General features: G+C 42.5%; 2 protein-coding genes across 3 annotated transcripts in view; both read right to left on the bottom strand.

Annotated features, from left to right (window-relative positions):
• Positions 1–22,336, bottom strand: part of cert1a (ceramide transporter 1a) — a 61,159-nt gene extending 38,823 nt beyond the window's left edge. Inside the window, exons 1-3 of one of the 2 annotated variants that reach the window (XM_060906959.1) lie at positions 21,728–22,336; positions 15,046–15,180; positions 6,720–6,836 (exon numbers count right to left, since the gene is read on the bottom strand). In XM_060906959.1, coding sequence (XP_060762942.1) covers positions 6,720–6,836; positions 15,046–15,180; positions 21,728–21,805 — 330 coding nt within the window. In that variant the 5' untranslated portion in view covers positions 21,806–22,336. The remainder of the gene's footprint in view (positions 1–6,719; positions 6,837–15,045; positions 15,181–21,727) is intronic. The other variant, XM_060906958.1, reaches the window with a different exon arrangement.
• A 15,326-nt stretch (positions 22,337–37,662) lies between these two features.
• arsk (arylsulfatase family, member K) lies at positions 37,663–62,943 on the bottom strand. The gene is made up of 8 exons (XM_060906957.1): positions 62,645–62,943; positions 49,160–49,289; positions 48,826–48,985; positions 47,663–47,945; positions 45,332–45,503; positions 45,002–45,226; positions 39,371–39,586; positions 37,663–39,113 (listed from the first exon to the last, which is right to left on the bottom strand). Exons 1-8 carry the CDS (start codon positions 62,804–62,806, stop codon positions 38,842–38,844), a joined length of 1,620 nt encoding a protein of 539 aa, XP_060762940.1. The 5' UTR covers positions 62,807–62,943; the 3' UTR covers positions 37,663–38,841.
• Positions 62,944–72,089: the final 9,146 nt, after the last annotated feature.

Raw genomic sequence — 72,089 nt, 5'->3', positions numbered from 1 at the left:
AATGTCGAAAGTGAGACATTTTGAAATTTCATGACAGCAACACATCTCAAAAAAGTTGGGACAGGGGCAATAAGAGGCTGGAAAAGTTAAAGGTACAAAAAAGGAACAGCTGGAGGACCAAATTGCAACTCATTAGGTCAATTGGCAATAGGTCATTAACATGACTGGGTATAAAAAGAGCATCTTGGAGTGGCAGCGGCTCTCAGAAGTAAAGATGGGAAGAGGATCACCAATCCCCCCAATTCTGCAGCAATATCAGAAAGGAGTTCGACAGTGTAAAATTGCAAAGAGCTTGAACGTATCATCTACAGTGCATAATATCATCAAAAGATTCAGAGAATCTGGAAGAATCTCTGTGCATAAGGGTCAAGACCAGAAAACCATACTGGGTGCCCGTGATCTTCGGGCCCTTAGACGGCACTGCATCACATACAAGCATGCTTCTGTATTGGAAATCACAAAATGGGCTCAGGAATATTTCCAGAGAACATTATCTGTGAACACAATTCACCGTGCCATCCGCCGTTGCCAGCTAAAACTCTATAGTTCAAAGAAGAAGCCGTATCTAAACATGATCCAGAAGCGCAGACGTCTTCTCTGGGCCAAGGCTCATTTAAAATGGACTGTGGCAAAGTGGAAAACTGTTCTGTGGTCAGACGAATCAAAATTTGAAGTTCTTTATGGAAATCAGGGACGCCGTGTCATTCGGACTAAAGAGGAGAAGGACGACCCAAGTTGTTATCAGTGCTCAGTTCAGAAGCCTGCATCTCTGATGGTATGGGGTTGCATTAGTGCGTGTGACATGGGCAGCTTACACATCTGGAAAGACACCATCAGTACTGAAAGGTATATCCAAGTTCTAGAGCAACATATGCTCCCATCCAGACGACGTCTCTTTCAGGGAAGACCTTGCATTTTCCAACATGACAATGCCAAACCACATACTGCATCAATTACAGCATCATGGCTGCGTAGAAGAAGGGTCCGGGTACTGAACTGGCCAGCCTGCAGTCCAGATCTTTCACCCATAGAAAACATTTGGTGCATCATAAAACGGAAGATACGACAAAAAAGACGCAAGACAGTTGAGCAACTAGAATCCTACATTAGACAAGAATGGGTTAACATTCCTATCCCTAAACTTGAGCAACTTGTCTCCTCAGTCCCCAGGCGTTTACAGACTGTTGTAAAGAGAAAAGGGGATGTCTCACAGTGGTAAACATGGCCTTGTCCCAACTTTGAGATGTGTTGTTGTCATGAAATTTAAAAATCACCTAATTTTTCTCTTTAAATGATACATTTTCTCAGTTTAAACATTTGATGTGTCATCTATGTTCTATTCTGAATAAAATATGGAATTCTGAAGCTTCCACATCATTGCATTCCATTTTTATTTACAGTTTGTACTTTGTCCCAACTTTTTTGGAATCGGGGTTGTAATTATTTATATAAATGTAGAAATGACATTGATTACAGTGACAATAGTGCAAAAAATGTTTTTAAAAAAATGTTTTCCCCCAACCAGCCCAACTTTAACAATCATGATTCACCGCCAACTGTGACCCTACATCCACTCTACAGTGAACCTCAGCTTGGAAACACTGCTTTACATAATATTTTTACTCTCAAAAGCCCTTTTCTATAGAGTCAAGAGAGCGATTACATAGAAAATTAGCTAGAGAAAGAGGGTTACAAGAAAAGGACACAGCATTAATCTCATCTCATCATCTCTAGCCGCTTTATCCTTCTACAGGGTCGCAGGCAAGCTGGAGCCTATCCCAGCTGACTACGGGCGAAAGGCAGGGTACACTCTGGACAAGTTGCCAGGTCATCACAGGGCTGACACACAGACACAGACAACCATTCACACTCACATTCACACCTACGGTCAATTTAGAGTCACCAGTTAACCTAACCTGCATGTCTTTGGACTGTGGGGGAAACCCACGCGGACACGGGGAGAACATGCAAACTCCACACAGAAAGGCCCTCGCCGGCCCCGGGGCTTGAACCCAGGACCTTCCTGCTGTGAGGCGACAGCGCTAACCACTACACCACCGTGCCGCCTACACAGCATTAATGAATCTCTCAATAGTTGTTTGTTAACTCACAATTCGAAACAGCTTGGAAATCATCTACCAATAAGTGGGAATCCAACAGCTCAGAACTACTCAGGAGCAGCTTTCTGAACAGTACAAAGGAGACTAGAAACAGGATTTCTAGACTGGACAGACCGTTTCCATGGTTTAAAATTACCCAATATAAATAGATATTTGTTTAGATAGATAAACTGGTAGATCAGTTGACAGACTGATAGCTCAATAAATAGATGCAATGATTGGGTAAGAAATCTTAATATAGCAACACTGCCCAGGAAGCACCCAATATAATGACTGGAAGACAAATTCAATATTAAATTCGATGAAGCTAGTTTCAGTCTTGTGTTACACTGTACAAAGTTATGGAATCAATTTTGTGCCAAAATGTTCATACAATACTTTTGAAATATCAAACAAAAACGACAAATCAAAATACAAAAAAAAAAAAAAGTCAATTTTCTTAGACTGGCAAACAAATTATTTGTGTAATCGTGCAAAATATTCTATTACTCTTCAGAAACCTTTTATTTTTGTTCCGCGTCTTTCTCAGTTTTGTTTGACGTAATTTATATTGGTTGTGATTCCAGCTCTCATTTGCGCTCCCTGACTTTTTGCTTGCAGTTTTGGCACAAACTTCACGTGTGGGCGGGCTGTCCAGGAATGCATTCCCATTGGCTAACTTGTGTTTGACTGACAGCTACGCTCAGCCATTCCCTACTCGGATTCTGGCGGACTGTTTGGCGAGTGACCGATCCATTGACGGTAAACAAGGATCGAGTGGACTTCAGTGGCGACTATGATATTGAATTAATTCAACAAAGTGTAAATTCAGTATCATAGTCGCCACTGAAGTCCACTCGATCCTTGTTTACCGTCAATGGATCGGTCACTCATCAAACAGTCCGCCAGAATCCGAGTAGGGAATGGCTGAGCGTAGCTGTCAGTCAAACACAAGTTAGCCAATGGGAATGCATTCCTGGACAGCCCGCCCACACGTGAAGTTTGTGCCAAAACTGCAAGTAAAAAGTCAGGGAGCGCAAACGAGAAAGCTGGAATCGCAACCAATATAAATTACGTCAAACAAAACTGAGAAAGACACGGAACAAAAATAAAAGGTTTCTGAAGAGTAATAGACTGATATTTTGCACGATTACACGAATAATTTGTTTGCCAGTCTAAGAAAATTGACTTTTGTTTTTTTGTATTTTGATTTGTCGTTTTTGTTTGATATTTCAAAAGTATTGTATGAACATTTTGGCACAAAATTGATTCCATACAAAGTGTGTTTGCTATTTAAAGCCTGAAAGGCTTTCGTAGACTTCTTAAAATTTCAAAATAGATATTTTGAAATGTTAAGAAGTCTACTAAAACTGTCAAAACAGACTCACTCTACTGTGAACTATGGACTGATTAGTTAATATTTGACTTTTAGTCATGGGTGATCAAATCATGGATGGATGGATGTTTAACAAAAATTTTTGCATTGGCATGGTAACAGAGTGTCACTTTCTACCAGCAGAAGGCGCTGCAACCTGAACAACTTGTGCGGTGTCCTCCAAGGGTGTCCAATCATTGTTTCACTTCGAGTCTCTCTCACACACACACCATATGCACACTGAGTCAGATGATATCTACTCTGACACAAAGGCTCCACTGCCAGTTCAGCATTTTTTAACAGCAAAAAAAGTCCTAATAAACCAAGATCAGCACTGCTTACCACAAATTAGGTCCTAATTAAGGAAGTAAAAACACATCCTCTACAGAAAAGTGTGCTGGATCCAAACTATATTTAATTTAAAACGCGCTAACATTTTATCTAGCAGTTCCTTTCTCATCCACAAGACACATGGAAACCCCTGACATGAGTTCCAACACTCAGAGCATGTGAGAGGTATTAGCAAAACTATCACGTGCTATAGTTTTACAGAGCTGAAATAAAAGATTCAAGAATGCTGTCATCTCAAGAACACCCACAGCCAAGACAAGCCGCGTGTTAAAAGGGACAGGCCCACTGAACCCTCCCAGATATCAGCCATGTTCCACAGGTTGTGGGATAAAAAGACATTACAGGCATTTAGCAGATGCTCTTATCGAGAGCGACGTACAACAGGACAGCAGTGGGGCTTAGATGCTTTGCTCAAGGTTCACGTCAGCCATTCCTGCTGGTCCGGGGAATCAAACAGGCAACCTTTTGGTCCCCTAGCTGCTTCTCTAACCTCTACATCACACTTCTGCCTCGGAACAGGGACTAACAAAGGAACAAACCTGATGTTTGTGAACCACTGCCAGGTCTTTAGACTAAGTAACATCTTGCCTAACCAGTTTCTTATAATGGACAACATTCAGTATACTGCGATGTCAAAATCCTCCACACATTATTAAAGACTTGTGCATGAAATACACTGACAAATCATTGTTAAAGAAAAATTGTATTGACTGCGTTTGGGAAATAAGCTTCCAAATTACACGGTGAAAAATGCCCGCCTTTAATCTATGTTAAAACTCACCAACACTGTGACCATACATTTATTTTTTGCTTCAAATATACAGTACATCACAAAATATATTCTGTACTTTCCTGTCAGCAAAATATAGAACTAACATGGAGAACAGGATAACTCACAGATCATATGCCTTAGTACCATGTGAGTGAATAAAAGACCTAACACACCAAGGGTTAGTAAATTAGGCAAACAAAAGTAAGTCACTTCATGCTTATAATGGAAGGTTGTCCAGGATGCACTGTACCACAACAAGAGCTGGAACAAGTCCAAAGAAATTTAAAAACTGGTGACCTTGCTCCTTGATCCAATTTAGACTGGCATGACTGCTTTCCTGATTGTATGATTGCTAAAATAAAATTCCTGCACTGCAGCAAATATTTGGCACGGCACTCTGAGAAGACTGTGGTAAATTATAAGGAAAATATTAACTACTTATTAAGTGAGCGCGAGGTCTCTACAGGAAAACATCAGACCGAGGGCTTGACAAAAAGACTGAGGTCTGATATTTTCCCGTAAAGACTGAGCAAGTGAGGTTAATACGGAGTTTATTATACGCTTTTTTTATTTCTAAGATTAAAATAGACGGTCATTATATGGAGGCGTGACGCTGCCTTCAGTCACATCATATTTGTAATGTAGTTGAGTCACACAAGAAGAATAAATGGTTAGCGGTTTCAAAACTGAATTCTGTTAGCGATTAGTGGTTTCTGAATGCTTGTCATTGCTCATTTCTTGAATAACTTGGTGACTTTTGTCTTTTCAGCAGTTTTTGATTCCAGTTTGATTTCCAATTAATCTTCGTCATGTTGTTCTTGCTTGTTTTTTGCAACATTGAAAGCCGGCACCTTGGAAAGAAAGTCCGTAATCGCCCACAGGCATACGGGAAAATACTGCCCGCCAAGGAACCAATCAGAGTGCACGATTTTACCAGAAGTAGCTTGTGCCATATAACATTATTTGATCCGCATTCACTGGATATGAACAATCGCACGCTCTGATTGGCTACTCTACTACTAGACCATCAGCTCATATACCGTGAGTAGAGAAAAACAAAACGGTGGAGCGTGTTGCTGAGCCAACCGACGACGAAATTTTAATTTAAAAAAAAAAAACCCTCTACTCAAAAACAAAACCACAAAAAATGCAAAAAAGCACCAAAACATGGAATAAAAATATTTGATGGTAAGAACGCATCTTTTTTTTCAAGAATTATTATAGCATTTTTCACAAATTGTTACTGTCATTTCCTCGGTTTGTTTACATTCTAAGTGGAAATGATTTTGTCGGATGTTTTGTATAAAGTTTTTATTTATTGAATTTGCAAAAAATAAAAAATGCTCCGTTTCTCAAAATCCAGTGACCGTGGATAGAATAAAACAGTTATTCTACTCACTCAATCTCATTGTACATGGCTTATAGCCAACGAGGCACATATCAACTTATGTATGACTCGATTTCGTGGAATAACTGTTAAATAGTTAACAGCTCTATTTAAGAGTTTATTGAACAACTATTTACTTCCACTTGTTTTTGTAACCAGTTTGCATGCCTGAAGTTAGTGATGTAGATCACCCGGCAGCTCTGGCACATTTTAGAAATTTGGAAGTGTCTTCCACTTTTCATTTTAGTTTATAAGAACTCTGAGCTGTCCCATTTCATATTTAATTTGTTCTGTGGACAGAGCTGTTATCACACTAACTGTCGTATGGCCAAATTCATGTCATGGAGCAACATCAAGCCTCTAGTCATAAAATCAAAACTCAAGGATATTGCTGAACTGTTTTTTTTTTTAAACCTTGTGGTTGTCTAAACTAGACTCTTACTTTAGAAGCACATTTAAATAGCTTAAGACCGAAATGTGCACTGAAAAAAAAAAAGCGCGAAATTTTTATTATGTAGATATAAAGGATACTCAGGCCTGGCTTTAGTGCAGTGTGGGGGAAGGCAACAGAAAAATGTGTCTCAAAATTGAGCGTGTCTGTGTGTTTGCACGACTGATTTACAGGTCAAGAATCCCGAATCAGGCTCTGCTAACCTACAAATGATTAATTTTCACTCAAACAGTACAGATCAGAAGGAAGACATAGAAGGCTATTAAAAACGTAGTGAAGGTTACCTTGTGAAGTTCAATGGTATCGATCCACTGGTGCCGGAGCTCAGGATCTTCAGCTCGCAGATACCAAATGTTGTCATTTACACTGATGTCAAAGCGGCATTCGTCAAATTCATGCGGCTGTGGGCAAAGACATAAAAATCTATATACATTTCACCAACGGAACTCAAAAAAAACACACAGCTCCTACGTTACTGAAAAGGAAAAACAAAATTACATGCATGTCCATTTCAGTACAGGATTCTGACATGAATGATGAAAAAATGATCACAGCACACACATACTACCATACAAACAATACCGAATCAAATGAGAAATGTGATCCCCCAGACTAACTAATGCTAAATTATAATAAAGAAAAAAGCGTTTTAATTAAATGCTCAGTAACAAACAGGCTTGTGCCTTATTGATTTTTGCCCTGCTCACGACTGTCCAGTTTAACACACTGATGAAAGATGTAATTGTTCAGAACTGATAGCCAATAGAGTGCTGGTCAAAGCGATCTTTTAAGTTTATTGTGTGTCACATTGTATGAGATGATGACAAAATCGTAGCACATTCCATGGCAGATTGTACAATCAGTTATTTTCATGCTATATTCAAATTATACCACAGCTTTTTTTGAATCATTGAATATGATTGCTCAGACGTTGTGCACTATTTTTCATATAACTGCACAGGCAGCTCCAGCTATAACATGAACAGTAGGTTAACATTAATGAGCTTGTTCTGATATAGTATTTAAAAATGGCTGTTTAAAAAAGTAATTATTATGATTAATATAAAAGATTGTAGAACACTGTGTGTGAGCGTGCACATGAATGAATGAGACAGAGAGAGGGAGAGAGACAGAGATACACCCCTTTTCCACCAACAGAAAACACTTTCCATTCTGGTTCATGTACCAAATTTTGAACCGTTCAAAGCATTCTGACCAAAAATTATTTCATACAAAACCTGAAAGTTGGAACCAAAAGATAACTGGTTGTTCTGGTTCAAGTTATGACGACATCAGTGGGCATTAGGCATGTAACAATATATTATGCAACGTAAACTGCGATCCAAATTTATGATTATTCAAATTGATGAAATTTTTAAAATGAACCGTGATCATCAGCCTGCATAATCTCTTAATTTTTCCTCGCTCTAATTGCTTTGTTTAGACAGCAGATGGCACAATAATGCAAAATAGTGGAAATACACATGACTTCACCACAGGCGGACGTAACGTAACAGTGCTAACACATCTCTGCGAAAACACAAAACCAGATCTGAAATATGAAAGGGCTGTTGTGTGACTGTACAAATAGGTTTATATATATATATATATATATATATATATATATATATATATAAAATAAAAATCTCCTTCTCACCCCCGGCGGGGGTGGTGGTATCCATGTCATCCTCAAGCTCAGGTCCTCTACCAGAGGCCTGGGAGTTTGAGGGTTCTGCGCAGTATCTTCGATGTTCCTAGTACTGCGCTCTTCTGGACTGAGGCTTCAGATGTTGTTCCTGGGATTTGCTGGAGCCACTCTCCCAGTTTGGGGGTTACTGCCCCAAGTGCCCCCACTACCACGGGGACCACGCAACCCTTGACCTTCCACATCCGTTCCAGCTGCTCTTTCAACCCTTGATACTTCTCAAGTTTCTCATGTTCCTTCTTCCTGATGTTGGCGTCAGCTGGGATCGCCACATCTATCACCACCACCCTCTTCTGCTCTTTGTCCACCACCACTATGTCTGGTTGGTTAGCCAGGATCTGTTTGTCAGTCTGGAAGCTGAAGTCCCACAGAACCTTGGCCCTGTTGTTCTCAGCCACCTTCTGTGGTATCGCCCATTGGGACTTGGGTACTTCTATTCCATATTGGTCGCAGATGTTCCTGTATACTATCCCAGCCACTTGGTTGTGCCTCTCCATGTACGCTGATCCAGCTAGCATCTTACATCCTGCTACTATGTGCTGGACTGTTTCAGGGGCTTCTTTGCACAGTCTGCATCTTGGGTCTGATCTACTCTGGTAGATCCTGGCCTCTATGGCTCTTGTGCTTATGGCCTGTTCTTGTGCTGCCATGATTAGTGCCTCTGTGCTGTCTGTCAGTCCTGCATTATCCAGCCACTGGTAGGATTTCTTGATATCAGCCACTTCCTCTATCTGACAGTGGTACATGCCATGTAGGGGTTTGTCCCTCCAGGTTGTCTGTTCCTCCTCTGCGCTCTCCTCAGGGTTCTGCTGCCTGAGACATTCACTTAGCAGTTCATCCTTTGGGGCCATCTTTCTGATGTATTCTCGGATTTTCGATGTTTCATCCTGGACCGTGGTCTTGACGCTCACTAGCCCTCGGCCTCCCTCTTTCCGCTTAGTGTATAGTCTCTGGGTGCTGGACTTGGGGTGGAACCCTCCATGCATGGTGAGGAGCTTTCTAGTCTTGATATCTGTGGCTTCTATCTCCTCCTTCGGCCAGTTTATGATACCAGCGGGGTATCTGATGACTGGTAGTGCGTACATGTTGATGGCTCGGACCTTGTTCTTACCATTCAGCTGACTTTTCAGGACCTGCCTTACTCTCTGGAGGTATTTGGCTGTGGTTGACTTCCTCATGGCCTCTTCATGGTTTCCATTAGCCTGTGGGATGCCAAGGTACTTGTAGCTGTCTTGGATATCACCCATGTTGCCCTCTGGTAGGTCAATTCCCTCAGTCCGGATCATCTTGCCTCTCTTTGAGACCATCCGGCCACACTTGTCCAATCCGAATGACATCCCTAGGTCATCGCTGTAGATCCAGGTGGTGTGGATCAGCGAGTCTATTTCTCGCTCGTTCCTGGCATACAGCTTGATGTCATCCATGTAGAGCAGGTGGCTGATTGTTGCCCCACTACGGAATCTGTACCCGTAGCCACTCTTTGTGATGATCCGACTGAGGGGGTTCAGGCCTATGCAGAACAGCAGTGGTGATAGCGCATCTCCTTGGTATATGCCGCACTTGATGTTGACTTGGGCAATGGGTTTTGAGTTGGCCTCTAGGGTTGTCTTCCACATTTCCATTGAGTTCTGGATGAAGGTCCTTGGGTTCCTGTTGATCTTATACAGTTCCAGACATTCCAGTATCCATGTGTGTGGCATTGAGTCGTAGGCTTTCTTGTAGTCAATCCAGGCAGTGCACAGGTTGGTCTGTCTCTTCTTACAGTCTCAGGCGACTGTTCTATCAACCAGTAGCTGGTGCTTGGCTCCTCTGGTGTTACTGCCAATCCCTTTCTGTGCCTCGCTCATGTATTGAGCCACATGCTTACTCATTTTTGCCGCAATGATGCCTGACAGGGCCTTCCATGTTGTGCAGAGACACGTAATTGGCCGGTAGTTGAATGGGATGGGTCCCTTCTGGGGGTCCTTCATGATTAGGACTGTCCTGCCTTGGGTTAGCCATTCTGGGTGGGTCTCATCCCTCAGCAGCTGGTTCATCTGTGCTGCTAGGCGTTCATGGAGTGCAGTTAGCTTCTTTAGCCAGTACGTATGGATCATATCCGGGCCTGGTGCTGTCCAGCTCTTCATCTTTGACACTCTTTCTTGGACGTCTGGTTGGTACTGGTTCTTGTTCTGGGAGGTTGCTGTGGTCATCGGTGTTGTGTGATGCCTTTCTTTCCCATATGTCTTTCTAGTATTTTTCCAGTGGCCAGAACTGTTAGTCGCTGTTTGGCAGTTTCGAGTGCCTCTGGTATGGAGAGTGAGTTGTACTTACATGTTCCCTTTCTGTAGTTCAGCTAGCTGGCTAACTTCTCTCTGTGCTGCCTTTATCTTGGCCTCTAATCGTCTCTTTCCATGTTTGTTATGTCCCGAGCCCACCTTGTGTCCAAGCATCTCCATGATTACTGTTGCTGTACTGTGTATCAGCTTGTTGGTCTCAGTGATGGTTCTTGTGGAGATTGTCTTCAGAGCAGCATTCACATCTACGAGTAGATCTTCTGAAGGTACTTGGCAACTCAGCTTCGGAGGCTCCAGGTTTCCAGTTGGGTCACGATCTTCCTTCTCAGGTCAGCAGCTCTTGTGTTAGCAATGATATATCATTCCAGCAAATCCGTATTTTCTGTCCTCGTCCATCGATGTCTTGTTCCAGTAGCCCATTTCTCATCAGTTTGCCCTGGTTCCCTAGCAACTGACAGACCTTGTTGACATCTGAGCCAGTATGACTATCATTCCTGAGGTAGGCTGATATATCATGAGGGGTCTTGCCTAAGGACCCTTACTGGATGATGTTTTGCCCCGACCGGGATTCGAACCCCCATCTCCCGTGTCGTAGTCAGTGAGTATTACCACTGTACTATCCAGCTGTGTGTGTATATATTATTTTTATATATATATAAATAAAAAAAGGCCCATTTGTTAATTCTCATTTTTAATAAAAGCAATATTTTAGTTAATAGGCTATTATAATTTACTCCAACCATTACAAATGTGGATAATTACTGTGGGTTATTAAGAAAATGAAAAAGTGTTTATATTTAAATTGAACCATGATTCGAACTGAATTGTGAATTGGTTGAATAGTTACATGCCTAGCAGTTGTGTCGTTAGTTTGGAGAGGAAGCAGAACACAGCAATAGAGGAAAAAAAAAAATGGGGGGGGGGGGGGAGAGACAGTGAAACACAATGAAAATGGATACATCCTCAGGAAAAAAAAGAAATGAAAACAAATATCTACAATAACGGAACAAAACCTGGCAGGTGATTAATGAGCTCAGCCATTTTGCTACTACTGTTTACTTCCATTGTGCAACGCCCTCCATTCATGACACATCTTTGATTACAAGAGGTTCCACTTAAAACTGGTGGAAATGTGGACTGGTTTGCTAGTTGGCATCAAGGTTCAAAGAACTCTGAACAGAAGCGGTTCAAGAACCTGTTCCCTGCTGGTCAAAAAGCATTATGAGTGAGAGAGACAGACACGGACAAGAAAGTCCGGAGGCTGGTCAAGATGGCCTATCGCAGATTTAAAATGCATATCACGGGTAAATTCCGGAGCAAGATCAATGTAATTCTCCCATTTTATATTAAACTTTGGTCAAATATCTGTCACATTTTGCAAAATTGTTTTTACCTTGCGCAATACCAGAAAAATTCAGTTGAAATCAAGCCATATGAGGCGAATTGGTCCGCCTCTGAAAAAACTTGGCATTTGGATTTCCCGGCAAACATTGATTTTTGTGACGTCACGTGCGGGACGCCTCCCTCTGAATCCTACGTCAGCGCTGGTTTGTTTATGAGAAAACGACCTGGTGGTTTTCTGCAAATTTCTTCAACGTTATCACGTAATTATTAAAATGGTTAACAGATGTATCGTAGGAAGGTGTAGCAACACCAATCTTGATGGGATTAGTACTCATCGTTTCCCAAAAGACCAGACAATGCTTGAGAAATGGGAGCGCTTGATCTACACAGGCTGCGCACTGAAACTGTGCAAGTTCGCTCAGCCTGCTGGCGCTTCCGCAGATAACGTCACGAATCTGGCTCCAGACTCCCTTGGGATTTTTCCAGACGCGTTTTGTTATTTTATTTTTTTCTGCTGTAGACAGATGGCCTTGTGCAAAATTACCCTTCTGGATGAGTGTGTAAAGGGACATACTTTTATTTATTTAAAAAAAAAAATTTTTTTAATATATATATATATATATATATGCGGCACGGTGGTGTAGTGGTTAGCGCTGTCGCCTCACAGCAAGAAGGTCCTGGGTTCAAGCCCCGGGGCCGGCGAGGGCCTTTCTGTGCGGAGTTTGCATGTTCTCCCCGTGTCCGCGTGGGTTTCCTCCGGGTGCTCCGGTTTCCCCCACAGTCCAAAGACATGCAGGTTAGGTTAACTGGTGACTCTAAATTGACCGTAGGTGTGAATCTGAGTGTAAATGGTTGTCTGTCCATGTGTCAGCCCTGTGATGACCTGGCGACTTGTCCAGGGTGTACCCCGCCTTTCGCCCATAGTCAGCTGGGATAGGCTCCAGCTTGCCTGCGACCCTGTAGAAGGATAAAGCGGCTAGAGATAATGAGATGATTGATATATATATATATATATATATATATATATATATATATATATATATATATATATATATATATATATATATATGCCCAGAATATGCACTTTAATATAACTAAAGAGGAACCAACTTGTCTCTCATGCACTGACTGTAACTATCTCCTCTTTATACACTCATCACAGCAGTGTTCACATTCTGATATTTTGGCCCAAAATTTCCCACACTGTCAGAACTTGTTTGTTAGAAGTTTTTTGGTCACAAAGGTGCTATATTTGCCTGCCAGCACAGTACTGTAATTCTTTCATGATTTGCTTTTTTTTTTGGTCCATGAGAGCATTATTGTGATACAAACAGCCTTTATTTAATTTTGACACGATATTTTTGACCATCTCTCTGACCGCTTTATTCTGACACCTGAAATAGCAGCACGACTCCAGACAAAAGTCACATGTAAACGCAATATTGTTCAAAATTTTTTTTTTTTTATAGAAAAGGCAAGTGATTCTTCCACTCTGTTTGCTTGATGCGCTTTACTTGAAGCTGACATTCTGTGCTTTAATCTCTCATTGTTTCATTTCTGAACTAAAGTGAGTCCAAAGCACACCAAGTTCCAATCACTTACAAACTAAAATGCAAGCGAGGCCTTCTACACAGTATCTCCTTGGCCTTCAAATGTGGTCCTGTTTAGTTTTGTAGGTTCCCCCCCCAAACACTCAGATTGCCTACTACAAAACACAAACACACTTGGGGTGGTGTCACAAGCACTGTGCTGCTTTCACTGTTTTTGCCTGCTAAGCTGATAAAGATTCCAGTCAGGGATGGAATAATGTCTACACACTGCATACTTGCTTGCTTACTAAAGGACATTTCAGCTGGGATGGTCATCCACTTGCTTAAAAATTACCACATGGCTCTTGCATCATTTTTAACGCATATATGCTTTGGAAAGACTCCATGCATCACAACTCGGCATCTGTTTCTGATTACGAAATATGACCAAAGGCCAGTCAAAACGTTACACAACAGTTTTAGTAAATACAACTAAATACAAAGTTAAAACAGCAGCTGACAGGACAAAACGACAGAGAGCTACGTGAGGATTACGGAGCTAATCAAAGTAAAGCAGGTGAAAATGTAACTTCTTGACTTGTGATACATTCCGCCAAAATCTCCTCCAAGCAACTATTTCCGCATACTTGAGGCTCTATAACAAAAGATTCTGTGTATGAACTCGGCTGTTCTGAGGATTTAGTGAGAGGCAACAAGCTGTGCTTGTTCAAACAAGACTATGGAGTACACTCCCGTCTTTCATGCTCTCTCTACACTCCCTGATTCTCTCAGACAATACAAACAATCTGCATTGAAAAGAACAGCATATTTTTACATTAACCAACTACAACTTTTTAGTCGTTCTGTCTTGCGAATAACGGTTTCATCAATTAAAAAAAAAAAAGTTTTATAACTCATTAGAGACGCATCCTGATCAGCCATTTGTAGGCTCACTTTCACATCAATTTTTTAAAAGACATTTCAAAGCCCTTCTACACATCATTAATGTGACCGCCTGAGACACTTTACTGCTCTTTCTTCAGTCAGTGTGATATGTCTCAGTTCAGAAACTTAACCATGATCTGGTTATTTCTGCCACCAAGTAAGCAGTGCTGTGTCTCAGTATCCATGTTGAATTTGGTTACACTTCTTGTCCACATACCAAGCATGAGTTGAGATATAATGGGGAATAAACAATATGGGGAGAGAGGAAAAAAATAAAAAATATCCATGAACAAACAGGCAAAAGCTCCTTTTGCCCATTCATCATTTTCCAACATCATACTAATGAATTCAACACCGATGTAGTGGAGATGGCAAACATTGGACTCAAAGCTCCAGAATGCAATGCAGCACAATCACCATGAGTTACAGTAGAGACTTGGCTCAGCTAGATCGCGGGCTACGAGATGACAAGTATGATGGCGTTAATGGCGGTGTTAGAACTTAATTTGCTAAAAGGTAAAAAAGAGCTGGACAGACTAAAGGACGAAAGCGCTGCTACATTACTCTCTTTTGAATTAGATATGAAGCAAGGGCTAAATCCCACTAGGTGTTAAATGGCACGATGGAAACCATTAGCTAAAGTTAAATAGACCACGACGTCAATGAAGGAAGCTCTAAGAAAAAAAATAAAGTGAAAAACACCATTTTAGATCACATGTTAGAAAGCTTAAGATAAAAGTGGATGATCAGGGTGCATTTTTCCTTAAAATTTTTGGATATGGTGATGTTAAATTCAGGGAGGGAGCCTTACCTTGATGATAGCCTTGCTGAGACAGAGTGATCCTCTGCAGCCATACGCTTGCTCATGCTCTGACTTGTAGTAGCTTAATGTGTTGTTCTTCAGTACCACCCAGCGGTCCTGCCACCCATGGATATAGTTGGTCCACTGAAAGTAAAGCACCAGACACTTTAACACCATACGGGAGACTTGCGCTGCTGCATTACTCTCGTTTTAATTAGAAGCAAGGGCTAAATCCTAATATTTTTTACTATAGTTATAGTAAAATAGTAGTATACTTTTTGTTGGCTATAGTTTGTTTGTAGTTTACTATAATTATAGTGATATATTCTTAACATTTATTACCACAGTTATGAAAGGATATTTCTGCACAATATCTAATAAAATAAATTTAAATTTGCATATGAATGTAAAAATGAGCTACCATCTTAAAAGATCTACCAAAGAACTGGATAGATGAAGACTGGAAAATGCCAGGTGACATTTTTTCTAATCTTTAACTGTCCTGTTTTAGTGAGTCTGTGTCCATGTTAGCCTCAGATTCCTGTTCTTGGCTGACAGGAGTGGAACCTCATGTGATGATCTGCTATTGTAGCCATCCACGTCAAGGTTGGATTTTTTTTTTTTTTTAATAAATGCTAAGATGGGGCGGCACGGTGGCGTAGTGGTTAGCACTGTTGCCTCACAGCAAGAAGGTCCGGGTCCGAGCCCCGTGGCCGGCGAGGGCCTTTCTGTGCGGAGTTTGCATGTTCTCCCCGTGTCCGCGTGGGTTTCCTCCGGGTGCTCCGGTTTCCCCCACAGTCCAAAGACATGCAGGTTAGGTTAACTGGTGACTCTAAATTGACCGTAGGTGTGAATGTGAGTATGAATGGTTGTCTGTGTCTATGTGTCAGCCCTGTGATGACCTGGTGACTTGTCCAGGGTGTACCCCGCCTTTCGCCCGTAGTCAGCTGGGATAGGCTCCAGCTTGCCTGCGACCCTGTAGAACAGGATAAAGCAGCTAGAGATAATGAGATGAGAGGAGATGAAATGCTGAGATGCTTTTCTGCTCACCACAGTTGTAAAGAGTTACTATATCCTTGCTGGCAGCTCAAATCAATCTGGCCATTTTCCTCTGACCTCTCTCATCAACAAGGTGTTTCCATTCCACCCACAGAACAGTCACTCACTGGATGGGTGTCTTTTGGACCATTCTGTGTAAACTCTATAAACTGTTGTGTGTGAAAACCCCTGGAGATCAGCAGTTTCTGAAATACTCAAACTAGCCCATCTGGTACTAACACCCACGCCACAGTGAACGTCATTTTTTTTTCTTCATTCTGGTGTTTAATATGAATATTAACTGGAGCTCTTGACCTGTATCTGCATGATTTTTTTGCAGTGTGCTGCTGCCATAGGATTGCCTGATTAGATAACTGTCTGAACGTGCAAGTGTACAGGTGTTCCTATTCAAGTGGACCAAGAGTGTATGTCTATGTTGATTTGTCTAAAGCAAATACTTATACATCATTTAAAGGGAAGAAGTTCTGCTTTGTTTACTTCTGACACTGCACACAACCATGCTGATTTGACATCACTCCATAAACTGGGAAGGAATGTGAGGTTGAAAAGACTACCCCAAGTTAATGAGTAGGAATTTTAAACTGATTAAGTTTTCCTGCTTGGAGGTTGGGAATCACCTTGAGCTGATTGCAACATAAGCCATGGCTCCCTCGCTAAAGGTCACAAAGGTTCAACTTTCATACTAGGAATGCTGTCAACATCATCTTGCTCATTATCTCATTGACTGATAAAGGCGCTGACTGCAAAGTCATCTAAAATTTTCACCTTTTTTTTCTTTTTAATTGTGCACAGCATTTTCCCATGTCTCGCAAGAACAATATCATGCGGACGAGATGTGATCATTTTGATGTGCTGAGGGTCACTTTCCTCTGTTTTTGGGACCGAATATCCTCCCTCGAGGTAAACAGTACGGCCCTACGGAAACAGCTGAACATGAGGAGCTTTAACTAATGAGCGCAACTATGGAACTGCGAAACACCAAGATATTGATGCGCAGAAAACAATCTGACTCTGCGTCGACCTCAGAGGGTGTTGAGTCGCAGGCATGTAATTTGTGGTTGACATTCACGAATAGATCCGTGAAACAAAAGACGGATATATCTCTTCTCCGTTAATGCTTTTGTGTTATCGTTTCTTTCTCTGCAAGATCAAAACAGTAGGTGTACAACTCCGTACTTGCTACCGTGGAGTCGAGCTCATACATTCTAATTCTAAAATGACTAAACACTAGCTAGAATGATTTAGTTATCTGTCCAGAAAAATGACAAGTCATCGAACCTTGTTCTATCTTGCAGTTGCACTCACTAAAAAGACTTTCCTTTTCTTTTGCGTTGGAGAGCGTGCGCAGTCCACCATGTTTACTCACGCCGACTTGTTTTGGTTAAAAATAGGTCAAACGCCCCATGGCGGTCACATGATATTGTTGCTCACTTGCTTCGGCAATCTCCGGAATTATAAAACGCGGGCTGCATTTCATCTCGGAAGAACATTTACATACAGGATACACCGTGTATGCAACAGCGAAAGCATCTCAAAACTCCAACAGCAACAGAATTAGAAAATTTTTGCCCAAAATTCAAATTTGCAGTCAGAACCTTTTACTGGTCTCTGCTGTAACACACCATAAATCACTATCATATAGCTGCATTGAATTCTATGACTGAGTCCATTTGCTGTCTCCACTTTTTCTATTTCTGGGTTTCTTATTTATACGACAGTGGCACGGTAGTGTAGTGGTTAGCACGGTCACCTCACAGCAAGAAGGTTCTGGGTTTGAGCCCAGTGGCTAACAGGGGCCTTTCTGTGTGGAGTTTGCATGTTCTCCGCGTGGGTTTCCCTACAGTCCAAAAGACATGCAGGTTAGGCTCTAAATTGACCGTAGGTGTGAACGTGAATGGTTGTTTGTCTCTGTGTCAGCCCTACGATGACCTAGTGACTTGTCCAGGGTGTACCCCACCTCCTGCCCATAGTCAGCTGGGATAGGCTCCAGCTTGCCTGCGACCTTGCACAGGATAAGCGGTTACGGATAATGGATGATTCATACAACATTGAACGTTACTGGAAAAAACATTGCACGAGAATGGAAGCTCTTTTGGCTGGGAAAACAGTAGCTATGTTTACAGGCACACACGTTTCCTCCCATCCATAAACCTACATGAAGAAAGCAATCCTACTTAGCGTTTACACGGCTAATATTGTCCTATCAAAACGGATCAGAGAGAGACAGCGACACTACTTCTTACAATCCGACTAATATTTCTCAATAGGAATGGGATTGAGATGCTGATCTCTTCTGCTCCTCGGACCTGCCTGATCCATCCTGGTGCCCTGCGTCTGGTTGGAGTCTCATCGCATCGCACCGTACCTGTGGAGGGCGGCCCCATGTGGACAGTTGGGGGTCGCGCCTGGAGGATGCTCTAGACTCTTGCAGTTGACTTTAGGACTGCGGTTGTCGTGAACTGTTTTGCGCTCGGGTTTCCGTCAGTGGGAGGTTTATAGCATCAACGAAGCTGACTTCATGTTAGAACTGTTAATGTTATATAGTCACGTTGTCCATTGCTGCCCAAATCAGGATGGGTTCCCTTTTGAATCCGGTTCCTCTCGAGGTTTCTTCCTCATGTCGTCTGAGGGAGTTTTTCCTTACCACCGTCGTGCTCATTGGGGATAGATTAGGGATAAAATTAGCTCATATTTTAAGTCGTTTCAAATTCAAATTCTTTAAAGCTGCTTTGCAACGATGCTTATTGTTAAAAGCGCTATACAAATAAACTTGACTTCTCATCTCATTATCTCTAGCCGCTTTATCCTGTTCTACAGGGTCGCAGGCAAGCTGGAGCCTGTCCCAGCTGACGACGGGCGAAAGGCTGGGTACACCCTGGACAAGTCGCCAAGTCATCACAGGGCTGACACATAGACACAGACAACCATTCACACTCACTGTATTTAATTCGGATCGAGCCTGAATCTGATTATTATGGGAATGGAAACCTGTCTGAAATCACTGAAATGTTTTCTCCTATTGAACCATTGTAACTGAGCCTGTAAGGTCCTCCACAACAAACTTCTCACAACAACAGGGGCATCACTAGGCCTTTTTTACTGGGGCACGTGCCCCAGTAAGAAAACGTTGAAAGATTTTCCTAACAAACTAGTTTCTTTGGCAGATCATTTATCGACTAAGTTGTAGGACAGTGTGTTTCAAACTTCTATCGCCTCTTCTTTCTAACTAATTTTCTGATTGGTCTGGGAGATCCTCACTGTAAACATAGCGTGCGTGCGGCATGCCATGAGTCCATTTAGCCTACTGGAGAAATGAGTCTACTCTTTGGATGAGTCAGAGAACAGGCTCTGGATGAGTTAAGATAGCGTGAAGTTTTTGCAACAAAACTAAGCAAACCATATTCGAACAAACCCATTAAACTACATCGAATTAAACGATATTAAATTACTTTTCCAGATGGATATCAGACAATTCTTCTCACGAAGCAGAGACAGGGGCAGGGAAACAGTGACAGATGAGGAGGAGGGTGAGAGAGGTAAGATTAAGGTTGTATGCTATGTGCTAGTCAGTCATAACTAACCAGCCAAGTTCGTGAATCCTGAGAGTTGAGGTGACACGTTTAGCATCAGCATGCATTAAAAGCCCAAATGCCAACAATACATTTTTTGGGGACTGGGATGTGTTTTCCGTCTCGTTGACCTATTCCTCGCATAACTTCATCCACGACAGCATGAGAATTATCCACTTTGCATAGGTTGGGGACAGGAACATTAAGGTGCATTGTGTGTGTGCGCGCGCGCCGGGGGGCAATGCCCTAGTAAAGCTTAAGGGTTGTTTTACAATCAGGGTACAAAGTTTGTGTCACAGGGGTCCAAAATTCAAATTGATTCAAACTGGTTCTTGTACCAGTTTTTAAGTGAAGGACAAGTTAAAGAACAGATAGGCATGTGTAATAGTTTGTATTATAACAAGATTAAGTGTAGCTTTAAGCAGGGCTGGGAGAAACAAATGAAGTGATTCTCGGAGAGGACATTTTTTTTTTGACAATTCAGAATCCGCTACTTCCATAGTGCTTTTAACTATAAGGCTGTAAGCTTTGTGTTAGTTGTCTCTAATATTTATGTCCCAATATCTTGACCACATTTTAGGATGAAAATCATTTTACATATGTTATTTTATACTGAAAAATTAGCTGTCTCAGAGAGGAAAATTTTTTGGACACAATTACATACTAATTTGATCAAAATAGTCTGAAAACGGCGGCATGGTGGTGTAGTGGTTAGCGCTGTCACCTCACAGCAAGAAGGTCCGGGTTCGAGCCCCGTGGCCGGCGAGGGCCTTTCTGTGCGGAGTTTGCATGTTCTCCCCGTGTCCGCGTGGGTTTCCTCCGGGTGCTCCGGTTTCCCCCACAGTCCAAAGACATGCAGGTTAGGTTAACTGGTGACTCTAAATTGACCGTAGGTGTGAATGTGAGTGTGAATGGTTGTCTGTGTCCATGTGTCAGCCCTGTGATGACCTGGCGACTTGTCCAGGGTGTACCCCGCCTCTCGCCCGTAGTCAGCTGGGATAGGCTCCAGCTTGCCTGCGACCCTGTAGAAGGATAAAGCGGCTAGAGATAATGAGACGAGTCTGAAAACGGCGGCACGGTGGTGTAGTGGTTAGCGCTGTCGCCTCACAGCAAGAAGGTCCGGGTTCGAGCCCCGTGGCCGGCGAAGGCCTTTCTGTGCGGAGTTTGCATGTTCTCCCCGTGTCCGCGTGGGTTTCCTCCACAGTCCAAAGACATGCAGGTTAGGTTAACTGGTGACTCTAAATTGACCGTAGGTGTGAATGTGAGTGTGAATGGTTGTCTGTGTCTATGTGTCAGCCCTGTGATGACCTGGCGACTTGTCCAGGGTGTACCCCGCCTTCCGCCCGTAGTCAGCTGGGATAGGCTCCAGCTTGCCTGCGACCCTGTAGAAGGATAAAGCGGCTAGAGATAATGAGATGAGTAGTCTGAAAACTTACTGGCATTCAACATTAAAACTTAACTATGTTTCCAATGATATGGAACCAAATATTTGTTTTATGGTATAAAGAATGATTTAAGTGCATCCCTTTTGGAGCTACCTGTGGTCAAAAAAAGCACCTTCCTAAATGACACGAGTAATTTTGCTAAATATGACCTATTGCCATACATTCACCAAAAATAACATTATCACTTTGCATGGTAAATAGAGCTATCACAGGGCTACAATAAACAACCAAGTTGATTTAGTCAAGCCTTGTGATATTGAAGATAATAAGTGTTAAATGTGATTTTTAGCTTGCGCACCCTGATTGTAAAACAACCCTTTATTCCTAGTGACGCCCCTGCACAGCAAAAAGAAAAATACAGCACTAATAAACAGGTTGGCACCAGAAGCACGAAATATATCAAGATAAACATGTTTACTATGCTCCAGGGTGGAGTCTTCCTTCAAACCTCTGGTTTATGGAGTGAACAGGTGGTGAGTCGGTGACACTCACTCACTCACTCCAGACAGCACAACTCGGGCAATTAGGAAACCTGTTTGCAATTCGTAGTAGGTTCAGGTTGCTTTATTATTAATTATTATTTTAGCAATGCATTATGAGTGAGTGTGATGAAGTTACCTTGCTGAGGCTTCCTGCGAGCTCCTCCGCCTGCTCAGATTCAGGATCCACATCTTCATCTGAACTCTGATCACACATGAGCCCGAGTGGGACGCGTTCAGGCGGCGACGTACACCACTTATTATTTCTCCGTTTGGGTAAAGAACTTGTTTTCGTATCCGGGTGCGGTAATTTAAACTAATTGTTTGTTTGTTTATTTATTTATTTATTTGGAGACGTGCTGAAGTTAACACGCAGTTTGTCCCCACACACACACACACACACACTTGAAGTCCATGTAAATCCTCGCGCGCTCTGAGTAGCTCTAGCTAGCAAGCTAACTACATGACAACAAACAGCGGATTACTTCACGATAATTTATTTAACTTTACAAACAATTAGACAGTAAACACTCCAGAAAAAGCAACTTTTCTCTCCTTACAATCCTTCCAGAAGGCTGTTTTTTTTTTCCGGCGGTTACCAGAAAAACCAGCGGCGACAGTGTCGGTGCTCGAAGTGAAAATGTTTCCAGAATATTCCTGAGTGAGAATTTAACCGATTCGTTATTGTTTGGTCGCGCGCTGTGTTTGTGTGCAGCTGACGCGGAAAAAGCCTGGATCTTGTTCTTGCCCCCTGCAGGCCGTGCACAGTACTGCAGCGTGTCATATCACTACAGCATGACACTCAAGTGCTGTTAGTCCACAAGGTTTAAAGGTGCAGTCGGCCATTTTTAAACGTTGTCTCATTTCATCTCATTATCTCTAGCCGCTTTATCCTGTTCTACAGGGTCGCAGGCAAGCTGGAGCCTATCCCAGCTGACTACGGGTGAAAGGCGGGGTACGACTTCCGGTTTGGGCCATGAAGGGGTAGGCTGCGTGTGTGAAGAGCTCTGACCGAATTTGCAACTTATGTGACCAAATGTAATATTTTACCACAGGACTTGTGTGATTAACGCACATTAAAGCATTAAACAACCCCGAAAAGCGAATGGCTACCTCCAAAACAAAACAAGCTTCTTCGACGATGACCACGCGCACAGTGGCTAGTAAGCTATCCGCCATGGCATCAGAAGCTAGCTCTCCCGAAAGCGACGGAATAACCATGACTCAGCTGGTGGAAGAATTGGCCAAGCAGCGAGAAAGTTTGAAAGAAGATATTTCTGCCCTTATTCAAGATTCACTGGTGCCGTTACAGACTACAATGAAGGCTTTGGCAGAAAGTGTGAACTCTGTGCAACAACGACTGACGGAGGCCGAATCACGTACAGGTGATAATTTTGATAAGATATGTGCACTCGAGCCAGCTGTGGAAGCTCTGATAACCCAAAATGCGACACTGTTGGATCGGATCGAAGATTTGGAAAACAGATCACGCCGCAATAACTTGAGGATTATAAATGTTCCAGAGAGCAGCGAGGGTGTAGAGAATGCAGTTAACTTTGTGGCGAACTTGATTATGGAGGTCACCAGCGACGGCGAACATGCGCTATTTGGCTCGGCTCCAGTTCTGGAGCGCGCGCACAGAGTGGGCACGAAATCCGACCAAGACCAAGATGTCCATCCAACACCGCGACCCTTCCTGGTATGTTTCCAAAGTCACCAGGAAAAGGAGCGATTACTTCAATGGGCAAGACAGAACACAGTCACCTATCAAGGCGCTACACTGAGAATGTATCCAGACTACAGCGCTGCCCTGTCACGAAAACGCGCAGACTTCAACCCTGTTAAACAAGCATTCTACAAAAAAGGTGTCAAATTCCGCCTGCGTTATCCAGCTGTACTACGAGTCTTCCACAAGGGAAAGACATTCAATTTCAACACACCGAAGGAGGCACGGGCTTATTACGATCGACAGGTGGTTGGTATGGAGGAGGTCTGATGATGCGGATGGTTCGCGCGCGCCTGATGGAGGGAGACCGCTTCTCAGCTTGAAGGACGTTTTGACATGTCAGTACTCTCGAACTTTAACCAGCGCACTTTAGTCAAACTAACTGATGAGCATTATTGGCAAATAACCGAGCTTTTTTGTTTTCTTTCTTCCTTTCTTCACTTTTCCCTGGTAAGTGCCTTAAGGCTGCCTGTTTTTTTTTTTTTCTGTTTTTCTCCCTCCATTCTTATTGTCTTTCTTTGAGGAGTTTGTCAACTGATAGCCTATGTTGGAAAGGCGGGGTACACCCTGGACAAGTCGCCAGGTCATCACAGGGCTGACACATAGACACAGACAACCATTCACACTCACATTCACACCTACGCTCAATTTAGAGTCACCAGTTAGCCTAACCTGCATGTCTTTGGACTGTGGGGGAAACCGGAGCACCCAGAGGAAACCCACACGGACACGGGGAGAACATGCAAACTCTGCACAGAAAGGCCCTCGTCAGTCACGGGGCTCGAACAAGGACCTTCTTGCTGTGAGGCGACAGCGCTAACCACTACACCACCGTGCCACCCCGTTGTAAACATCTCATCTCATTATCTCTAGCCGCTTTATCCTGTTCTACAGGGTCGCAGGCAAGCTAGAGCCTATCCCAGCTGACTACGGGCGAAAGGCGGGGTACACCCTGGACAAGTCGCCAGGTCGTCACAGGGCTGACACATAGACACAGACAACCATTCACACTCACATTCACACCTACGGTCAATTTAGAGTCACCAGTTAACCTAACCTGCATGTCTTTGGACTGTGGGGGAAACCGGAGCACCCAGAGGAAACCCACGCGGACACGGGGAGAACATGCAAACTCCACACAGAAAGGCCCTCGCTGGCCACGGGGCTCGAACCCATGACCTACTTGCTGTGAGGCAACAGCGCTAGCCACTACACCACCGTGCCGCCCCATTGTAAACATCTGACGGATATTGTAGACTTGGACTGAAGAGCTGCTCAGAGGTGTAGCTAGGATTTTTCAAAGTGGGGGTCACACACTGACTGGCAGTCTGAGTCATGGCTGTAGCCAGCTATGAGGCTACCGATGTCTGGACCTCGGTCATTTTTAAGAGCTGAAAATATTCAACTGGATTAAAAAAAAGAATAACATTAAAACGTCTCCGTAAAAATTGCATTGTTAATTATGTTAAACGTTGATTCTGTCTTCTGTGTCTGTTCCGTGCACGCGGCTCTGAGACCAAGAACACAAAAACGAATGAGCGCGCGACACGGCGGAGGAACGCAGTGCAGTAGACACATTTTTTTCATGGTAACCATCAGCGCACTTTGATGAAGCTGTTAAATTTACATTTTCGAAGCAGTGCAGTTGTAGCCTGCCTTGTTTGTGATTTTAAAAATAAATCATTCGATAAGTCAAAGCAATAGAGTGGAAAGTTTCAACTTATGTTTGCCTGGGATAACTTTGCCTAAAACATGGTGGTGTATATTGATTTTTTCCCAGAATTTTTTTTTTTTGTGTGTAGGTGTAATGGACGCCAGATTGTTAATGTATCTTAGTTCCATAGGCTACATGGTTAGGGGATCTTTTGTCCTCATTGCTTGGGCCAGATCAAACCATTAAACAAGCTTAAATTATTCTTACTCTTGCCACATACATGATTTCTTTTTCAAAACTGATGATATTCAGTTTGAACACCATTAAAAGTAATTTCAGGAATAGATCTCTTGTATGACATGTAATTCACCCCTCTCATTTAAATATGGCGAAAATTTTTCAGCACGCGCATCACGGACCTCGGTGATTTTAAAATGCTGGCTATGGCCCTGGCCTGAGTACATACCTGCAGGTTTGTAAATGAAAAAATACAGTGCTCAGCGTAAATGAGTACACCCCCTTTGAAAAGTAACATTTTAAACAATATCTCAATGAACACAAACAATTTCCAAAATGTTGACAAGACAAAGTTTAATATAACATCTGTTTAACTTATAACGGGAAAATAATATAACTTAGATTACACATTTTTCAGTTTTACTCAAATTGGGTTTGGAGAGATGGAGGTATGCATTGGAACGAAGAGGAATGAAGGTGAGCAGTAGCAAAACAGAATATATGTGCATCAATGAGAATGGGGATGAGAGTGTAGTGAAGATGCAAGGAGTAGACGTAAAGAAAGTTGGTGAATTCAAGTACCTGGGGTCAACTGTGCAGGAAAATGGGGGCTGCAATAGTGAGGTGAGAAAGAGAGTGCAGGCAGGGTGGAGCAGTTGGAGAAGGATTTCAGGAGTCATTTGTGATAGGAAAGTCCCAGCAAAAGTGAAAGGTAAGATGTATAAGACAGTAGTGAGACCAGCTATGATGTATGGATTGGAGACCGTACCCTTAACGAAGAGACAGGAGGCAAAGTTGGAGGTGGCGGAGTTGAGGATGTTAAGGTTTGCGATGGGAGTGACAAGGTTGGACAGGATAAGGAATGAGCACATCAGAAGGACAGCACATGTGGAGAGCTTGGGAATTAAGCTAAGAGAGATGAGACTGAGATGGTACGGGCACATCCTGAGAAGAGATGCAGAGCATGTTGGAAGGAGAATGTTGAGGATGGAGCCGCCAGGCAAACGAAAACGAGGAAGGCCAAAGAGGAGATACATGGATGTGGTAAGAGAGGACATGAAAGTGTCAGGTGTGGTAGAGAAGGATGCGGAAGACAGGGAGCAATGGAAACGAAAGATCTGCTGTGGCAACCCCTAATCGGGAGCAGCCAAAAGAAGAAGAAGACTCAAATTAGGGTGGTGCAAAAATGAGTACACCCCACAACAAAAACTACTACATCTAGTACTTTGTATGGCTTCCATGATTTTTAATGACAGCACCAAGTCTTCTAGGCATGGAATGAACAAGTTGGCGACATTTTGCAACATCAATCTTTTTCCATTCTTCAACAACGACCTCTTTTAGTGACTGGATGCTGGATGGAGAGTGATGCTCAGCTTGTCTCTTCAGAATTCCCCATAGGCGTTCGATTGGGTTCAGATCAGGAGACATTACTTGGCCACTGAATCACTTTCACCCTGTTCTTCTTCAGAAATCCAACAGTGGCCTTAGATGTGTTTAGTCATGTTGGAAAAGTGCACGACAACCAAGGGCACGGAGTGATGGTAGCATCTTCTTCTCTTTCAGTATAGAGCAATACGTCTGTGAATTCATGATGCCATCAATGAAATGCAGCTCCCTGACACCAGCAGCACTCATGCAGCCCCACATAAGGACACTGCCACCACCATGTTTCACTGTAGGCACCAGGCATTTTCCTTTGTATTCCTCACCTTTGTGACGCCATACAGTTTTGAAGCCATCAATTCCCAAAACATTTATCTTGGTCTCATCACTCCAGAGTATCGAGTCCCAGTAGTCTTCATCTTTGTCAGCATGGGCCCTGGCAAACTCTAGGCGGGCTTTTTTTGTGCCTGGGCTTTAGGAGAGGCTTCTTTCGTGGACGGCATCCATGCATGCCATTCCTCTACAGAATACGCCATATTGTGTCACGGGAAATAGTCACCCCAGTTTGGCTTTCTACTTCTTTAGATAACTGCAGTGAACTTGCAGGCCGATTTTCTTCAACCCTTCTCATCAGAAGACGCTCCTGTCGAGGTGTTAACTTCCGTGGACGACCCGGACGTCTCTGTGAGATGGTTGCAGTTCCATCTTTCTTAAATTTTTGTACCACTTTTGTTACAGTATTCTGACTGATAAGTAAAGCTTCGCTGATCTTCTTGTAGCCTTCACCTTTGTGGTGTAAAGAAATTATTTTCTTTGGGGAATTCTGAAGAGACAAGTTGAGCATCACTCTCCATCCAGCATCCAGTCACTAAAAGAGGTCATTGTTGAAGAATGGAAAAAGATTGATGTTGCAAAATGTCGCCAACTTGTTCATTCCATGCCTAGAAGACTTGGTGCTGCCATTAAAAATCATGGAGGCCATACAAAGTACTAGATGTAGTAGTTTTTGTTGTGGGGTGTACTCATTTTTGCACCACCCTAATTTGAGTAAAACTGAAAAATGTGTAATCTAAGTTATATTATTAACCTTACTTTCACGTTATAAGTTAAACAGATGTTATATTAAACTTTGTCTTGTCAGCATTTTGGAAATTGTTTGTGTTCATTGAGATAAAGCAGCTAGAGATGATGAGATGAGACTGGACATTGAACACATTTGAGAAAATAACGCGGTCTTTGCATCATTCTTTCATCTCATGTTGCAAGCTATTGAGATGTTGGACAATGATTAGGCCAAATCAGCTTTATCTGGCAGTGTATGGATAGTGGCTCGACATCTTACCCTAGTCAACCGATGCAGATCAAAAAATTGACTTAGTACTAGAATAGAACTATGAAAAATCTCATCTCATTATCTCTAGCTGCTTTATCCTGTTCTACAGGGTCGCAGGCAAGCTGGAGCCTATCCCAGCTGACTATGGGCGAAAGGCGGGGTACACCCTGGACAAGTCGCCAGGTCATCACAGGGCTGACACATAGACACAGACAACCATTCACATTCACACCTACGGTCAATTTAGAGTCACCAGTTAACCTAACCTGCATGTCTTTGGACTGTGGGGGAAACCGGAGCACCCGGAGGAAACCCACACGGACAACATGCAAACTTCGCACAGAAAGGCCCTCGCCGGCCACGGGGCTTGAACCCAGACCTTCTTGCTGTGAGGCGACAGCGCTAACCACTACGCCACTGTGACGCCCACTATGAAAAATATGTAACAAAAAATAATTACTAGTGCTAGTTTTAGAACTGGCAAGTGGCCTAGTGGTAGCATGTCCGCCTCTCGATCGGGAGATTGTGAGTTCTATTCACGGTCAGGTCATACCAAAAACCATCATAAAAATGGTACCTACTACCATCTGGCAAGGCATGCTGCAATACAGATGCGAGTGGGGAGTTAAACTCTTGTGGTTACCAGAGGACTAGCCCCCCACTGTAACCCTAGCTATGTAATAGGCGAGAGGCCGAGGGCTGCGGAAACGGAGATCGGCGCAGGAAGGACTTTAACTTTTTTTTAATTGCTAGTTTTAGGTAGCTTAGAAACTGGCTCTTCCATTATTGCTGTTTCTTCCACGTTTTCTTGATGTTGTGTTCTTGAAACGGCACACTAAAACTTAGCTTCGAAGCCACAAAATGCAACTTTGATGGAAAAAATATATGATAAATTGCTTATCAGGGCGGCACGGTGGTGTAGTGGTTAGCGCTGTCGCCTCACAGCAAGAAGGTCCTGGGTTCGAGCCCTGGGGCCGGCGAGGGCCTTTCTGTGTGGAGTTTGCATGTTCTCCCCGTGTCCGCGTGGGTTTCCTCCGGGTGCTCCGGTTTCCCCCACAGTCCAAAGACATGCAGGTTAGGTTAACTGGTGACTCTAAATTGACCGTAGGTGTGAATGTGAGTGTGAATGGTTGTCTGTGTCTATGTGTCAGCCCTGTGATGACCTGGCGACTTGTCCAGGGTGTACCCCGCCTTTCGCCCGTAGTCAGCTGGGATAGGCTCCAGCTTGCCTGCGACCCTGTAGAAGGATAAAGCGGCTAGAGATAATGAGATGAGATGAGAAATTGCTTATCTCTTCACGTCAAAAGAAGGAGGAAAGTTTCGCTTCTTTTGACATGGCGAATTATTAACACAAGAGGAAATACTCGTAATTTGCAACTAAAAAGACTGCAGCTACACTGGCAGCTTGACCATGTTTTCTAGTGCGATCGTGTTGCGCTTGCACAGAACTGGGTTTTCACATCCAAACCACAGGAAGTCCATACGGTACAAGGTTATAGAAACGCTAATGAGGCTGAGGTGACAATCTGGTTTTTAAAAAATGTTAGAAAAATTACAGTGGGCGCTTTTCTAATATTCTTATGCGACTATTGAAAAAAATGTATGGTCCGACAAAGGGGGGGTCACGGGCACCCTAAGACTCCCCCCCAGTTACGCCCCTGGCTGCTGCTGCAATCATAAAATGTAACCTCAGCACTCTTATTCACAATAATTCACAATGTCCCGGGGCTCCCTCATGCCTGTGTTACTTTCTAGCTCTTCCCTTTTATGGGTAGTCACACTAAAGGTGTGAATGGAAATTCGGAATGAAAATTCTTCGTATATTCCAGGATATTCGAAGTGCATTCTAAAAATTCTGACTGCATTCTGAGTGCATTCCAAACATTCGGGCCCATTCTTGTGGCCGGCCTGAATGTTTTGCTCATGCTCAAAACATTCGAGGTGCATTCGAAGAGGAGAAATATCGAACAGCATTCGAAGTGTATTCTAACTGCATTCTGACTGCATTCTAAATATTCTTATGGCATTCCAACAGCATTTGAAACATTCTGATTGAAAAAAAATTGAAATGGCAAGCCACTTCAAATCCTGCCAGAATGTCCCGAATGTGCCTTGAATGAGCTGGAATGCCATCGGAATGAAAATTCTTCATATATTCCGGGATATTCGAAGTACATTCTAAGTATTCAGGCTGCATTCTCTTTGAATTCTTAGACGTTCGAAACATATTCGGCAGATATTCCGGGAACATTCTGACTGCATTTGAGGTGAATTCGTACAGCATTTGAGGCACCTTCCGACCAGACTTCGGGTGGTATTCGGGCAGCAATCGAACCGCACTCGTACGGCATTCGAAGTGCATTCTTAATATTCTTACTGCATTCTAACAGCATTCGAGGTATTCCTACTGTGTTCCAACTACATTTGAACTGCATTCGAAAGCTAATACACCCAGAATGTGGAAGAATCATTCGAGGTGGGTTCAAAGCGCATTCTAAGTATTCGAACGGCATTCTTACAAAGCTGTAAGAATGTTGGCCAGTTTGAAATTCCCGCCTGAATGTGGCACGAATTTTGAGAAATTTTTCATTTCGGCTGGTTCTGCTTGATTCCTGCTAATTCTGAATAAGTGTGCCGGGGCCTTTAGTTATGCTGTCATAGTTAGTTTTGCCGGAGTCCCTGCTTGTACTCAGCACAAAATGTATACTGTTCCTACTTATTCAGGTGACATTGGGCAAACCTAACAACCTGTGTTCTCTCCCCCCCCAAAAAAAAAAAATCTGTCCCTCTGAGTTACATGTCAATCCTGGGATCGAGATGCTGACCTCTTCTGCTCCTCAGACCTGCCTGATCCATCCTGATGCCCTATGTCTGTTTGGACTCTCATCACATCGCTCCTGTGGAGAACGGCCCCATATGGACAGTTGAAAGTCACACTTGGAAGACGCTCTGGACACTTACAGTAGTGCTTTTATAGCTGAGGACTACAGTTGACTTGCTAACTTTAGGACTGCAGTTGTCATGAACAGTTTTGCACTCAAGTTTCCATCAATGAAGAGTTTATAACTTCAACAAAACTGACTTCATGTTAAAACTGTTAATGTTATAGTCATGTTGTCTGTTGTTGCCCAAATGAGGATGGGTTCCCTTTTGAGTCTGGTTCCTCTTGAGGTTTCTTCCTCATGTTGTCTGAGGGAGCTTTTCCTTGCCACCGTCGCCACAGGCTTGCTGATTGGGGATAGATTAGGGATAAAATTAGCTCATGTTTTAAAGGGATAGTTCGGGATTTTTGACATGAATCTGTATGGCATCCCCATCAATAGTGTCGTGCAAACACACTGACTTACCCCTGACAGCATCCTGTGAGTCCAGTTCTTGTCCAGTTTTGGTCTAGACGAAAGTAGTCCGGCAAGTTTGTTGGGGTCATGAAAGTAAAACGTTTTTCGTCTCAAAACAGTATGTGTTCAAAAAAGTGATATATTTGCATCACAAAACCGTTGCCAAATAAAAAGTCAGACCTCGAAATCGCTTGGCACTATTTTCTCTCCCTTCTTATCACTGCGCGCTGCCGCCAGGTGACAGCGAAACGCAGACCCACTAAGCTGGTGGGAGACCAAGGCTGCACTCTATCCACGGCTTACACACGTGATGGCACGGAGGATGTGTATAGTGGCAGCATCTGTCCCCCCAGAGAGGATCTTTTCAAAAGCAGGACAGATTATAACTGAGAGGAGAAATAGAATCAGAATTAACTAGTTAATTGCAGCAATTAAAGGAATAGGTAGGAAAAGGAAGGTGCAAAGACACCGCGCAGCGCCTGAAAATGGGTTTTCAGGCGCTGCGCACCCGTTTTCGGGCGCTGTGCGGTGTCTTTGCGCCTGCAGCGGTGCTTTGCCTATGCTGTGGCTGAAAATAGTTCCAGATATAAATTGGTCTAGTAAATCCCTTCGTGTTAATTTGCATTGATATGTGTACTCGATGTGACTGTACAAGTCATGAGAAATAATTATAAAAAATCTTGAGTTATTTAATTCACTTTTGTAACGACAATGCTAGCTGGACACACCGGATTACAGTGACTACGCTAAGCTAAGCTAACCGGGGCGTTTATAGATCAGGACAATGGCTGGGTCGGCTACAAAACGCTTTGGCTCACTCATCCAACTCTAGGGACTGCAGGGACTGACTCAATTTCATCTGGGGGTGGCGTACTCCTTTAAATCAAAAATAAAATCTCAGGAGCCGAAAGAGCCGGCTCCTTATAGTAAGAAGAGCCAAAAGAGCCGGCTCCCGAAAAAGAGCCGAAATTCCCATCACTAGTAAACAATGAATGAAACAGCCGTGGCTGTCACCTGGCGGCAGCGCGCAGTGATACCGAGGGAGAGAAAATAGTGCCAAGCGATTTCGAGGTCTGACTTTTTATTTGGCAACGGTTTTGTGATGCAAATATATCACTCTTTTGAACACATACTGTTTTGAGACGAAAAACGTTTTACGGTACTTTCGTGACCCCAACAAACTTGCCGAACTACTTTCGTCTGGACCAAAACTGGACAAGAACTGGACTCACAGGATGCTGTCGGGGGTAAGGCAGTGTGTTTGCACGACACTATTGATGGGGATGCCATACAGATTCATGTCAAAAATCCCGAACTATCCTTTTAAGTCATTCAAATTCTGTAAAGCTGCTTTGCGACAATGTTTCTTGTTAAAAGCACTTTACAAATAAACTTGACTTGACAATATAGGGAAGCCTAAAGGTTAGAGAAGCAGCTTTGGGACCAAACGGTTGCTGGATCGATTCCCTGGACCAGCAGGAATGGCTGAAGTGCCCTTGAACAAGGCACGTAACCCCCAACTGCTCTGGGTATGTTGTACGTCACTGTCCTGCACAGAGCCTTGATTTCAACCCCACTATACACCTTTGGGAGGTGATGAACTGGCTGACTGTACACCAGACCTCCTCACCCAATATCACTGCCTGACCTCACTTAGGGCTGAATCGGTAAAATCCAAAATCTAAAGAAAAGCCTTCCCAGAAGAGTGGAGGTTATTATATCACACATGGCCAGTGGTGGAATGTATATAGAGCACAAAGACATGAAGTTTATCTTCAAGTGGTGAATGTATATGTCACAAGTGAGTGAAGCTACAAGTGATATATTTTTCAACCCGAGAAGATAAACTTTATATCTTTGCACCACTGTGTAATGTTCTTTATATTATATAGGCACATGCACAAAAAATACACAAGTTATCCATCCATTATCTGTCGCTGCTTATCCTGTTCTACAGGGTCGCAGGAGCCTATCCTGGCTGACTATAGGCAAGAGGCGGGGTACACCCTGGACAAGTCGCCAGGTTATCGCAGGGCTGACACTGAGACAAACAACCATTCACATTCACACCTACGGTCAATTTAGAGCCACCAATTAACCTAACCTGCGTTTCTTTGGACTGTGGGGGAAACCGGAGCACCTGGAGGAAACCCATGCAGACATGGGGAGAACATGCAAACTTCACACAGAAAGGCCCTCGCCAGCCGCTAGGCTCAAACCCAGGACCTTCTTGCTGTGAGGTGACAGTGCTAACCACTACACCACCGTGCCACCCCATACACAAGTTAATCAAAAGAATTGTAATTTTGAACCGGTTTGCCATTTTGACAACACATGTCAAGTCAGCAGGAAAACACTGGGAGTGATGTCATCGGCGTGAAAGATCGGGAAAAATGTCACTCAGATTCGCGATGCAATTTGTGTTAAAAATATGAGTTTTTCAACAGGAGAAAATAAACTTCATATCTTCAAGCCAACGTGTGATTTTCTTTTATTATACAGTGATGCTTGAAAGTTTGTGAACTCTTTAGAATTTTCTATATTTCTGCATAAATATGACCTAAAACATCATCAGATTTTCACACAAGTCCGAAAAGTAGATAAAGAGAACCCAGTTAAACAAATGAGACAAAAATATTATACTTTGTCATTTATTTATTGAGGAAAATGATCCAATATTACATATCTGTGAGTGGCAAAAGTATGTGAACCTCTAGGATTAGCAGTTAATTTGAAGGTGAAATTAGAGTCAAGTGTTTTCAATCAATGGGATGACAATCAGGTGTGAGTGAGCACCCTGTTTTATTTCAAGAACAGGGATCTATCAAAGTCTGGTCTTCACAACACATTTTTGTGGAAGTGTATCATGGCATGAACAAAGGAGATTTCTGAGGACCTCAGAAAAAGCGTTGTTGATGCTCATCAGGCTGGAAAAGGTTACAAAACCATCTCTAAAGAGTTTGGACTCCACCAATCCACAGTCAGACAGATTGTGTACAAATGGAGGAAATTCAAGACCATTGTTACCCTCCCCAGGAGTGGTCAACCAACAAAGATCACTCCAAGAGCAAGGCGTGTAATAGTCATCGAGGTCACAAAGGACCCCAGGGTAACTTCTAAGCAACTGAAGGCCTCTCTCACATTGGCTAATGTTAATGTTCATGAGTCCACCATCAGGAGAACACTGAACCGCTGTGACATCACACACTCAGGGCTGGCTGGCTCAGCGGGGCAGCTCGAATGCCAACTTTGCGTTCAATTTTAACTCTCAAAAATATATATATTTTTATTCCCATTCATGCAGCATACAAGAGTCAAGGATGGAGATACTATCCACTTAGAAATGTATTTATAAATAAAGGTTCTGCGTATCTCCTTTATTTCCACCAGTGTAAATGGACGGACCGACTTTAGAATGGGATGGTCAGCAAACAAATATGAGTATGATGGTCAGGTGTCTGCATACGTTTGGCCATATAGTGTATCTTAGAAAAAGTTCACAATGTTGAAATTCTTTCATTCATCTTCTGTAAGCACTTTATCCTGGTCAGGGTCACAGTCTATCCTGGGAACACTGGACATTACAATACACTTTGGATGGGATGCCAGTTCATCGCAGTTCACCATGCACACATTCGTTCACACTTAGGAAGAAATTTTATGTAGCCGGATCTGTCCACATACTGGCATGTTGATGAGGGGGGAAGGAAACCAGGGAACCCATTCAGACATGAGGAGAACGTGAAATTCCACACAGACTGTAATGTGAGCTCAGAATAGAACTGTGGACCCTGGAGCTGTGACCCTAACACCATTTAATAACTAGGACACTCAGTAGAGTGCATACCTCTGTCAAGTCACATATTAGAATATCCTCAAAAAAAATTTCTGGATTCTCACACACATCCAAATTTGCATCAAAATCTAATTGATTGTTCCTTGGCCCATGGCTCATCTTTCTTCAAAATTTCTTCAAAACCTGTTCACTACTTTTTTAGTTACATTGGGAACAGGCAAACAAATTAACAGAACCAAAAACATAACCTCCTCCAACAAAGCTAGCGGAGATAATAAAGCAAATAATCATGCCAATAAAAATCTCATCTCATTATCTGTAGCCGCTTTATCCTGTTCTACAGGGTCGCAGGCAAGCTGGAGCCTATCCCAGCTGACTACGGGCAAAAGGTGGGGTACACCCTGGACAAGTCGCCAGGTCATCACAGGGCTGACACATAGACACAGACAACCATTCACACTCACATTCACACCTACGGTCAATTTAGAGTCACCAGTTAACCTAACCTGCATGTCTTTGGAGGAAACCGGAGCATACCCACGCGGACACGGGGAGAACATGCAAACTCCACACAGAAAGGCCCTCGCCAGCCATGGGGCTTGAACCCGGACCTTCTTGCTGTGAGGCGACAGCACTAACCACTACACCACCAAGCCACCCTAGGAAAAGGTACTCAAATCAGGCACTCGGTGCTGTGTGCTGGGATGAAGTCACATTAAAAAAAAATAAGTGCTCATTATTTTCCCAACTCATTCCAGGACAAAAATATCTTGATGCACATGTAGGGTGGGGTTGATTCAGGAGAGAAAGGCTTGCTGATAAGTGTGTTTGACTTAATACAGGTCTCAGCTTGCTCAACACCTGGCTTGGTACAATTGATAGTTAAATTTTGCACTGCCAGTGCAACATGACAAATTACGCCATTATAATGTCACTTGAGCACAGCAGATGTAGTTTTCAGAACCAGGCGCTGTGGTTGCTTTACAAAGACTGCACAGGCTTGGACTCGAGTTGACAAAGACAAATCATAGTCCTGATTTACGAGCCTGTTTGCTGGTAACTATATTCTTTGACCGTGCTATTGTTGTTTTTCTAAGGCCTTTCATTTTGTGCCTATTCTACATGCTATAATGTGTAGTAATGACATTATATACTCAGTCACTAGGTTACAGTCTTTTTTTGGGGAATCATAATCATAATGTATTTAGCCATCCAGCCATTATCCATAACCGCTTATCCTGTGCAGGGTCGTGGGCAAGCTGGAGCCTATCCCAGCTGATTATGGGCGAGAGGCGGGGTACACCCTGGACAAGTCACCAAATCATCGCAGGGCTGACAGAGACGAACATCAATTCACACATATGGTCAATTTAGAGCCACCAATTAACCTAACCTGCATGGCTTTGGACTGTGGGGGAAACCCATGCAGACACAGGGAGCAAACTCCACACAGAAAGGCCCTGTCAGCCACTGGGCTCGAACCCAGAACCTTCTTGCTGTGAGGCGACAGTGCTAACCACTACACCACCATGCTGCCCCATATTGTCTCATCTCATTATCTCTAGCCGCTTTATCCTATTCTACAGTGTCGCAGGCAAGCTGGAGCCTATCCCAGCTGACTACGGGCGAAAGGCGGGGTACACCCTGGACAAGTCGCCAGGTCATCACAGGGCTGACACATAGACACAGACAACCATTCACACTCACATTCACACCTACGGTCAATTTAGAGTCTCCAGTTAACCTAACCTGCATGTCTTTGGACTGTGGGGGAAACCGGAGCACCCGGAGGAAACCCACGCGGACACGGGGAGAACATGCAAACTCCACACAGAAAGGCCCTCGCCGGCCACGGGGCTCGAACCAGGACCTTCTTGCTGTGAGGCGACAGCGCTAACCACTACACCACCATGCTGCCCCATATTCATCTCATCTCATTATCTCTAGCCGCTTTATCCTGTTCTACAGGGTCGCAGGCAAGCTGGAGCCTATCCCAGCTGACTACGGGCGAAAGGCGGGGTACACCCTGGACAAGTCGCCAGGTCATCACAGGGCTGACACATAGACACAGACAACCATTCACACTCACATTCACACCTACGGTCAATTTAGAGTCACCAGTTAACCTAACCTGCATGTCTTTGGACTGTGGGGGAAACCGGAGCACCCGGAGGAAACCCACGCGGACACGGAGAGAACATGCAAACTCCGCACAGAAAGGCCCTTGCCGGCCACGGGGCTCGAACCCGGACCTTCTTGCTGTGAGACGACAGCGCTAACCACTACACCACCGTGCCGCCTGCCCCATATTGTATTTAGCAAAATAAAATTTATTTTAATAAAAACAAAAACTAATTTATTAGGAATCCCTTCACAAAGAGACTCACTATATTGAAAACCATATGTAGCCCATTAAAATGTGAAGTGTTTGTGGTTAATAACAGAATGTCAGTTGCCCCACTGGTTACAATATAGATACACATCTAGGGATACTCATACTTTAATTTGAATAAATACATTACTAAAATTTCAATGACTTTATTCATAATACTTAATTTACAATAAATCAATTTGATTTTAAATACACAAAAGCACTGCTTGTAAAAGTAGAACAAACCTCTTTAAAAAAAAAGTACAGACAGTAAACATTGTACAGCCAATACAATGTTATGAATATTGCATTTGGACATTGCAATGCATCTCAAGGAATTTATACAATTTACAATAAGTTTTTTCTTAGAAAATTTGTTTACAAATAGAGGATATTACACGGTTGCGTTAAGATATGAAGTTTATCTTCGAGTGGTGAACACATTCACGTGTGTGTGAAGTGAATGAGTGAAAATATTTTCAGCATGAGAAAATACATTTCATATCTTCGCGCAAAACCATGTAATGTTCTTTATATTATATGGACATATCCACAAAAAAAAGAAAAGAAACAAGTTAATCAAAAGAATTTTAATTTTGAACCGGCTTATCATTTTGACAACGCGCATCCAGTCAGCAGGAAAACACTGAGAGTGACGTCATCGGAGTGAAATATTGGAAATTATTATACATACGGGACACTTTTTCCATGGAATAAAAACGTGTTCTATTCCCTTCTAGCGGGTTTCGTTCATTTAGTTTGATAGCATGCAATATTGTTCACATATCGCTTATTGCTACGTGTATTACGCCACTTTACCCAATGGAAAATAAGTGTTGAATATGGTTTACGATATTGCATGGTTGTCAAGAAAACATGATGTCACACGTCGAAGACATAAAACTTCTGCGCTAGCGAACAACTGGGATCATTTGTAAACAAACGTGGCTGCAAGATTTGCTTCGTTAAATACGGAAGATTTTGAGAGAATTTTAAAAGAGAAAGACGTGTTGAACACCAGAAAGGAATGTGTATGTATAATAATAATAATAATAACATTGGCTGGCTTTTTTTCATGGTATATCAGATATATTCCATTCAGCTAGCATGATATTAAACTCGTCTTCGACTCATTCAGTATCATGCAAGCTGAATGGAATATGTCTGATATACCATGAAAAAAAAGCCAGCCAATATTATTTAAATACTGTATCTCACTCTGTTAAATCTCACTACCAGAAGCATCAGACTGAGCATTAGTGAATTAAGTTGGATCCATTTTTAAACAAATAATACAAGAAAGACACAATTACAAATGGAAGAGCGCATTTCGTTCTTTTGTTAACCCTGAACCCTAAGTCTTGTTTTGTGTCTTTGATTCTGGGAGACTGATTTTGAAGATCGTTTGATAATTATAACCTGTCAAGCCAGTCCTCAATAGCTTTCTCATTATTTTTTGCATCCTTTTGCCAGTCCACGTGCCAGCGCAGGTTGGTAATGACCTGTGTGTAATTGTTCCCAAGACTCTGCTTCCACTGCACAAACTGCTTCTTGTTGTATTGGCGGACAGCCTCAGTGACGTTGGGGTAATCCACCACTGAGCGCAGTAGCTTGTCCAGATACTGACAAACAACTGGGTAATGGGATGCCACATTCTTCATCTCAGCTTCGTCCACAGACAGATCTGATCAGGGTAAGACAATAGAGCATTGATGCTGGTGAAATATTATTACCGCTTGTCTTAATGTATTGTCTGCCAAGAATGACCGTGTTGCTAACAAAGGATGAGCGTGTATTTCCACAATACTAATCCTCATGATTAGTGAATAGCTACCATTCACTCTTAGTCACATCAGCATGCCTGGGTAAGCTATTGTTCTGTAACTGTTTAAATGTTTGTAAATTATTTTTGTTGCTTTATTAATATGGCCATGGACTCACCAAATAGTTGTGGTGGGACACTTAATCCATCTGAATATGTAATGTATTTCCACTTATCCACCCTCAGCATGTAAGTGGAGGCATTAGCATTGCAGCCATGGTATTCACTGAATACCCATTCAGGGTGAGGTTCAGTGAACTGCTTATGACCATGTGAGATCAGAGGGACCAGAGAGTAACCACTCAACCCATGTGGTATTGGGATACCTGCAAAGTCTGACACACACAATACAGAGAATTACAACATGTTATGATGCACTATGAGGCAGTGTATTGCACTGCATGTTTGGTACATTTCAAGTCCTTCATGGTTTGAGTCATTTTTGTTCAGAGCAGGAGAATCTAAATCTGGTCTGGTTGCAGGTTCCACTTGTTTAAAGAGGCGAGAATGAGGTGTGTCTTTCTTGTGTCTGAAAGCTGCTTATTTTATGTAACACATCTACTTCTGGAATAGCAATATACAGTGGTGCTTGAAAGTTTGTGAACCCTTTAGAATTTTCTATATTTCTGAATAAATATGACCTAAAACATTATCAGATTTTCATACAAGTCCTAAAAGTAGATAAAGAGAACCCAGTTAAACAAATGAGACAAAAATATTATACTTGGTCATTTATTTATTGAGGAAAATGATCCAAAATTACATATCTGTGAGTGGCAAAAGTATGTGAACCTCTAGGATTAGCAGTTAATTTGAAGGTGAAATTAGAGTCAGGTGTTTTCAATCAATGGGATGACAATCAGGTGTGAGTGGGCACCCTGTTTTATTTCAAGAACAGGGATCTATCAAAGTCTGATCTTCACAACACATTTTTGTGGAAGTGTATCATGGCATGAACAAGGGAGATTTCTGAGGACCTCAGAAAAAGCGTTGTTGATGCTCATCAGGCTGGAAAAGGTTACAAAACCATCTCTAAAGAGTTTGGACTCCACCAATCCACAGTCAGACAGATTGTGTACAAATGGAGGAAATTCAAGACCATTGTTACCCTCCCCAGGAGTGGTCGACCAACAAAGATCACTCCAAGAGCAAGGTGTGTAATAATCGGTGAGGTCATAAAGGACCCCAGGGTAACTTCTAAGCAACTGAAGGCCTCTCTCACATTGGCTAATGTTAATGTTCATGAGTCCACCATCAGGAGAACACTGAACAACAATGGTGCGCATGGCAGGGTTGCAAGGAGAAAGCCACTGCTCTCCAAAAAGAACATTGCTGCTCATCTGCAGTTTGCTAAAGATCACGTGGACAAGCCAGAAGGTTATTGGAAAAATGTTTTGTGGACAGATGAGCCCAAAATAGAACTTTTCGGTTTAAATGAGAAGCATTATGTTTGGAGAAAGAAAACCACTGCATTCCAGCATAAGAACCTTATCCCATCTGTGAAACACGGTGGTGCTAATATCATGGTTTGGGCCTGTTTTGCTGCATCTGGGCCAGGACGGCTTGCCATCATTGATGGAACAATGAATTCTGAATTATACCGGTGAATTCTAAAGGAAAATGTCAGGACATCTGTCCATGAACTGAATCTCAAGAGAAGGTGGGTCATGCAGCAAAACAACGACCCTAAGCACACAAGTCGTTCTACCAAAGAATGGTTAAAGAAGAATAAAGTTAATGTTTTGGAATGGCCAAGTCAAAGTCCTGACCTTAATCCAGTCAAAATGTTGTGGAAGGACCTGAAGCGAGCAGTTCATGTGAAGAAACGCACCAACATCCCAGTGTTGAAGCTGTTCTGTACAGAGGAATGGGCTAAAATTCCTCCAAGCCGGTGTGCAGGACTGATCAACAGTTACCGCAAACGTTTAGTTGCAGTTATTGCTGCACAAGGGGGTCACACCAGATACTAAAAGCAAAGGTTCACATACTTTTGCCACTCACAGATATGTAATATTGGATCATTTTCCTCAATAAATAAATGACCAAGGATAATATTTTTGTCTCATTTGTTTAACTGGGTTCTCTTTATCTACTTTTATGACTTGTGTGAAAATCTGATGTTGTTTTAGGTCATATTTATGCAGAAATATAGAAAATTCTAAAGGGTTCACAAACTTTCAAGCACCACTGTACACTATATGGCCAAAAGTTTGTGGACACCTGACCATAACAAACGGTACAGTATGTGCTTATTGAACATCCCATTCCAGATTTAGCCCCCCTTTGCTGTTATAATAACCTCCACTCTTCTGGGAAGTCCTTCCACTAGATTTTGAGATTTGTGCTCATTCAGCCATGAGCACTAGTGAGGTCAGGCACTGATGTTTGGTGAGGAGTCTTGGGATGCAGACAGTGTTCCACTTCATCCCAGAGATGGTCATTGGGGTTGAGGTCCGGGCTCTGTCCAGACTACTTAAAACTTTCTACTCCAACCTTAGCAAATTATGTATTCATGGACCTCAGTTTGTGCAACAGTTTAGGGAAGGCTCACATATGGATGTGATGGCCAGGGCTTTCATACTGTTCTCATCAGCCAATCATGTTGCAGCAGCACAAAGCATAAAAATCATGCAGATACAGGGAAAATGTCATCTAGATGACTTTGACTCTGGCATGGTTGTTGGTGCCAAACAACAGGTTTGGGGTAGGGTTGAGTGTTTCGGAAACTGCTCTATAGGCAGAAATGCCTTGCTGATAAAAGAGGTCAGAAGAGAATGGCCAGAACTGTTTGAGTTCAAAGGAAAGTACAACATCTCGGAATTTACAACAGAATGAACCTTCAAGTGGATGGGCAACAATTGTAGAAAACCACATCAGGTTATACTCCTGTTAGGCAACAGAGGCTACAGTAGCAAAAGACTCACTGACTCAACTTTTCAACTATCCAGTTTCTGATGAACGTGTGCTCACTGTAGCCTGATTCCTGTTTTGTTTTTTCCCTTTTTGTGGCAGCGGGGGCATGGCCGAGCGTCAGTCTGTGAATGGAGGGCGGAGTCAGGGAAGGTGAGTGGTCATGTCACTACACCTGTTGTCAATTAACGTGTTTGTGTGTCTCCTCCAGTGACCGCGCCCTATAAAAGGAGAGTGAGAAGGGGAGGTTGGCGCCGAGGGCTTGCTAGTAGCCTGTGTGTGTGTGTGTCTGTGAGACAGAGTCTGAGTTGTGTGCCGAAAAGCAGCAATAAAGAAAATAATTACCGTAAGTCGCAAACAACCGCCTGCCGTGCTTTTGTGCTCCACCCACATCAGGGTCTTTCTACACTTTTGTTTTTTAATTTTAATCAACAGAGCTATGTTTAAATCACAAAAGCACTTAGTGGGTTCATAAAAGGAAATTCAAGGAGATGTAATATATATTATTAATGCCCAAATGATTTACTAGAACAGATTAAATATGAAGTGTGGCATGCTGGACTCTTCAATATAAAACATTACTAGCCAGAAAATACAGTATCTGGTATCAGCTGGTCAAATACCTCATATATGATCTAAAAATATAGTGTCTCACTGAAAACCTACTACTGGTCTTGGTTTTAAAGCAGCATTAACAGTGTAAATTTGCAATGAAAACATCAGCAAGCCTTTCCCCATCAGACCACGCCCTCTCTGTCAAAACCATGTATATCTTGTGAGTTCCCTTTTAAAGAAAAGAAGCAGAGTCGCACTACTCTGTTTAGGCTGGCGCGAAAACTAATTTCTTGCCAGAGCTAATTTCTGCATACTACTACTGCAAACTCATCTTGGAAATTATACAATGACTACAAGTCTAGACTTTTAAACATTATAAACAGGCCCTTTAAATGACTTGGAAGTTAAGCTTCTGCTGGTTTGGAATTAAAACTCACAGCCATGCTGGGCCTTTGTGGATACGATTGGACCCCATGTACAACCCCGATTCCAAAAAAGTTGGGACAAAGTACAAATTGTCAATAAAAACGGAATGCAATAATTTACAAACCTCAAAAACTGATATTGTATTCACAATAGAACATAGACAACATATCAAATGTCAAAAGTGAGACATTTTGAAATTTCATGCCAAATATCGGCTCATTTGAAATTTCATGACAGCAACACATCTCAAAAAAGTTGGGACAGGGGCAATAAGAGGCTGGAAAGGTTAAAGGTACAAAAAAGGAACAGCTGGAGGACCAAATTGCAACTCATTAGGTCAATTGGCAATAGGTCATTAACATGACTGGGTATAAAAAGAGCATCTTGGAGTGGCAGCGGCTTTCAGAAGTAAAGATGGGAAGAGGATCACCAATCCCCCTAATTCTGCGCCGACAAATAGTGGAGCAATATCAGAAAGAAGTTTGACAGTGTAAAATTACAAAGAGTTTGAACATATCATCATCTACAGTGCATATCATCATCAAAAGATTCAGAGAATCTGGAAGAATCTCTGTGCGTAAGGGTCAAGGCCGGAAAACCATACTGGGTGCCCTTAGACGGCACTGCATCACATACAGGCATGCTTCTGTATTGGAAATCACAAAATGGGCTCAGGAATATTTCCAGAGAACATTATCTGTGAACACAATTCACCGTGCCATCCGCCGTTGCCAGCTAAAACTCTATAGTTCAAAGAAGAAGCCATATCTAAACATGATCCAGAAGCGCAGACGTCTTCTCTGGGCCAAGGCTCATTTAAAATGGACTGTGGCAAAGTGGAAAACTGTTCTGTGGTCAGACGAATCAAAATTTGAAGTTCTTTATGGAAATCAGGGACGCCGTGTCATTCGGACTAAAGAGGAGAAGGACGACCCAAGTTGTTATCAGCGCTCAGTTCAGAAGCCTGCATCTCTGATGGTACGGGGTTGCATTAGTGCATGTGGCATGGGCAGCTTACACATCTGGAAAGACACCATTGATGCTGAAAGGTATATCCAGATTCTAGAGCAACATATGCTCCCATCCAGACGACGTCTCTTTCAGGGAAGACCTTGCATTTTCCAACATGACAATGCCAAACCACATACTGCATCAATTACAGCATCATGGCTGCATAGAAGAAGGGTCCGGGTACTGAACTGGCCAGCCTGCAGTCCAGATCTTTCACCCATAGAAAACATTTGGTGCATCATAAAACGGAAGATACGACAAAAAAGACCTAAGACAGTTGAGCAACTAGAATCCTACATTAGACAAGAATGGGTTAACATTCCTATCCCTAAACTTGAGCAACTTGTCTCCTCAGTCCCCAGACGTTTACAGACTGTTGTAAAGAGAAAAGGGGATGTCTCACAGTGGTAAACATGGCCTTGTCCCAACTTTTTTGAGATGTGTTGTTGTCATGAAATTTAAAATCACCTAATTTGTCTCTTTAAATGATACATTTTCTCAGTTTAAACATTTGATATGTCATCTATGTTCTATTCTGAATAAAATATGGAATTTTGAAACTTCCACATCATTGCATTACGGTTTTATTTACAATTTGTACTTTGTCCCAACTTTTTTGGAATCGGGGTTGTATATCAAGGACAACACTAAATGTGCATTGCAATGAGTCTTTAACACCTGGATTTGTATCTGCTATTATAAACCATACAAAACAAATCAGAAACCAGTTACAAATCTAAAATCTGTCACTCGGACATTCATTTGTTAGAAAGTAAAGTAAGCTTGTCTTGAAATGAAACTGTGTCTGCAAATTTAAATCAAGCACATTAGTAGATAAATGCATTCACCAAGTACAGAAGGATACAGGTCGACAAGAGAGACTGGTAAACTGATCTCAATCCCAGATTTAATCCCTGGCCCCATCATAAGTAAGGGAACGTGGGAGCTGCCTTCGAACATGGACATCTTATAGAACTGCCTGTGCTCCATGGCTAGATCCCCATGATCCGAGGTGAAAAGCAGGACTGTGCTGTTTAATAAACCTGTGTCTCTGAGAGCAGCAATCACTTCACCTGCACCAGAGGGATGTTATCAGATTTCAGTCACAGATCTTATGCAAAGCATCAAGCACAGCAGATTAGAACTGGTGCATGAAATGTGAAACACAATCAGATTACCAAGCATGCTGTCTGCTTCGGCGCACATGGCATAATAACTGACTCGGATGTCAATGATCTCCTGCTCGGAAAAGTTGCCACTGCAGTTTTTGGTGAAGGTGGAATAATTATCAACAGGGTGCATTTGAGAAAACGGCAACCACTTTGGCAGTGAAACTTGCTCCGTGGAAACCTTTACGAAATTGAGATGACGTTAATATTATTGAACTTTTATTTATCGATCGATCAATACATAGATAGAGACATATAGGAAGATTATCCTCCATTATGTTATGAGTCAACTTAAATAAGTAAGTCAGTGAAATAAATATGCCAACATGTTGTACAACCAAATGTATGGTTTAAATATATGACTTATATGAATTAATACATCAATGAATAAAGGCTATTATGTACCCTAGAGTCCATAAAAAGATATCTAACACACACACACACACACACACACACACACACACACGCTATTTTAATTAATTAATTAAAATCAACAATTGGCAAACTGCTGTGGTATAAGAGGAATAAACACTTTATGCTTTTATAGGACAACAATCAAATCTATGGTCGTAACAGTAACTCTGCTTTGCAACGAGCCACACTGCACCACCTTTTTCGTTGATTATTTTCCTATAACAGCACACCCTGTCATTTCATTTCATTATCTCTAGCCGCTTTATCCTGTTCTACAGGGTCGCAGGCAAGCTGGAGCCTATCCCAGCTGACTACGGGCGAAAGGCGGGGTACACCCTGGACAAGTCGCCAGGTCATCACAGGGCCGACACATAGACATAAACAACCATTCACACTCACATTCACACCTACGGTCAATTTAGAGTCACCAGTTAACCTAACCTGCATGTCTTTGGACTGTGGGGGAAACCGGAGCACCCGGAGGAAACCCACGCGGGCACGGGGAGAACATGCAAACTCCGCACAGAAAGGCCCTCGCCGGCCACGGGGCTCGAACCCGGACCTTCTTACTGTGAGGCGACAGTGCTAACCACTACACCACCGTGCCACCCACACCCTGTCATGTTTTATTCATTACTACAGCCCTAGTATGACCAGTGTATAACACAAATATTATTCAAAAGCTACTGTTTCAGTATCATGACAAGTACAACACAGGTTATGGTACTCAGCCTAATGGTTAGAGAAGCAGCTTTGGGATCAAAAGGTTGCTGGTTCAATTCCTTAGACCAGCAGGAATCACTGAAGTGCCCTTGAACAAGGAACTGAACCCCCAGACTGCCCTGGGTATGTTGTATGTCTCTCTGGATAAGAGTGTCTGCTAAATGCCTGTAATGTAATTTTCTTTTCTACTTCGTCTCTATCGACAGCATTTGTTGTGCGTTTCTGATGGCCACAGATACTTTATGAAAAAAAGAGAGCAGAAAACCTATTTATACAAAACTTGATTATAATGGAAGCATGAGCGCATTTGCTGTGACAGTTAATTAACATTAAACCAAAACACATTTTCGATTTCAGTCGAAGGTATTTGTAAATTAAGCGAGAAAGTGCCTCAATTTGACCTGGAGATCACAAAGCCTTCAGGGAAAGGACATACCTTTTATTGTATTGAGCCGGTGTTTGAAAATCTGATAAAACTACAGAAGAACAGCTTTGTTAAGATTTTCTCTCATATCTGTGTAACGGAGGGCGGCACGGTGGTGTAGTGGTTAGCGCTGTCGCCTCACAGCAAGAAAGTCCGGGTTCGAGCCCCGTGGCCGGCGAGGGCCTTTCTGTGCGGAGTTTGCATGTTCTCCCCGTGTCCGCGTGGGTTTCCTCCGGGTGCTCCGGTTTCCCCCACAGTCCAAAGACATGCAGGTTAGGTTAACTGGTGACTCTAAATTGAGCGTAGGTGTGAATGTGAGTGTGAATGGTTGTCTGTGTCTATGTGTCAGCCCTGTGATGACCTGGCGACTTGTCCAGGGTGTACCCCGCCTTTCGCCCGTAGTCAGCTGGGATTGGCTCCAGCTTGCCTGCGACCCTGTAGGACAGGATAAAGCGGCTAGAGGGGATGAGATGAGATCTGTGTAATGGCTGCAGTTTTGAATTTGCAACTACATAATTGCATTTTAAATATTGATTGACAGAATTCAACAACTGCCCCTAAGCATCCAAGTGGATTTCAAGTACACAGGTTTGTTTCTCAGTGCAGGGAACTTCTTATGCACAGTAAACACACACGTGCGAAAAATGCAGTAGATGAAAATTTCATAGGGAAAAAATTGCTTGAGTATCTCTTTAACATTCATTCTTTAAATCTGATTACAACAGTGAATGTTTATTCAATGTTGCCATCAATGATGAAGGCGATGAAGAACAACTTGCCTTTTTGAGCCAGTAGGGTGAGGTACGGAAGGTGGAGCCTCCAGCAGTTGGACCCAGCTCCTCTGTGCGGTATGGATGAGGCAGGTTCAACCCCAGATACAGAGCAAAGGGCTGCGACAGAGCTGCAGCCTTTTGTCTGATCCACTGCACAGCACTGTCTGTGATGTCCCAGTCTTTGGTCATGACTCTAACTGTGGACCCGTTACCTACTAAGTCTGCCACAGGACGACCCTCCTGGCTCAGAAGAAATGCCACTTCTCGGGTCCACGCCTCCACACGATTGCTGGCCAATGGTGTTTTTATGCAGAATGGAAGATACAAGTAAACACACACAAGATTGAAAATATGCATTTATTTCATGCTGCCACAACAAGACAAAGTGCTATTCATATTAAAGGGGTGTGCAAGACTGTTTTACTTAATCCGAACAAAGCATTTCTTTTTGATATTTCCCCATTTTCTCTTCAATTTTGTGACCTGCCAATTTGCACCCACCAGCCAGGTCTCCCCTATCATACAACAGCTAGTAAACAGGAAGGGTGAAGGTTAACATGCTTCCTCCGAGAACTGGTCAATTGCATCCTTTTATCCTGCTTTCATCATTCTATTTCACAGAGCAGCTTAAAAGACACTCAGTGGAAAGAGCTATCTACCCACTTCTGCATACTGTACATACGTATGCCTGCGATTTGGCTAGTGTTACTATGATAAAAGTAAAAAAAAACCAAAATGAGTTAGATTAAAGCTCAAAAAGGGCTTAATGGTTGGAGAAGCAGCTTAAGGTCACTGGTTTGAGTCCTTAGACCAGCAGGAATGGCTGAAGTGCCCTTGAGCAAGGCACCCAACCCCCATCTGCTCCAAGAGCATCTGCTAAATACCATGAAAGTAACGTAGCAGGGAAGACTAGACCACTCCTCCTACCCGGAAAGCAATCACAGCCAATTTTGCTCTCTAGATTCCTGATCATTCATGGTTATGACATAGTTTGAACTTACAATCTCCAGATGTTAAGACATACACTTTACTGTTGCACCACTCAGGTGCCATTTTTATTGGGCCTCATGGGATCCCTGTCCAGATGGACACCTACATATAATTAATATGACTTATATTACAACATAAATATAGTAGTGTGCAGAAAACATGATGTTTATTCCAGTCACCTGACCGTGTGGCCCCCTGATGTGTAGTCTAGCTTCCCCATACGGTGGGTGTGATAGCCTGCTTTCTGTAGATCATCCATCCATGTCGTAGCATTGTGAGCAAGGCATTTGTAATTGTTCCAGGCCTGAGTTAAATGGACAAATTTTCCACTCCACATCGCTGTCAATGGACACAGACAGTACAATGAGCTGTAGGAACTGCACTGTTACTTTGGAAAAATCTCTAATTAGTGCAATTTCGTTAAAGCACAGAATATCAACGTTAGCCTGCTAACACTGGAAGGATGTCTGAAGTAAAAAGTAAAAGGAGTTTTTAATAGACACTGCACTGTACCTGCTCTTGAAGGACAACAAACTGGAGAATTTGTGTAGGAGTTGAGGAAGATTGCACCCATCTGCCTCATGTAGGTAATATATGGGAGCTGGACAACTTTGTTTCCAGGGGGAAAGGTTAATCTTCCATCCTGGAGATGACACAAAGGCATTACTGACAAGAAAATAATACATGATGAGAAAAATTAGGAGAAAAAAATTCAACAGACGACAGAAGCATCCTTCTATATATTTTATACATTTGGAGTACATTGTGCCCTGCGATGACCTGGCGACTTGTCCAGGGTGTACCCCGCCTCTTGTCCATAGTCAGCTGGGATGGGCTCCAGCTTGCCTGCGACCCTGGAGAACAGGATAAAGCGGCTAGAGATAATGGATGGATGGATGGATGGATGGATGGATGGAGTACATCATGTAGGCTAGTACCATGGACTTAAAAGATAGAGAATGTACTTTGTCGTAAGTTGTCATTATGGAACATGTTTGGGTTAGGACCTTTAGTTCCAGGGAAGGAAATTATAATACTTCAGTTTACAAAGACATTCTTGCAAGTGTGCACATCAAAGTTTGTTCTAATAGTTCGAGGAAATCATGGCCTAATGGTTAGAGAAGCAGCTTTAGGCCCAAAAGGATGCTGGTTTGATTCCCTAGACCAGCAGGAATGACTGAAGTGTCCTTGAGTAAGGCACCTAACCTGCAACTGCTCTGGGTATGTCGTATGTCACTCTGGATAAGAGAATCTGCTAAATGCTTGTAATGTAATGAAAAACCACATATGGATGTGATCTGGTGTCTATAAACTTTTGGTGATATAATGTATATTAGTATGCAAAGGCCAGCCAGCCAGCAGCGTACACATTATGTAAAAATTGTGTATTCTCATGGCTCTACGTGACATTATGTTACAAAAGCATCAAGGTAACAATCCATGCACTTGCCTATCCACCATTATACAGTGGTGCTTGGAAGTTTGTGAACCCTTTAGAATTTTATACATTTCTGCATAAATATGACCTAAAACATCATCAGATTTTCACACAAGTCCTAAAAGTAGATAAAGAGAACCCGGTTAAACAAATGAGACAAAAATATTATACTCAGTCATTTATTTATTGAGGAAAATGATCCAATATTACATATCTGTGAGTGGCAAAAGTATATGAACCTTTGCTTTCAGTATCTGGTGTGACCCCCTTGTGCAGCAATAACTGCAACTAAACGTTTCCAGTAACTGTTGATCAGTCCTGCACACCGGCTTGGAGGAATTTTAGCCCATTCCTCCGTACAGAACAGCTTCAGCTCTGGGATGTTGGTGGGTTTCCTCACATGAACTGCTCGCTTCAGGTCCTTCCACGACATTTCCATTGGATTAAGGTCAGGACTTTGACTTGGCCATTCCAAAACATTAACTTTATTCTTCTTTAACCATTCTTTGGTAGAACGACTTGTGTGCTTAGGGTCGTTGTCTTGCTGCATGACCCACCTTCTTTTGAGATTCAGTTCATAGACAGATGTCCTGACATTTTCCTTTAGAATTTGCTGGTATAATTCAGAATTCATTGTTCCATCAATGATGGCAAGCCGTCCTGGCCCAGATGCAGCAAAACAGGCCCAAACCATGATACTACCACCACCACGTTTCACAGATGGGATAAGGTTCTTATGCGGTAAAGCAGTGTTTTCCTTTCTCCAAACACAACGCTTCTAATTGAAACAAAAAAAGTTCTATTTTGGTCTCATCCGTCCACAAAACATTTTTCCAATAGCCTTCTGGCTTGTCCATGGGATCTTTAGCAAACTGCAGATGAGTAGCAATGTTCTTTTTAGAGAGCGGTGGCTTTCTCCTTGCAACTCTGCCATGCACACCATTGTTGTTCAGTGTTCTCCTGATGGTGGACTCATGGACATTAACATTAGCCAATGTGAGAGAGGCCTTCAGTTGCTTAGAAGTTACCCTGGGGTCCTTTGTGGCCTCGCTGACTATTACACGCCTTGCTCTCGGAGTGATCTTTGTTGGTCGACCACTCCTGGGGAGGGTAACAATGGTCTTGAATTTCCTCCATTTGTACACAATCTGTCTGACTGTGGATTGGTGGAGTCCAAACTCTTTAGAGATGGTTTTGTGACCTTTTCCAGCCTGATGAGCATCAACAACGCTTTTTCTGAGATCCTCAGAAATCTCCTTTGTTCGTGCCATGATACACTTCCACAAACATGTTGTGAAGACCAGACTTTGACAGATCCCTGTTCTTTAAATAAAACAGGGTGCCCACTCACACCTGATTGTCATCCCATTGATTGAAAACACCCGACTCTAATTTCACCTTCAAATTAACTCCTAGAGGTTCACATACTTTTGCCACTCACAGATATGTAATATTGGATAAATTTCCTCAATAAATAAACGACCAAGTACAATATTTTTGTCTCATTTGTTTAACTGGGTTCTCTTTATCTACTTTTAGGACTTGTGTGAAAATCTGATGATGTTTTAGGTCATATTTATGCAGAAATATAGACAATTCTAAAGGGTTCACAAACTTTCAAGCACTACTGTAAATGTGTCACAAACTGTGAAACCATAGTACACTAAATTAAATTTAAATATGCTTTTGTTCAATATATTTAAAATGATGGGTTGAAGCAGATTTTGTCATTGTTAATATTTATTTTATATTCATTAAACAATACTAGAAACATTGCTGTACATTTTTATGAAGCAACATTTACATTACACTGTATGTACAAGGTGTGACAATTAAATAACAAGACTGGGGAACCATGTGCGTTATCCACGTGGCATGCATTGACCAATGGACGGACAAACAACCCCTGAACATTTTTATGAAAGAGAAAGTATTAAAGTATGCATTGCTTGAAGTAGACATGTTTTTCTGACATTTTGTAAAAATGGTCAGTTCAAAAATTGAGCAATGCATCAATTTGAATTTTTTGGTGAAATACGAAGAAAAAACACCAGCACACTCAGTGAAAAGGTTTGTAGCCAAGAAACACATCTTTGACTCTCCTCCTTACTCATACCATGCAACTTTTTTCTTTTCAGAAAAATCAAGCCTGCACACAAGGGAACCTGTCTTGGATCTGTTCCAGAAATGATGAGAAAAATGATGGAGACTAAGGGACGAAAACCAGAACGCAGTGGTGTGTAGTTGCAGAAGGAGAAAGGAACTGAAATGTTTGTTTTCTTTATTAAAATTGAATTACAGCATTAGTCTTGTTATTTCATAGCCAAACATATTACAGACACAACTTACAGCATTATTCAGATATCATACACCTCTAACACTATTAACTTTGTTATACGTTGTAGTAAAGCGAAATGCAACCCCAGTTCCAAAAAATGTTGGGACGCTGTGTAAAGTGTAAATAAAAACAGAATGCAATAATTTGCAAATCATGGAAACCCTATATTTCACTGAAAATAGTAGAAGGACAACATATCAAATGCTGAAATTGAGAAATTTTATTGTTTTTTTTAAAAAAAACATATACTTATTTTGAATTTGATGTCAGCAACACGTTTCAAAAAAGTTGGGACACAACTTCATGTTCATGATTTCTTCATGATTGCTCGGACAGAATATTTAAACTGTTAGGATCATTTTCGCATCCATTTCTGCCAGATCCTACTGAACAGCATTTCCAACTGATCCTGCAACATTTCGACATTTCGTGGGTGCAAACAAACTGCAGAGTATTCTTCCATATAAATATCTTTTAATTAACAAAGTAAGGGAAGTTTCTTTTAAAATGTGAAATAGGCTTTATACTGCAAATCATCTTCTCATTATCTCTAGCCGCTTTATCCCGTCCTACAGGGTCGCAGGCAAGCTGGAGCCTATCCTGGCTGACTACGGGCGAAAGGCGGGGTACACCCTGGACAAGTCGCCAGGTCATCACAGGGCTGACACATAGACACAGACAAACATTCACACTCACATTCACACCTACGGTCAATTTAGAGTCACCAGTTAGCCTAACCTGCATGTCTTTGGGCTGTGGGGGAAACCGGAGCACCCGGAGGAAACCCACGCAGACACGGGGAGAACATGCAAACTCCGCACAGAAAGGCCCTCGCCAGCCACGGGGCTCGAACCCAGACCTTCTTGCTCTGAGGCGACAGCGCTAACCACTACACCACCGTGCCGCCCACTGCAAATCATTACATGCTTAAATTTAAGAAGGATATCTGCGTGAACTGTTCCTTTTGTGACACATACCCAGAAACAAAGCCCCCAGCAGTGTTGCCAGATACTGCTGATGTTTTCCAGCCCAAAATATGTTCAAAACCCGCCAAAATGCACTTAAAACCGCCCAAAATGTAAAATGTACTTGATGCCTATCTTGTAAAGTAAAAATATGCAGCTAAAGACCAGTATACTATTTGTAAATCAAACAACAATGCAAACAACTTCTAAATGGCAACATGAGACCGTCAGTGCTGGAGGTGAAAAATCTGCTGTCTGGCACTCGGCTACGTATGGTTGAATCAGATTATAACTTTACAATCATCTGCTGTGTTCTGAATCCTACATGCACCAGTAGGTGACGCACACGCATAATATTATGTAGGCTATGTTAGGCTACGATGCATATCTAACATCTGCATTGCTGAGGTTATTTATTTTTTATTTGTCTTTTATTTATTTATTTATCTTATTTATCCTGTTTGCTTTATTAATTTTATAGACCTAGTTATTCTGCTTAATTTATTTTTGTCTACATCCATGTATTTTCTTCATCTGTTATCCTGATACTGTACTTTTTTTTTGTATTTTGCCCACTTTGGCATCTTGACTAGCCGTCGTTCACTAACTGCACTCTGTGTCGTGTGATGCCCGCGATCTCTGATTGGGTCACAGAAGTGTTTAATATGGATTGGATTGGATGTAGACTAGTGGACGTAGATAGTACATAGAATGTGCTGCATCAAAGTCCTTCTAAGGCTATATAAGTGTCTCTGGCTGCATTCTCACACAGAACGTCGGTGCGAAATATTTATAAACATCTGATAAAAACCCGCCGAACTAACGCCAACCAGCCCAAGCCATTTTTTGCCCGCAAAGTAGAATTCAAAACCGCCCAATCTGGCAACACTGGCCCTCAGACTAGCTACTAATTTTTAGAAAGACGTGTCCTGCTTCATTATTGATAATATAGATTCTGATTTCTGTCTTTTTTTTTGGAAAAAATGTACTGTTTGGTCTCTACAATAACAGCAGCAACAAAACTAAAGAATTCTATATCATCAATTGGATCATAATACGAGTGAAATACCATATTCATAAATCCAAATTTAGCCAGACTAAACCCTTACTTTGGGGACTTAAGCAGCATAGAAAAACAATTACTGAGTCACAAAATCAGAAATAATGTTAAAATTACTGATTTGTGTGGTTATTTTAATATGTTCAGTTGAAAATCCCCCTGAGTGAAATGTTAATGTTTTTTGTTTCGACTGTATTATGACTTCTGTTTTTGTCTGTCTTTATTGCAAAATTAAAAATAAAAAAAAGAGAAAAAAGCTTTAAAAAACACATCTTTGTCAAAATAAAAGTCTCACAGCAGCCTCACCACCACCACTACTATTACAACAACTAATAATAATAATAATAATAATAGTTCACACTAAGTCAAATATCAACTTCCCAGACTTTCACTGACTAAAGTTGAATTTCCATGATCTATAATGATCAGAAAAACAGACAAAAACCAGCCACGGTATTTTAATCCCATCAATTTGCGAGATTTATTGACTAATTCACAGATGTTTCCAATACAACAACAAATTAGTTTTCACTGATTAAACTTAGGTGGCACGGTGGTGTAGTGGTTAGCACTGTCGCCTGGGTTCTGGGTTCGAGTCCCGTGGCCGGCGAGGGCCTTTCTGTGTGGAGTTTGCATGTTCTCCCCGTGTCCGCGTGGGTTTCCTCCGGGTGCTCCGGTTTTCCCCACAGTCCAAAGACATGCAGGTTAGGTTAACTGGTGACTCTAAATTGACCGTAGGTGTGAATGGTTGTTTGTCTCTGTGTCAGCCCTGCGATAACCTGGCGACTTGTCCAGGGTGTAACCCACCTCTCGCCCATAGTCAGCTGGGATAGGCTCCTGCGACCCTGTAGAACAGGATAAGTTGCTACAGATGATGGATGGATGCTTAAACCTAGGAAAAGTACTGCATGGAAAATATTGCCAAAATGGCAACTAAAATTTAAACATTACAAACAAAATTCCCTGATATCCCATGACCTGGCCTAAAATATGATCAAATCCACTGACTTTCCATGTCTGGAATAGACTTTTTAAGATTCCACGATACTCTCGAAATTCCATGGGACCAATAGGAACCCTGAATATTATCCATCCATCCATTATCTGTAGCCGCTTATCCCAGCCTTTCTCAACTGGGGTGCCATGGCACCCTGGGGTGCTGTCTCACTTCATTAGGGGTGCCGTCAAAAAATTATATATTCTAACATTGAAATAAATAAAATGAATTAAAATTCCAAAAAACGATAGTTACACTAGATCATCGCCGCCTCATGCATCATCAAAATTTGTCCCATGGCCCCCTTTCCCATGTCACATCATCACTGCCGGGGTCAGCGTATGGTCAGCGTGACTGCATGTATTTTATATGGGGGTGCCTTGGGAATTTGCATACTTCTGAAGGGTGCCATGACTGAAAAAAGGTTGAGAAATGCTGGCTTATCCTGTTATACAGGGTCACAGATGAATATTATTATTATTATTATTATTATTATTATTAATAATAATAATAATAATAATAATAAGAAGAAGAAGAAGAAGAATATGGACTCAAATACCACTGAAAGACACAAAATAAAATAAGTAGAGCTGAAGTGAAATAAAACTGCTGAACAAAAGAAAAAGTAGTAGTTGAGCAGAAGGGGGTCCGTCTCAGAAACTGGTCTCTCATTTGGGACATTATGGTCAAAAAATAAATTTTCTAATTTTACTATTTTTTTTGCATTTACCTAACACTCAATGTTTCGTTTGTCATGTTTAATAAGAATAAAGATAGTATCTTGCTTTATCTGGCCTCCACTGTGGAAAAATTTTTTGATTGCAATTCAAATGCTTTTGTAAAATTGATTTACATATAAAATAAATACATCATGAAGAATTAAAGCCCCTCCTTCACAGAGGAGTGAAAATATTGAATAAATTTCCTCTTTTTGATTGCTTGGGTGGGCGGCACGGTGGTGTAGTGGTTAGCGCTGTCGCCTCACAGCAAGAAGGTCCGGGTTCGAGCCCCGTGGCCGGCGAGGGCCTTTCTGTGCGGAGTTTGCATGTTCTCCCCGTGTCCGCGTGGGTTTCCTCCGGGTTCTCCGGTTTCCCCCACAGTCCAAAGACATGCAGGTTAGGTTAACTGGTGACTCTAAATTGACCGTAGGTGTGAGTGTGAATGGCTGTCTGTGTCTATGTGTCAGCCCTGTGATGACCTGGCGACTTGTCCAGGGTGTACCCCGCCTTTCGCCCGTAGTCAGCTGGGATAGGCTCCAGCTTGCCTGCAACCCTGTAGAAGGATAAAGCGGCTAGAGATAATGAGATGAGATGATTGCTTGGGTTAAAAATGGCAAGTTATGATGACTGAATTGATTATTCACTTAAATATGAATAATATGATACATTTTGGGTATTTGATATGGCGAAATAGGACACAATGGAAAAATCAAGAACACACCGGAAAGATGAGAACGGCGGTGGTAAAAGAACAGCGACTGTACCGGCTGAAGGTCGCGCGGGTCTCTGCTGCGGCGTGCGAGCAACGGGACATCACTACTGCACCGGATGGAGCGGAGGCGGGGCAAAATGACTGGCCGTAGATTCTATCAAAAGTTCGATCTAAATTGACCATGGTTGCAAAATATTGGCCAAAAATACGCAAACACTACGAAATATGAAAGTAAGATCTCATCTCATCTCATTATCTCTAGCCGCTTTATCCTTCTACAGGGTTGCAGGCAAGCTGGAGCCTATCCCAGCTGACTACGGGCGAAAGGCGGGGTACACCCTGGACAAGTCGCCAGGTCATCACAGGGCTGACACATAGACACAGACAACCATTCATACTCACATTCACACCTACGGTCAATTTAGAGTCACCAGTTAACCTAACCTGCATGTCTTTGGACTGTGGGGGAAACCGGAGCACCCGGAGGAAACCCACGCGGACACGGGGAGAACATGCAAACTCCACACAGAAAGGCCCTCGCCGGCCCCGGGGCTCGAACCCAGGACCTTCTTGCTGTGAGGCGACAGCGCTAACCACTACACCACCGTGCCGCCTGAAAGTAAGATGAAAAAGAAATTCTATTGCCTTATACTGCAAGACTAAAACAAAATAAAACTGTCAAAACTCACCTTTTCAGTGATAATGCCCGAACAGATCACCCGCGTAACAGAAAGACCGTAAATGGAAGCACGATCAACTTCTAACTGTTGGAGTGGAAAATTCCATTCTACACATGCAAATTGTTAATGTGTGTCCTTCCCCGCACACAAATAACACGCTACGGTAAAAAATAGACCACAACTCATTTTATAGTTCAGAAATTCATACAAGACCAGCTACCATCGTAACATATTCTCTAAGAAACATATTCTATACCTAACTTTCAGCTTTCGTTTTAAAAAAACAAAATCGCAGATTTATAACTAAATTTTTATATGGCGTAGTGATTTTAAGTTGCTACTTTCGGTGAGGTAGTGACCTTGACCCTGGGGCTTTCTGTTTAGATCAAAACACATGATCATATTGGTTTTGGGTCTGCGGAAAATGGAGTTACAACGGTGATCAAATATTTTGCATGATGTTTTATTACGGTTATGATTATTCTGTGAGCGCACCAATCCTTAGGTGTATAAAGTTACAACTTAAAATACAATTAGTGATAACTGTAGACTTTTCAGTGGACTACAACCTTTTTAAAGGAATGCGATGTAGTCAACCATTTATCATGTCCCAGATCAAGCCGCCATTTTTCCACAAATTTGCAGAATTTTTTCCAAATTCTGAAGAGTATTCACATCAAATATTTAGTTTTATCTGTATTATTTCTATCATTATATATATGTGAATATATATGCATAATTGTATATAATATATATGCATAATTATGATATTGTGGGTGTCTGTGTACGTATGGATATGTGTATAGTTATAGGTATATGTATGTACTGTATATATGTATTGTATGTGTGTATATATGCATAACATAAGTATCTGTGGCAGCACGGTGGTGTAGTGGTTAGCGCTGTCGCCTCACAGCAAGAAGATCCGGGTTCGAGCCCCGTGGCCAGTGAGGGCCTTTCTGTGCGGAGTTTGCATGTTGCCCGTGTGGGTTTCCTCTGGGTGCTCCGGTTTCCCCCAAAGACATGCAGGCTAGGTTTACTGGTGACTCTAAATTGACCGTAGGTGTGAATGGTTGTCTGCGTCTATGTGTCAGCCCTGTGATGACCTGGCGACTTGTCCAGGTTGTTTGTTGCTTTTGTATATATAGTTTATTATGGCAGAAAGTGACGTTTGATTAGCGGTGGTATAGAGGGTTGGGATTTGATAAGTTATTTACTTCTTCCTAATGCTTTCCGAACATTATTATGTTACTGCCTTGTGGCTATGCTATTCTGTTTGTTTATGATGATTTTTTGATTATTGTATTTTTTATTTTTATTATTATTATTATTATTATTATTTATTTTTTAATTTTATATCTTTCTTCTTTACTGTTCGGAATAAAGCAATCAATTTATTTCAAACTAAAACCAACATCACCATTCAAAACCATATAGTTTATTGATTGTGAGTATATTTAGCGGGGTACCCCCACAGTACCCAGTTTCTGAGACAGACCCATGGCAGTTCCCCCACTCTGTCTGTCTCTCGGTGCCATTTGACAGTTTCTGAGCAATGATCTGTAGTTTCCCTCTCTTTCTCACTATGCTGCAATATACAGTATACTGTACTTTATTGTTTCTGGGTGGTAGAAGAGAGCAACTGGACTTGTTTGAAGATTCCTGAAAACGTTTCGCCTCTCATCCGAAAGGCTTCCTCAGTTCTGTCTGACTAATAGGGAGTATCAAGTATTTATTCTCTCATGGATCATAATAGAATCAGGATTCTGATGGCTGCATAGTAGGCGGCTGATAAATGATGTGTTCAGTGATGGTCGTTCCAGGTTAACAAAAAAAAAAGAACGATCCTCTCTGGCTAAGATGTCTGCCAGTTTTCTGGAAGTCCTCTCATACTCCCGCACCAGTTGAAGGGATCTCATCCCAAAGTGCGCAGAAAACTGGCAGACATTTTAGCCAGAGAGGATCGTTCTTTTTTTTGTCAACCTGGAACGGCCATCACTGAATAGAGGTGGAGGTCTAAGACATCATTTATCAGCCACCTACTATGCAGCCATCAGAATTCTGATTCTATTATGATCCAGGAGAGGATAAATACCTGATACTCCCTATTAGTCAGACAGAACTGAGGAAGCCTTTTGGATGAGAGGTGTGAGGGAAATTTAATAGATGAACATGATTATGCTCAGTGTTTCTGTATGTTGAGCTCAAGTGACTTAGTGTACTGAGAAAAGTTGTTTTTCCAATGCTGTAATCGCCTTTCTGTGGCCTTGGCTGGTGATAAGCAGGGTGCCTGCGTTCTCCATAACTACGCATCCGCCTGCACATACCAGAGCACGCCAGGTGCACGCTTTAACAAAGCTTCATAGAAAATCTTGAGCCAATCACGTGAAGATGCAAGCAGTAAGCGAATGCCTTTAGAGTATAATAGATAACAGCCACTAAAAAACAACTCAGAGAGTTGTACTCTCGGCATCACTGAAGTGGTGTCTTCTACTCTTCTCTTTCCTTTCCTATTTTATATATCTGTTTTATATAATCTACTATAATAAATAACAGGGCGGCACAGTGGTGTAGTGGTTAGCGCTATCGCCTCACAGCAAGAAGGTCCGGGTTCGAGCCCCGTGGCCGGCGAGGGCCTTTCTGTGTGGAGTTTGCATGTTCTCCCCGTGTCCGCGTGGGTTTCCTCCGGGTGCTCCGGTTTCCCCCACAGTCCAAAGACATGCAGGTTAGGCTAACTGGTGACTCTAAATTGACCGTAGGTGTGAATGTGAGTGTGAATGGTTGTCTGTGTCTATGTGTCAGCCCTGTGATGACCTGGCGACTTGTCCAGGGTGTACCCCGCCTTTCGCCCATAGTCAGCTGGGATAGGCTCCAGCTTGCCTGCGACCCTGTAGAAGGATAAAGCGGCTAGAGATAACGGGATGAGATGAGATAATAAATAACTGAAAAGACAACTGCTAAGTGTTCTGAAGTGTTTATTAGACATTTCCATTACAGAGGTGAAACGTGGGCGGCACGGTGGTGTAGTGGTTAGCGCTGTCGCCTCACAGCAAGAAGGTCCGGGTTCGAGCCCCGTGGCCGGCGAGGGCCTTTCTTTGTGGAGTTTGCATGTTCTCCCCGTGTTCACGTGGGTTTCCTCCGGGCGCTCCGGTTTCCCCCACAGTCCAAAGACATGCAGGTTAGGTTAACTGGTGACTCTAAATTGACCGTAGGTGTGAATGTGAGTGTGAATGGTTGTCTGTGTCTATGTGTCAGCCCTGTGATGACCTGGCGACTTGTCCAGGGTGTACCCCGCCTTTCGCCCGTAGTCAGCTGGGATAGGCTCCAGCTTGCCTGCGACCCTGTAGGACAGGATAAAGCGGCTAGAGATAATGAGATGAGAGGTGAAACGTTTTCAAGAATCTTCAAGCAAGTCCAGTTGCTCTCTTCTACCAACCACAGTTTACTATGTACCTGGATGACTGAGAATCTTCACAGACATGTACTTTGTTGTTGTACTTATTTGCCTTTGCTCTTTTCTCAGTGTGTGTGATGTTCTGTAATAAGGTGCGTTCATGTGCTATTGGAATTATGGTAAATACCAAACGCTGACATGGAAAGCACACATGAACGCCCCCTCTTGTGGTATTTTCTACTGGGCAACTCGTAGAAAATTTTGATACACGAGTTGCCGAGATGAGATGAACTTTAACCTTTTCAACATGGCGGCGAGCAGTACAAGACACTTGAATGGTAAGCATTGTACGCTACTAAAGTTTTTTTTTTTACTAGTACTTTACCTTTTGACTTTTGATAACTCATATTCCTGCTGCAGCTGATGAACAAGGCAATCTATAATTGTTTTAGCCAAATAACAGGCCTGATTCTGAATCTGGTCTACCATCTTTAATTTGTCAACAACAACAAAAGCATGTGAACACAACACACTGGTAAATGGGCAATTCCATGTAAATGTCAACCTCACCATGCAAAAATAGAGCAACATGTAATACATCAAAACCACTCCCAGAGATATCACCTAGGCCTGTATTTTACAGATGTGAATAAGTAGAACCAATTTGTAACCAACCTAATATGTCACTGTCAGTCTTTCTTTCTTATAATGTAAAACCCAAGCTAAAATCAACTTTGATCATGTACAATTCTATATTATTGCCACAAGCCACAGAAATGTATGCTAAAATCCACAAAACAGCAAAACAATAGCCATCCTAAATATTATTTAAGAACTTTGATAGTTTTAGCTGATATTTAGAGAGTTTTTCAAAGGGTTATGGTGGTTAAATTGCTGATTTTCTAAACATATGCCATGTCTATTTCAGACGCGTCACATCCATAATGGAATTTCGTCGCATCCATAACGCTGACTTTTCCTTCCGAAACTCTGCATGAAATACAAAATATTTTAAACAAAGATTTTTTAATATTCACCTTGGACCCCTCTATCAAATGGATATCTCCATTTCGACATTAGGTTTACGATTTCACAGAGTTTGATAAAAATGTACAGTCACCCAAGAAAAGTGATACTTTTTCTGTCACATCCATAACGCATCTTTTATTGGCATTTTCTGGCATGCCCTAGATGTACTATGGGAATTGTTCTTGTTCTATCACTTCTCCAGTATGGTACAGCCTTAAAATATGCAACACCTGTTTAAATACTGGGAGACGATAAAACATGCACTGGGTCATTTGTTGCCATTTTGAGTTCAAGTGTCACGTCCATAACGCTGGAATTGCTTAAATACCACTTCCCAACTGGAAAATATCATCTTCCCATAGCACATGAACGCAGCATGACTCCACCCTAACCACAAGCATTTCACTGTCCACATGTCCTGTCAAGTGATAAGTAAAGTGGATTTGACTTGACCTGTGTCTATATAAAACAGACAGGAATATTTTCAGGACACTTTAAAAACTTTTAGCTGATGAATCGCCTCCCTGATTAGTACAAACACACTGCACTCTATAGGAATCTCATCATCACATACTTGAGCCTGTGGTTCTGTTTTGGACAGAAACAGTAACTCACCTGAATGCTACTGTAGGCCTGTCACTTTTCAAGAAAAATACAAATACTTACAAATGCATCAGCCATGACAATCACTATATTTGGGTTTTGTTTTGATGTCCTGTTCAGGTCCAAGCCCAAAGCTTTTAGTGAAAAAACTTGCAGCAAAAACAAAGGAAATGTCTTCATCTTGCTGTAAGAGTGCAGATCCTCAGCAGCACATTGTTTGTTCATGAATTAGTGACTCATTTTTGTTTTTATGTATTTTCTTCATGAACACGGTGAGACTGTGTTTATTAACATGGCTCACTTGTATTACTTCCGCTTGCTACAAAGGTTTTCCGACTCCTCTGATATTCATCACACTCTTGTGGTCATAAACACAACACAGCATGGGAGCTCTATATAAAACCTGGAGAGCTCAGAGGCTGGTCAGAGTGAAGCCATCTGGCCGCCATCTTGCCACTCACACCGCATGTGTTAAAGAGGAGTATCCGATCAAACTTCTCATCTCATCTCATTATCTGTAGCTGCTTTATCCTGTTCTACAGGGTCGCAGGCAAGCTGGAGCCTATCCCAGCTGACTACGGGCGAAAGGCGGGGTACACCCTGGACGAGTCGCCAGGTCATCACAGGGCTGACACATAGACACAGACAACCATTCACACTCACATTCACACCTACGGTCAATTTAGAGTCACCAGTTAACCTAACCTGCATGTCTTTGGACTGTGGGGGAAACCGGAGCACCCGGAGGAAACCCACACGGACACGGGGAAAACATGCAGACTCCACACAGAAAGGCCCTCGCCGGTCACGGGGCTCAAACCCGGACCTTCTTGCTGTGAGGCGACAGCGCTAACCACTACACCACCGTGCCGCCCTAACATAACATAACCAAATGCTCTCCCAGTGGCCAGATTTGGTCTCCTAGTCAGTGCCAAACCAGCTTCACTGGGAGACCAAATTTTAAACCAAGTTATGTTAGATTGATGCTGAAAGGTAAAACTGAAATGGGATTATGGGAGATGCTTGAATTGCTGGTCCAAATTCATAAGACTGTTTTCTTTGGATTGGAATGTTTAAGAAATATTGAAGTTGGGTTGTCAAGACTGTTCCAATTTCCAAATTATAGACTAAATATACAGTTATTTGATACTATGTTTCACAATGAGCAATAAAATTGAAGATTTTCTTATTTCTTATTTTTCACTGTTTCTTAAAATACATAATATTATGAAGGTTGATAAAACAATAACTTAAACTCAGTGTAATTTTAGTATTTTACCATACTTATGATGAAGTTATGGTAACTTCGCACTGCATTAACTATGTTGATATTATGCTGGCTGAAACGAGGATTCGTAATGCGGCAATTTGCATCACAGAATATGCCGCAGCGGTGCAGCCGCATGGACTCTGGGGCCTGTGATTGTATTGCCCAGACCAGTTGGTCTCCTAGTGGAAAATCCTTAAAAAAATGCTCTGAAAGTATCTCTTGACTTTTTTCCCCTTTCATTACCTCATCCTTTTTTCCTCCACTTTACCCCATTCCTTATATATCTTTATAACACTCCCCTTCATTGTTATTGTTTTTATTCTCCCTTTTCCAGTTCAGTCCCTGATTATTTTTTGACTACTATAATTATTTCAGTTTTTTCCTCTTATACTCTTTTTCATATAGTTCTCCTTATTTCCTTTCAATCAATCAATCAATCAATCAATCAATCAATCAACATCATTATACCACCACAAAGGCTGTACAATAGAAGAAGAAACCTTTATTTGTCACATGAACACTTCAAGCACAGTGAAATCTGCATTTAACCTATCTGAAGCAGTGAACACACCCAGAGCAGTAGGCAGCTACACCAGAGCGCCCGGGGAGCAGTCAGGGGTTAAGTACCTTGCTCAAGGGCACTTCAGCCCAAGGCCGCCCCACGTTAACCTAACTGCATGTCTTTGGACTGTGGGGGAAACCAGAGCACCCGGAAGAAACCCACACAGACACGGCGAGAACATCCACACAGAAAGGCCCTCGGCAGCCACTGAGTTTGAACCAAGAACCTTCTTGCTGTGAGGCGACCATGCTAACCACTACACCACCGTGCCGCCCACAATACTTCCTTTATATTCAGGACAGTTGTTGAAACAGGATTATTTTCTCATGTTACTTGCCATTTTCACTTCTCTCATGTCGTTACAGTATTTACTGGTCACATAATTCACTGTCACAATATTCATGCAGCTTGCGACCATCCATTATCTCTAGCCGCTTATCCTGTTCTACAGGGTCGCAGGCAAGCTGAGGAAACCCACGCGGACACGGGGAGAACATGCAAACTCCACACAGAAAGGCCCTCGCCGGTCCTCGAACCCAAGCCTCGCAGCAAGAAGGTCAACAGTGCTAACCACTACACCACCGTGCCGCTTGCGACCAATAGATACTGTTAAGACATGACTGTGAGAATGAAGTGAAAATGGCAAATAACATGAAAAAATAATCCTGCTTCAACAACTGTCCTAAATATAAAGGAAGTATTGTACAGCCTTTGTGTTGGTATAATTAATAGACAGACAGAAGAAATATATCAAAGAGAATGATACACTGTATAAGAGAAAAAACTGAAATAATCTCCGTTGAAATAATAAAAAAAAAATCAGAGACTCGACTGGAAAAGAAAAAGCAATAACAATGAAGGGGAGCGCTTTAAAGATATGTCAGGAATAGGGGTAAAGTCGAGAAAATAAGAGAAGGTAATGAAAGCGGGGAAAAAAAGTCAGGAGATACTATTCTTGGGGCAAATTTGATCGGATACGACGATTTAACACAAAAGCCAAATACACGCGATGTGAGTGGTAAGATGGCGGACAAATGACGTCACTTGTCTCTATCGTCGATCAGCTCTTCAGATTTTATAGAGCTTCGTGGGATTCCTTCCGCTAGAAGCACGTGACCAATAACGTGCAGGTCACGGCTCTGTACGTAAAATATCTGGAGAGCTCATTGGCCAGTCTGGTCGCCATATTACCACGCACATCGGATCGGTTTGGTCATCTCTGCCCAGGAAACTACACAAAACCGGACATGTTATTGATACGCGCGCGCGTGTGGTTGCTTTTTGTGGGGACGATTGTGTTTTAATCATAATGTACAGTATTCAGTACATTTTATCATAATGGATACTTTCAGGAAGATTACTGCAGATTTACAATAATAATCATCATCATCATCATCATCATCATCATCATTATTTCGACCAAATAGGAAATACATAGACAATACATACACAACAGAGAAGAAAACAAAGTGTACATTACAACATAACAGAACAAGTCTGGTTTACACAGAGATGGAGACAGCATGTGGGTCAGGGTCCACACAAGTAGTCTTTTCCTGTTGTCTGGAGGCATGTGAACCCTCACTGTCCTAGATCTCATCTCATCTCATTATCTCTAGCCGCTTTATCCTGTTCTACAGGGTCGCAGGCAAGCTGGAGCCTATCCCAGCTGACTACGGGCGAAAGGCGGGGTACACCCTGGACAAGTCGCCAGGTCATCACAGGGCTGACACATAGACACAGACAACCATTCACACTCACATTCACACCTACGGTCAATTTAGAGTCACCAGTTAACCTAACCCGCATGTCTTTGGACTGTGGGGGAAACCGGAGCACCCGGAGGAAACCCACGCGGACACGGGGAGAACATGCAAACTCCGCACAGAAAGGCCCTCGCCAGCCCTGGGGCTCGAACCCAGGACCTTCTTGCTGTGAGGCGACAGCGCTAACCACTACACCACCGTGCCGCCCCTGTCCTAGATCAGCAATTAAAATAAATAAATAAATAAATAAACAAACACTTTATTGCACAGAATGAAAAGTCATCACAGGGCTGACACATAGACACAGACAACCATTCACACTCACATTCATATATCTCATCTCATCTCATTATCTCTAGCCGCTTTATCCTTCTACAGGGTCGCAGGCAAGCTGGAGCCTATCCCAGCTGACTACGGGCGAAAGGCGGGGTACACCCTGGACAAGTCGCCAGGTCATCACAGGGCTGACACATAGACACAGACAACCATTCACACTCTCATTCACACCTACGGTCAATTTAGAGTCACCAGTTAACCTAACCTGCATGTCTTTGGACTGTGGGGGAAACCGGAGCACCCGGAGGAAACCCACGCGGACACGGGGAGAACATGCAAACTCCGCACAGAAAGGCCCCCGCCGGCCCCGGGGCTCGAACCCAGGACCTTCTTGCTGTGAGGCGACAGCGCTAACCACTACACCACCGTGCCGCCCCTGTCCTAGATCAGCAATTAAAATAAATAAATAAATAAATAAACAAACACTTTATTGCACAGAATGAAAAGTCATCACAGGGCTGACACATAGACACAGACAACCATTCACACTCACATTCATATATATATATATATATATATATATATATATATGTATATATATATATATCTCATCTCATTATCTCTAGCCGCTTTATCCTTCTACAGGGTCGCAGGCAAGCTGGAGCCTATCCCAGCTGACTATGGGCGAAAGGCGGGGTACACCCTGGACAAGTCGCCAGGTCATCACAGGGCTGACACATAGGCCAAGTTTACATTAGACCGTATCTGTCTCGTTTTCTTCGCAGATGCACTGTCCGTTTACATTAAACCGCCTGGAAACGCCGGGAAACGGGAATCCGCCAGGGTCCACGTATTCAATCCAGATCGTGTCAGCTCCGGTGCTGTGTAAACATTGAGAATACGCGGATATGCTGTGCTGAGCTCTAGCTGGCGTCGTCATTGGACAACGTCACTGTGACATCCACCTTCCTGATTCGCTGGCGTTGGTCATGTGACGCGACTGCTGAAAAACGGTGCGGACTTCCGCCTTGTATCACCTTTCATTAAAAGAGTATAAAAGTATGAAAATACTGATGCAAATACTGCCCATTGTGTAATGATTGTCTTTAGGCTTGCCATCCTTCCACTTGCAAGTGGTAAGTGATATGCGCTGGGATCACACACACAGCGGCTCAGTCCCGAATCACTGCTTGTGCACTCCACTCGCGTGCTCTGTGAGCTGCGCAAGGCCTTAGTGCGCACCCTCCAGAGGGCACTCGCTGTTCAGGGCGGAGTGATTTGGAGCGCAGGATGCCTGCGGAGCCGAGCGTATCCGTGTATTGGTGTTGCTGTGTGCACGCGAATCGTGTATTGGTGTTGCTGTGTGCACACTAATCGTTTTAAAAACGTTAATCTGATGATCCGCTGATACGGTCTAATGTAAACCCCACCATAGACACAGACAACCATTCACATTCACACCTACGGTCAATTTAGAGTCACCAGTTAACCTAACCTGCATGTCTTTGGACTGTGGGGGAAACCGGAGCACCCGGAGGAAACCCACGCGGACACGGGGAGAACATGCAAACTCCACACAGAAGGGCCCTCGCCGGCCCCGGGGCTCGAACCCAGGACCTTCTTGCTGTGAGGCGACAACGCTAACCACTACACCACCATGCCACCCCTATATACATATATATACACACACATTCATATACATATATGACTTTTTCTCTCTCTTCCCCTCGGATGGGTGGGCCAGCCTTGTGATTGGGTGGGCCAGGCCCCCCGTAGAGCCAGGCCCACTGTAAGACATGACTGTAAGAATGAAGTTAATTTGGCAAATAACATGAGAAAATAATCCTATTTCAGCAACTGTCCTACATAGAAAGGAAGAAGAAATATATGAAAGAGAAACATACACTGTATCAGAGAAAAACTGAAATAATCTCCGTAACAATAATTATAGTAATAAAAGCGCCACTCAAAAAATGATTAGAGACTGAGCTGGAAAAGCAAAAACCCCAATAACAGTGAAGGGGAGTGATATAAATATATGTAAGAAATGTGGGTAAGGTTACGGACAATCAAGTCAAAGGTTGTGTACAGACATTTCACCTGTGAGTATTAATATTGTGTGATCATTTTTACGCATGTGCCATGCATGTGGACCCCCATTGCATTTTATGATGGTTTGCAAAAGTAAAAGGGAGGAAAAAACAAAACAAAAGAGAAAATCTGTCTCATTGTCTTGTCTGTTTTTGCTGAAAATCTGACATTGATATTTGGGATGAACACTGTGACTGTAGGGCGGCACGGTGGTGTAGTGGTTAGCGCTGTCGCCTCACAGCAAGAAGGTCCGGGTTCGAGCCCCGTGGCCGGCGAGGGCCTTTCTGTGTGGAGTTTGCATGTTCTCCCCGTGTCTGCGTGGGTTTCCTCCGGGTGCTCCGGTTTCCCCCACAGTCCAAAGACATGCAGGTTAGGTTAACTGGTGACTCTAAATTGACCGTAGGTGTGAGTGTGAATGGTTGTCTGTGTCTATTATGTGTCAGCCCTGTGATGACCTGGCGACTTGTCCAGGGTGTACCCCGCCTTTCGCCCGTAGTCAGCTAGGATAGGCTCCAGCTTGCCTGTGACCCTGTAGAACAGGATAAAGCGACTAGAGATAATGAGATGAATTTGATTTCCTTCACTCTGATTTTCCTGGAGCTCATATGCTATCAGATTACGACAATCTTTGGGCTGTTAGATGAAGCTGTTAGGACAACAGGGTCAAACACGACATTCGATCTACGGTACCTACATAAACACTAAAAACAGAAGTACACGTAAGCTTACTTACACTATCATTTGTGCTTTGTTTTGGGAGTTGATCCTTCAATAAAGTCATCCTTTTCAGTTCTTTGATTCGTCCTTGTTTTTCAGTTTTTGCACTTTTTATGCCTCTTTAGGTCTTTTATAAAACTTTAAATAAGAAAAAGTCATTTTCCCCATGTGAATTTGAAGAAATGACTGAGGTTATCTGACTTAGTAAACAAATATAGTGTTTGGTTATCCCCCAAGGCGCAAAGCATTATAGGTAATGTGAAAGTAGTCAATAGCAGTAGTTTGTTTTTTCCTTATGACAACAGGCACAGACAATTTTATAAGTTGTGGCGTGAAAATGGTAATAATATTGTAGTGTGTTGGGGGTGAATGAACAGAGGAAGAAACATATTATAAACGGATGTTCAAGTACAATTAAAAATAGTAAGAGAATAGAAAATAAGCTAAAATAGAATTGCTGGGTTTCAGTCACGTGACTTTTCTTAGCAGTTTTACCAGAAGTGAAATAGCTGGTGGCCTAAACGGCTGCTGTAGTGCAAACAACTAGCGATAACTTATCAGAGTACGCTCGTAATCTAGAAGCTACCACTGGCTTTAGATATATTCAGAATATTGCTATCTGCAATGGAATAGACCCCTACAGTCTGGGAAAGAAGGATTTGTCATACGATCTCGAACACTACCCTTCAGTTGAGTTCCCCGACATCTCGGACTATCTGGTGTTGCAGACGTCCTTCTACACCGCAAAACAGATGAAAGCGTGGAAGAGTATGGAGGATTACAACTTGACAACAGGGTCAATACCACGGAACCAGTAACTAGACAAATAAAGGCAATCTAATAACATCACATTTCAGCTTACATTCGATATTTCAACATCGAAAATTATTTTATAGCCCAATATTTGTTTTTGTACCGTTATCAGCAACATGAGCTGAGCCACCGGGAGTTCCCAGCGTGCAAACGCATGCTGGGATTTGGTAAAGGGGCGAATAGAGTTCCCTAGGTAGTGAGTAGGGAGTAGTGAATGAATGAGTGATTTCAGACACAGTTCAAGTGCATGTTTCAGAATTATGATTTGAAATCTATGGTACCTATGAAAAACATTCTAATTCTGAATCTGGTTCCAGACCACAAAGACTGAGGCAGAGAGCACACACACTGCATGTCCATCTGCTCTACAGCACAACTCAGTTTGTTTAAACCTGTAACTCTGTTGATCACCGCTGCACTATCTGCTAAAATACTCTTCTACTCGCTTGCAGATCTCCTGTAAAGGTATTTCCTGCTACCACATTGTTGGCAAAGTAAACAGATGTTGAGTTGTGCTTTCAAAGAAATGCGTTTTCTGAAAGGTATGTTAGGGGCGGTGGCTACAATTGTCGACAGCCCATAATTATGGACACCTTTTCAGATTTACCAATAAGAAAACAATTTTGCAAAGGTGAGTTTCAGTTACGACAGTTATCACTGGTTAATTAATCAACCTGAAGACCCGCCTCGCCCTTTGATCTTGTCGTCTGATGATGCAGCTCATTACCTTAGAGGGAATTTTTTTTCAGCATGATCAGCAGTTTGAGGAAAACCCGGACGTTTGGTGGAAAGATCATGGACATGTTTTTACTGATCAAATTTACCGATATTTCATGATCTCCTTGTCGAAACCTACTTTGTTTCTTATTCTTTCATTTGACAGTCGCCGGTTTGTATCTAAACGCGCATTTGAGAAGTCACGTGAGGTGTCGATAATAGTGATCACTTTTACCGGTGTCCACCATTATCAACACCTTGTGGAATTAAGGGACATTTACAACTGCTATGGATCGATCTTTGTGTAACATTGTTGAAGCAGATGAAGCACTTTAAAAAAAAAAAGTGCTGTGATTTATAATAATTTTTTTTCTGATTCATAACAGAATGGAATGTTTATAGAGTATTTGGAATCCGATTGCAATAAATAGAACTAGAGACAATTCCCCTGGGGGAAATTGTGAGAGTGATGCAGTGCGCTTAGTAGTCGCTATTGCAGGAGCTGCACTGAACTGTGTGAATGTGTGACTTGCCATGAGGCTACAAGTCTGTCTCTCTCTGAGAGGGAGCAGCGCCCAGTGTTGCCAGATTGGGCGGTTTTAAGTTCATTTTGAACATATTTTGGGCTGGAAAACGTCAGCAGTATCTGGCAACCCTGGCAGCGCCTCCCTCCTGTGTGTGTGTGTGTGTGTGTGTGAGCGAGCGAGCAGCCCCTCCCCCACCCGCGCGCTGCGAGCAGAGACACAGAGTGTCACACAGAAAGTGAAGGATTTCCTCAGAGTGCACCCTCCAAACAACGGGGATTTACACGAAAACGGAAGAAGATATTCACAAAATTCTTTCACATTGAGCGCAACAAGGGTCTCCTGAACACATTGATGTAATTTTTTGTCTCTAGTGTACAAAAATGAGGACAGTAGAGCATACATGTCAACCCATACGGAATGTCCGTATTTTATACGGATTTGATTCAATAAACGTAGTATACGGGCGTACAAATAAAGTTATGCGGATTCTTTAAAAAAAACTTCAATATTTATTTAGAGGTATAATCAATTCCCACGATGATAAAAGAGCGCATAACATTTACAAACATACTGTACACCACAGACAGCCAGTAAAGAGTCTTATGAAATCGCGCATTATCTTGTGGTAGCGAGACTTCGTTCCACTTTTGATCATGCGCACACCGCATTGCGAGAATCCCGCCAACCGGGAAGTAACATTTTGTTTGAAACGCGTATTTCCACCTGAGCGACTTTCACTAGTGACTGAAAAGATTCTGAATGGGCACTC

Source organism: Neoarius graeffei, chromosome 24, assembly GCF_027579695.1.
Source record: "Neoarius graeffei isolate fNeoGra1 chromosome 24, fNeoGra1.pri, whole genome shotgun sequence".
NCBI lineage: Eukaryota > Metazoa > Chordata > Actinopteri > Siluriformes > Ariidae > Neoarius > Neoarius graeffei.
This window is presented reverse-complemented; position numbering and strand designations above follow the sequence as displayed.

Excerpts from the sequence above, each read along its gene's own strand:
- arsk (XM_060906957.1), bottom strand. The coding sequence starts at position 62,806 with ATGAACAAACAATGTGCTGCTGAGGATCTGCACTCTTACAGCAAGATG. Across the intron at positions 49,290-62,644 it reads TTGTCATGGCTGATGCATTT|GATGGAAGATTAACCTTTCC; the intron begins GTAAGTATTTGT and ends TGTCATCTCCAG. Across the intron at positions 39,587-45,001 it reads CCTGTATCCTTCTGTACTTG|ACTTTGCAGGTATCCCAATA; the intron begins GTGAATGCATTT and ends TGTGTGTGTCAG.